Below are 72,089 nucleotides of genomic sequence, written 5' to 3'. Positions count from 1 at the left end.
AGGCAGTAAACTGCAAAAGAGGATGACTTACTTTTTTAGTTAGTTGCCCTCTGCCCCTCCTCTAATACACTGATAAGAAATGACACTGGAGAATTTTCTTAATGCATTCGCAAGCTTTAAAAAAAAAAATTCTAATTTTTTGGTTCCTCACAAGTGTACAGATTCTCATGTCCAATTCCCATTTATATTTGCAATCGCTGGTCATGCTGCACAAATGGGAAAATAGCGCAAATTGAACAGCCATCGAATGCAAAATTTGCACAACTTTCCCCTTTTTGATTTGCACAAATTTCCTAAATTAAGCAACCTTCCTAAATTTATACAAATTTCCTCCTTAAAGTGGGGCTGATTCAATCTATGGGAGAATTTGCACAAATCGCAAATTGCTGCCTTTAAAAAAAAACTCCTGTCACACTTGCACAAGTGCACAGATTTGCATGACCACTTCAATGCATATTGGGGATATTTTTTAATGTATGAGGTTCATTATCTCAGCTATGTAACCCAATAAAATGTTTCTTGGAAATGGAGACCACATTTACTGTTGTCCCACATATATATCTGACATCTAAGTAGCAATCAGATGGGAGCGGGGGGGGGGGGGGGAGACAGTGGATGTATGGAATATAAAGGCATAAGGTATTGTGTTGCAAAGCCCCCTGGGATACATGCAGGGAATGGGAGGGAGGACTAAGGGGGAAGCAAACCATGGTAAGCCACAGAGCACTTGATTGTCTGATGGGAGTAGTAACATGGATTAGCGATCAAACAAACAACCCAGAGCGGTTTATTTTCAGTGTGGCTTATTGCGACATGCGAACAGACCCATGGACTGCTTATACTGACATATATAATTGAAATGGAAGTGGTAAATCTTTCTTTTTCCCACTTTTTCTTCTTTTTTATACCAAGAGTGATATAAATTATTATTGTGTATAGATATGTTTTATGATATGCTTTTTCTTTCTCTTTCTTATTTTTCTCTTTTTGTGGTCCCCCCTTTTTGTTGTTTTTACTGTTATATTTGCGATTTTTAAAAAAAAGATAAACAGTATCAAGCAGTAGTAATGGTGTGCTCATGTAGATGACCAATTTGGCAAAGAAAAAAACTGGAGATTGCTCAGTGTATTTTTAATGGTTTTTAATTTTTCTGAACCACCCAGAGAGCTGTGGCTATGGGGCAGTATAGAAATATAATAAATGAAATAAATAAATGAAATTTATACAATCAATTATTTCAAAATAACCAATAGCTCATTTGCACTTTTCTTTGTTTACACAGCCCAGAAATCAGGCCAAGGTTGGAGTGAGTTAAAAGTGAGGATGAGTAGGGGCTTCTGTCAGAATTACAACTTCATTCAAAACAGAGGCCTTACATACTATGTGGTAGCAAAATTGGTTTGCTCTTAGGTATACACTTGATAGCAAACTGCAGCCCAAACCACACTATCTGATTAATGTACCTGTAAGAAAGGTATGTTTTCAAACACGTGTTTCTCCCTTTCCCACAATTCATTGTATACTTGACATACATTACACTGCATATATGAGTATAATTCAAAATTCTTAGATTTACATCTTGAAAAAATAGGGCTGGATCCAGAGTTGTAATTCTCAGGCCTTGGATCTACCTTCTGGCTCTGCCCTCTGAAATGGGGATCACATGGAGAGACCCTTCCATTCACAAAAGGGGCCCTTTCATGAAAAGAAGACTCCTTCTGTACATTGAAAGTCACCTTCAGATCCAATCCAACGTATGAAGCAAAGCAGACACAAGGAGAGTACATGTCTCAGCTCACCAATGCAAGGATGTCTGTGGAGTTCATCACGAGGCTGAAATCCTGCATCCGTACCGGGGCTTTCGGCTTCTGGATTCTTTGCAGGATTAAGGTTGGCTCCTTTACATGGGCAGACACGGGCTTTGAATCGAGGACTTCCTTTCTTGGCAAGTTCTACATGTTTCTATAGGTTTCTTTTACAGCCACTAGATGGCGCTGTGATTATAGTACAATGCCGTCATTACACACAGCAGATAGACTGGATTAACATCCCTTATTGCCAGTAGTGTAGTGGCAAATCCAGAAGTGCAGGGTCCCTTCATGACAGTCACAGCCACGCCCCCTCACAGCCACGCCCCTTCTAGGATTGTACAGCCTTGTAAGATACTTCAGCTGGGATCCAAAAACAGTGCAGCTGAGAGGAAGGCAATGGTATTTCAATTGGATGTCTGAGAAAAAATGCAGGGGTGTTAAAATCTTTTTCACTCACTCACTCACTCACTCACTCAAACATTTTAGGTTTTCATTTTAGGATACTCTATAGAAGCTTCACCTTCACTTGGCAGCAGGGAAGGGGAGGAGACAGCTGGAAGAGCCTGGCCCACAGCGGTAGGCTGAGAGTAGGAGGGACCTGGCTCTTTAAAAAGTCTCAGGGCTTCGTCCCTGTGAGACCCCCACCACTACACCCTGCTTATTGCATTATCTTTTTAAAAGTGGAATAAAGGTCATTAACCACGGGAGGGGCCCTGGAGGTTAATGGTGTCGTGTAAAGGACTACAAACTTCCGTGAGCAACCAATCTTGATTGCACAATATAAGCCCCATGTGGAGAAGCTCTGTGTTATCACTCAACAACTGTTTTGTGAATGGCCATTGTTAAGAAGGTGATGATCACTGTCTGTACTTTCTGCATTTCATTGTCCTCTATTTACACTTCTCCCACAACACACATACCATGCGTGTGTAACAACACATCATGCATCTGATGAAGTGGACTGTAGTCCACAAAGGTTTATGTCATGATAAAGATAGTTTGTCTTTAAGGTACCACAAGACTCTTAGGGCACAATCCTATCAAGATAGGCGGCCGCCTATCCAATGCAGTGCAGGAGCAGCGCAGAGGGGATCGTCCCCTCCGTGCTTCAGACACCCTGCATTCACGGCTAGACAGCTGATTTCGGCAATAATAACCCGCCCCTCTGTTGTAAGTAGGAGTTCACCATTAGGTGCTCCTGCCGACCTACTGAAATCTATCTACAACTTAGGGTACAGTCTGGCATTTGGAGTCCTTCTTTAACACCAATATGTCTGAGTTCATTGGACAGGATTTAAAGAGCCTGCAAAGTCTGAATCAATGATTCCCCTCCTTTTTCTTTTTGTTGGAATGCAATTTGGACAAATGTATAAATGTAAACTGCATACCTCGCTTATTTTAGAATATACATAATCACACCCTTCTTGCCAAAACTAAGGAAGAAAGTGTAAATGATAAGTGGAGAGGAGAGGAGAGATCAATAAGTGCAATAGGAAAGGAACCAGTGACCACAGACAGGGCTTCCTGGTAGAGGGGTCCTAGCATTGACAATCCAAAGCTATTGTGTACAGCTCTTCCATATTTTTCTTAATGGATTTTGTGCAGCAAGAAAGAAGATGGAAGAGGTGAGAAAACACAGAAGGGTTATGAGTGGAAGATGTCATCTGGAAACTCACCCACCCCCGCTGCCGCCCATAACATTCAGTGAGTGGGGCAGGGCGATGGCCTGATAAAAGCCTCATCTGGAAGCACCCAGAGATTGTGCTGTAGAGTCTGCACCCAGGCACAATTTGAATTCTAACGATTTCTAGAGGGTAACCATGTTAGTCTATTGCAGTAAAAACAACAAAGAGTCTTGTGGCACCTTAAAGACTAACAAATTTATTCTGGTGTAAGCTGTTGTGGACTATAGCCCACTTCATCAAAGGCCTGGAGTGTTATGGAGAATTTCAGGTTTATATACACTACATATGGTGGCTACCATATGTAGTGCATATAAACCTGAAATTCTTCTGGAATTAAATGCCAGCACGGACTCTATTTTTTATTCCCAGTCTCCTGAATACCAGTAGTTGCTAAAATTGACTTAGGTTCACACAACATAGCAACCCACACTCAAAGTTGAATATAGGTTGAGTGTGGGTTGTTGTTCAACACGGGGCTGTTGTGTTGTGTGTGAACCCAACCGCACTAACAAACCATTGTTAACCACAAACAACCCACAGTTCACAACCCAACAACAAACCATGGGTTCTCTTTGCGGGTTGTTTGTTCTAACAAACAAACAAACAAACCCCAACACACACACACAAACACACACACACACCATGGTTTGTTAGTGCAGCTGGGTTCACACAACACATCAACCCATGTTTCAACAACAACCCACAGTTCAATTACAACCCACACTCAACCCATACTCAAGTTTCTGTGTGGGTTTTCATGTTGTGTGACCCCAGCCATTGTGTAAGGTTTCATTACTAGTCAAGGAAACATTGCAGGAGCAATTGAAAATGAATCTCTGTGCCCTCATGCTGCAAAGTGACAGTGCAGACATGGATCCCGCTCTCCAGTGGCAGCAGCTTCAGACCATGTTATAAACTTTACATGATGCTTAGAGTCAAATAGGGTTTTTAAAAGGCATTTGGCAGCTGTTGCAAATAAACAGGGTTTTTAAAAAAGCTGTCTGCATGAGACACACAAGAAAGAGATTCATGGAAATAACTTGCTGCAATATTTTCATCATTTTCGCTTTAATCACGCTCAGTCGCTTGGCTACAGCCAAGGAGCAGTGACATTATGGTCCTGTCTTTCAGGCAAGCAGGAACAAAATTGAGAGTGAGGAGGCAGAAGTTCATGAATAATAACGTGCTGGGTCACTGAACTGTAACTTCTTTCACAGACTTCTTGAAATGAACATGCTTTACATAAAGTGTTTAAGGTGATATTCAGTGGAAAGATGTAAATGACAACATAATGGGAAATCTGCCTTGAATATCAAGAGAAGGTGGTGTGCACATTCAGGACAACATTCCACATTTCAAGGATGCATTCCAGCTTGAAACCATTTTCAAGGGGACAAGAAATGCAGCATTTCCCTTGAAGATTGAGATATCAGTAATCATCACAAGGCTTATATATCTTGGGATGGGAAGAGACCACTTTGAGTTGTGGCAATGCCGCTGCCTGAGCATGTTGAGGAAGGAAAGAATGTGTGCCTAGCTTCTTCCCAGGGGGATCTCTAGCTAGCAACAATCCTTCATCCAAGATCACAACATCTCGGAGGTCATTCCACAGAAGTACTATCAGCATTTTTCAATTTTCTCCATGTCTGGTTGTGGTATTGGCAAAGATTCTGGTATTATCCATCTTCATTGTAATTCTCTCACTACATTTCATTGACAATCTATGTTAAGCCTTTGGGACCCTGAAGGCTCCTTCTAATATTGCTTTAAACACCTAAACCAATGCTGGTGCCAAATGCTTTGGTCTTGTCCAGTGAGAGCATTTACATTCCTATTCCAGCTGCAGTAATAAAAATGGTCTCTTGATACCGCTTGGGGTTGAGTTATATAACTACCAAAATGGCTTGGTCTCCTCATAACTAAGAATCTGTCTTCTCTTTTATGTCTCGCTATTATTCGTTTCAATTTGGAGGAAGAGCAGATTCCTGTCTTATCTGAGAGCAAAAAAAGAACAATAAAAGCGTCATGGGTGGATGTTTCCAGTCATAAAATGGCTTTTATTGTCAAATCACAGATCACATGAAACTGGTTTGGTCTGAAGGAACGCAATGGGCCACTTCACACGACACAACTGCGCCATTGTGAGTTATCTAACCCACGATGAGCCATGGTGCATGCCAGGTGCATGCAGCCACCATTTTTAATATGCAACCTCCAATCGGGGCAGTTGAGGGTTGTTCCATGTGAACCTGGCCACCATGGGTTATTTGAGGGTTAAATAACCCTGCATTACCCTACTACTAATCGAGATTTATGCAAGGGTTGTTTAACCCTCAAATAACCCACGGTGGCCGGGTTCACACGACACGGTGCAACCCTGATTGGGGATTGCATATTCAAAACAGCAGCTCCACATGCCGTGGTTCATCATGGGTTATTTAATCCACGATAACCCACCACATCGTGTGAACTGGGTCAGTGTGTCATGACACCACCATGCTTTCAGCAAACAAAATGCTCAGTGTCTTTAAAAAAAATTCCAGTAGATGCAGGTTAGGGGCAAGTGAGGATTATCTGAATTCATCCACAATTAGGCATCCTTGGTCACCTGCCCATAGTTATGGAATTAATTTTTCTTGGAGCAGCATCTCAGCCAAAGCATTGTCCAAACATGTAATAAATTCCCCTTTTTAAAATGTGAAAGTGGAGTTAGGTTGTGTGTTGTGTTAGGGGGAGTTGGGGTTCATAGTATTTTATGCAACCTTTTATTTTTATGGTTCTGGTTTTAAATTAGTGTGACTCAGTGCTCAATTTTCCTTACTTTTTGTGCTACAATTCTGCTTTCTTTTACCTTAAAAGTTGCAATGATTGTGCTAGTCTTGGAAATAGCCCCACAGCAATCCTACAGTGCTCAGGAAAATTGAAGACACATATTATTAAACAATAGTTCAGGTTCATATTCTCTGGGAGTATCAAAGTTCTCATTTTAGTACAAAAAGTCAGTAGCATAGAATGTATGACAAGAGGAAATCATAGCCAGTGGTATTAGGCTTAGAAGGCTCAGAAAGTCCAGTAAGAAAGTTATGTTTAATTTGAAGAAAACCATGGAAGAAAACAGAAAGACAAATAGATGCTTTGCAGCCACAGAGATAAGGCAAAACCTAGAAGGTTTAACCTAGGCCTACAAGCATAAATACAGTTTGTAAAGCAGGAATTTAATTTACAAGAATATGTGAGCATCTAAATAGGTGGTCTTGTTCCCAAAGACTCCCTGCAGGCGTCAGGCAAATCCTTCTGTATGGTGGCGAAACCATTAATAGGTTGTCATTCGGACACCTCCCCTACAATTGGTGATCGGTAAAGGCTCTGTGACAACCGCAGCAGTTACTCATGTGGAAAATTAATACCAGGACAGTGATGAATCTATTTTCATTTTTCCTTGTGATTTAGCCGCTTGATGAAAGGAAGACAAGAAACAGGAACAGCATGTAATCATTTGTTGTCTACAGATTTTGTGGCTGGTATACTGTACGAAGTCTAAGAGATGGATACTAATAAAGCCATAATTTCCAGCTGGTCAGAGACCCCCAGGTAGATTCAGGCAGCCTTGTTTTGTGCATGAGTTGCTGGAGTCATGGCTGTGAGTGTATGGGGACCATGCAGCCAAGGGGATTCCGTTTTCAGTTCAGAGGCATATGATTTGATGTTGTGGTTCAGGGCTTTTCCAGCCATTGCATTTGCAACAAAATAACTGTAGATGTGTAGTTAAACCAGCCAGGTCATACAGCCCCAGCAAGTGCTTCTGGAGTGGGGGATTCATCATTAATCTGTAGCAAAACCAGGGAAAGGCTCCAGCTCAGTGGAGATGTACATGCTTGAATGCACAAGGTCCCAAGTAGAATTCCTAGTTGTATTTCAGAGGATCTCTGGGAAAGACCTCCGCTTCATACACTCAACACAAGTCCCTGAAAAACAAGAATTCCTGGCCAGTGATCAGTGATCCCGAGTGCTACATGCCCACCCCCACCCTGACATGGAGGTTGTCTGCACCATGAGAATGATGGATCATGTTACTCCCCATGCAATTCTGAATTCCCCACGAATATTTTTCTCCAATACATCTTTTTGTTTTAATTCTGGTTATGTAAGCTTTATGTAAAGCTGAGTTGGAGTATGCCCTCAAAATGTATGATTGGGCCTATCACAGCAAATGGTCAGTGCTAGTTAAAACTACAGAAGAAAGCAAAATCACCATCATGACGCAGGACCTTTCATCTGGAAGCAGCCCTACAGAAATGCAAACCAAAGACATAAAAATGAAGGCCAGCTAAAATCACAGACTCTTAAACTGATGTGCAAATTGACCCGTCTGCAGGCTTACTCGGAAGTGAGTCCCGTTCTCTCAAGTAAGTGTGCATAGAATTGCAGATGTAGCAGATCCCAAGAATATGCTGTGGGAGCACCCTGAGTGTTTACAATCTGATCTTCAGGTTCTGAATGTAATGAAACTTCTTTTTTTCATCCCACTGGGTATAGTGATTTGTGACTAACTGCTGGCTGCTGGCTCACCATTTGGGAGAGAAAATGGATTGCCATGTTCAGCTCTTTCCCACACAGTATAAATCTAGCTTTTGGGGAAAGATGGAGTGAATTCAAATTTATGATACCTAGACAGGATAGAAGTCCCTCCCCTCGTTCCCAATATACATAAGGAAATCATCTTAACATGCAAGGCATTACAGGAAATGATATAGTCGAACATGTTTTCTAAAATATATATTTGTATCTATCTCACATTACAAAATATGTATTTGTAATTTGAGAAGCAATATCATTTAGTGCCGGGGTAGGCAACTTCCAGGGAGCAGGCGGCTGAAACCCACAGGGGCTCACCCCACTGCCAAAATTGCTGCTGAATTTGCCACTGTAGCAGTGGCAAAAACACAGGAATTTTACAAGAAAACAAGTTGTGTGGGGAGTACCTTCTTTCCTTGCAAAATTGCTGCATTTTTTGCCACTGTAGCAAATGGGGGGGCAGGGCCTCCACAAAAACAGCCATTGGGGGCCAAATGAAGCCCAGGGGCCGCATGTTGCCCAACCCTGGCAGTGTTATGCACAAAGCTGGAAAACAGAGGAATAAATATCCGCTCAGCCATGAGCTTTTTGGCAAGCCACTCTCCTTTTACCCCAACATAGTCTAAGGACTTTCCTCACAGTGTGGTAGAGGACTAGAAAGTTTGGAAATGGTCCAAATGGTTTCTCAAGGTAAGTTTCCCCCTGTTCAGTAGAGCTTTCTTTTAAATAAGCATGCATAGGATTGCAGCCTTGGTTTCCTACTGCTGTGTTTAGTCACCTTTCACTTCCATGCTGGAGTTGAGTCAAGAAAAAAATAAAGGCTGGTTGCGGTAGAGGTTAGCATTTCATAGATTCCTTCTCCCTATCTTTTCCTCCTACTCTGCCTTTCAACACAACATCACTTGCCCGATATGCACTGTTTCACAAGTATTCCTTCTTTCAGCAAAAAAAACAATAATCACCTAACAAGCCTCATATGCCATGCAGCCTTGGAAGTTATAATCCCTACAATGATGTGGAGGCCTTATTACTGCAAAGAGTTGTCTTTAATAGAACAACTTGCAGAATGCGATTCTGTGCTGGACCAGGTTTTTGAATGCTGGAGCTAGAACAAAATGCCCTCGTTACGGACTAGAAGGCGGATGACTTTCCGGACTGCTGGATCTCTTCTTTAAAGCGGCTCCCCAGAAAAAGAATGATTAGCAGGCTGCCACCAGTTAGGATTAACCTCCTGACTCGCCCTAATCTCTCCAGCTGGGGAGTTCTAAGCCCTTCTGCTAAAGATCCCTCCCTTCAGCCCAGTTCTAGGGGGGAAAATAAAAGAGAAAGTGCTTTGGCTTTTCTTGCCCAAAGCATGGTCACACAGAACTGACCAAGACCTTTGTGAAGGTCTTGATAACGCAAGTGGTGGTTTTATAAATGTGCAGTCCTTCATATGGGGAAGGGCTTTTAGCAAGAAATTCCCTTTAAATCCATGCAGCCAAATGTCCAAATATTAAAATTTCCTATGTCAGTGATCTAGCCAGCAAATTTTTAAAAAAGCAACAACTTTGTGGCAGGACCTATCTTTGTAATGACTCTAAACTTACATCTCAAAAAAGCCAGCCAGTTTGAACCAGTTTGCACATTATTTGAAAAGAACTTAAGTTCTGGGGTGCATACTGGAGAAGAAAAAGGTGCAATAAGCATGTCCAGGTGCCCTGGTATGGTGCCAGCTTACTAGATGCTCTAGAGGGCACTGTTGAGATAATCAGAAGGTTTATCACAGCTAGGGATGTCAGAGAATTCCACCACAGATCTCAGTGAGGCCGAATGCCAGTGCATTCGGCCCCCCGAAATCTGTGGCAGAACAAAGCCCCCTGCCCCACCACCCCACGGAAGGCGCATGAAACGCAGCACTTACCTGGTGCCGTTCATGCTGCTTTGTGAATGGCAGCCGCCTCTGCGGCCACCGTTCACTTCCCCATTTTTGCTGTGATAGGCTACGTAAATACTTACATAGCCTATCAAGGCTAACGCAGGGATGCCATTTGCATCCCTGCAGAGGCCGTGATAAGCTACGTAAATATTTGCGTAGCCTATCATGGTGAAAGACAGGGGTGCAAATGGCGGCTGCTACGCCATTTGCACTCCTGTTTTTTTTTGCCGTGATAGGCTACGTAAATATTTACGTAGCCTATCACGGCAAAAAGACAGGAACGCAAATGGCGGCCACCGTAGCTGCCGCCATTTGCGTCCGCAGGCTCCGCACACCTGTGAATGCACCCGGCCGGCCGGCGGCTCCGTGGAGTTGCCACGAAGCGGAGCCGGCCAGGTTAGGATTTCAGGGGGAGGTGCGGAGTGCCTCCCCCCCCCACCGCGAATCTCCCCCTTTGAAAAGATAAGTGACTTTCGCACATCCCTAATCACAGCCCTAGAAACCCAGAGCTTGGTGTTTGCCATGTTAGAATCATAGAATCATTTTGGCAAACAGGATTTTCTGGTGATGTTTCCAAGTTTCATCTTTCCTGACTTGTAAAGATGAATCTTGGTGGCTCATAATTCTTGTTACAAATATGAGGAGACTTATTATAATTAGGGATGGGGGAGAATTTCATCCAGTTTGCATTTAGCCTAGGACTGCATACATTTGTCCTTCCTGAGCCAATGTGAGAATTGAAACACAGTTATCCTCCAGTGTTCTTATTTCTGAGAATTTCACAGTGCAGTTTTCCATTTTAAAGATGTGCAGGGCCTGGGATTCATGGATGCCTCCATCAAATGAGGGCATAACCCATAGGCCTGCACCCTTATTAGGGAATAGCCCCATTGAATGTAACGGGATTACTTCTGAGTAAACATACATGGAATGGTGCTGATAACAACTTAATTCACTTGAAATAAGAGCTGTTGATTTTAGCAGAATTTACTTCTGGGTAAGTCAGTATCGAACTGTAGTGTTTTACTGCATTCCTGCCTTCAGATACACATGCAAGATTGCAGCCTTTGTTTGTATAAGCCCTTCTATCTGCCCTCTTATACTGTGTAGTGCTTGATGTGAGTGCCATACCTGTGTCTTGACCTAGACATCTGAGATGTGGAAATTTTATTGTATAAAATGTGTAATTAAATACCTGTTTACCTTACAGACAGAACATGTAGCTGCATCTGCCCCCTGAGGGACCTTGAGGAAGTGAACTTCTGCACTTCATGAAGTCCTCCATAGTGGAAAGTAAATAACTCAAAGGATATATCACAGGGGCATTCCGAATGGCCCTGGTGAGCAAACGTACATTTCTGCTCTTTGATAAAGTGAAAGACTAAAAAGTGTCAGTACTAAAATGAAATTAGCAGGGACCAAATGTTTCCCCAAAGAACTGAATAAAGCAGTTTTATTTGTCCTCTCTTGCTTGTGCAAACATATAGCCAACTCACAAACATGACTGGGGTGGGGCAGTGGGGATTAATATAATTATTTTCAGATTCCTCATCTACACTCATAAAATGATGTTATTAAGTTGCAAAGGGTTAGCAATGTTATATCTTTTGGATAAAAGGGGCATTAAATATGAGCAGCCTACATTCAGCAAGGAGATGGCTATTATTGAAAGCATGTGTTTATTTACTCCCCAACGTTCATATCACCAAATATGATGAAACAAAAAGCAGCTTAAACAAGGAATGAAAGCACAGACAAAAAGCCCACCATATAACAAATACAATAAAAGCAATCAACAATTACAACAGCAGAACCATCAGAAAATAGGTCGGAGGCTGACTAAATAAAAATATTTCCCCATCATCTTAAAATAAAGAGGATTGCTTGAGCTCCAGTAACTCCGCTGGGGTGAGTATTCCACAGCAGGGGCACTACCACTACGACATGCCACAAAAGATTAATTTTTCTGATGGATGCTATGTGCAGCAGGACATTAAGTTGGACTGCATTACATTACTGAATCCTCAAGGCTACCAAATGACCACCAGATGAATGTTTTGGAAATAAAGCAGCCAGCATGTTAAATGCAATTAATAAAAAGTGCTGCCTCCCAACCGCTGCAGCCGTCTGTTTTTCTTGAAGTAGTGTCTGAGCCAGGAGCAGCCCTAGGTGGTGGACCCTATCTTTCAGTGCGAGTGTAGCTCCAGCCATCATCGGTACACAGCCATGGTCTCCCAATCATGAGCAATCCCCGAGTTGTTTGAAAAAGCTCTTGACTTGCCTGGCTTGATTTCAGCTCATTCATCCCCTTCTAGTCTATTACTACCTCCAGACACTTACATAGGACCCACATTACGTACACCTGGATCGGATGTAAAAGTAAATTAGTGCTGGGTGTCCTCAACTGATGAATAACAGTGTTCTCTGAGTACTCAGATGATCTCTCTCGGTGGCTTTATGTACGCATTAAATTGTATTGTGGACAAGGTGAAACATTGTGGACTGGTACCCCTGAGGTCAAGTCTCATGAGGTAGAACAGAAGTCACTCAACATTCTGGTGTTATCATGACAAAAGTCAAGGAGCCACCCTTAGGCAGAGCACCTCCATCAAAATACACAGATGATCCAATCAGATGTGTAAGTGAGGAAGGGTCAAACAATACTTTAACTACCCCAAATAGTCCACCAAGATTGCACTGTCCACCTGCACTTTAGCCATATCATCAGCTCTCCACTAAACGCAGGGAGCCAGTTGATGTCAGTGCCATAGGAAATGACATGTGGAAGTCACCACATCAATGACCCTAGTCATGCACTTATTGCAGAGGTCAGTTAGGCCATCAGCAGTATGGTCTTCATTGACTATGTCTCCTCCAGTAAAATAAGGAAACCAATTAAATTAATATGTTTCCATGCTGTGATCCAGCTTATATGTTACCATTTTTCTGAAGAAAACAATAACTGCTTACCTAAAAATATTATATGAGAACAGAGTTGCATAATTTGTAATACACCAAGCCAAACATAGCCTACCAGCCATTTAGGACAGTCCACCAGGAGCACAATAAGCCTCTCTCCCCTTTTTCTCCCCCGGCCAGCTGGGACTGCAAAAACTGGCTGGAGGGTTGTCTGCTAGGGCAAAACGTTATGTCCACCAGTCCCAGATGTCTCGAACATGCATAACAGTAACCAGTCCTTTCACTGCACTGACTAGGTTCGGACGACACGCGGCGACTGGCCATGGGTTATTTAACCCACGATGAGTTGCGGGGCCCAGAGGCACCAGGTTGCATATGCAACCCGCACTTGAGGGTTGTCAGGTTGTGCAAACCTGGCAAACAACCCTCAAATAATCTTAAAACACACCAAAGGTTATGCAAGCATTGTTTAACCCTTGCATAACCCATGCCACCAGGTTCACATGACACAACGACCCCTGAGCAGGGGACGCATATTCGAAATGATGGCTGCACACTCCCTACGCATGCCACAACCTCATCATGGGTTGAATAACTCACAGTGGGCTGCCATGTCATGCGGACAGCCCTACTGATTCCCTTTTTTGCCATCTGTCCTCCATTTCCTAACTCAGTTACTTTCAATCAAGAATGTTGCTGCGACAAGACTTCTTCCCTGTGGGAATCTTATTTGTTTATCTATTTATTTTGTACTCTGCCTTTCTATCAAGAAAATGGTAACTCAAGGTGGCTTACAATCATAAATAAAAGCAATGATAACACAAATGAATTAAAACACAATTAAAAACACAGCAATAACTGTATAAACACAGCATCCAACCCAACCCAACCCAACGTGCCAAATGCCTACTTGAATAAACAGGTCTTTGTCTGCAGGCAGAAGGACAGTAGAGAGGGAGCAAACCATTGGCAGGCAGTTCCACAGCTGGGGAGCAGCCACTGAGAAGGCCCTCCTTCACATCACCACCAAATGCACCTATGAAGGTGGCAGTTTTAAAAGGAGAGCCTCTCCTGAAGATCTTAAGGCCCAGGCAGACTCGAACTGGAGAAGGCAGTCTTTCAAGTAGCCTTCTGCCCTCTGCTAACTCATCTGTGAAAGAAGTCATATCTTAACACCAGAAAACTGAAGGGGGGGAGGGGAGGAAAGAGCTCCTCCACCTCCATCTATCACCTACCACCCATCACAGAATCCGCCAACACCATGTTTCCTTTAATTGTTATAAGACTTCCTTTATGACCATATTTTTTTGGGGGGGGTAATATGTTACTTCCTGATTTACTACTTCCTGCTCAAAAGTGCAGCCATCACAGAAAAATAGGTCTCAAATGGCTTTAGTAAATAGCATTACCAAGACCAAGAAATTATTTACTCAAATCCAGTTCCAATATTTGTTTGGTAGGATGAAAAATCCAAACAGAAAATACAATCCAATGTTGAACATTTTCCAAATACCACTCAACAAAATTGCTGCTTACTCCCAAATGTAATCAGCCACCGTACACTCCCTGTATAGTGTTTCACTTGTTGTATTTCACATGCAAAGGACCACACATATTAAACATGAGGCGAAAACACATGTAGGGATCATGGAAGTATCAGGGCAAGTAAAGTACTGTTAACTGCAAATCCTTTGATTCTAAGATAGCCAGATGGCCATCCATGTGTTTCCAATTATAAAATTAAGCAGGAATCATACAAATGAGATTTCCATAGAATTCCTTTCTCATTGGCTCAGAAATTCACTCTCAACGCCTCACTAATTAAAGTTGGTACTTGTATGAATCCCTCCTTTAAAAATATTTATAAAGTACTTACCCCCCCCCCTTCCCATCCCGGCTACCAATACAGAACGATAATTCAGTATGGAAACCTTACCACAGTGAATAGTTCAATCTGATGTCATAATAGAAAAAGCATTTCAAATCCACACGGCTCTCAAGTTTTGCCATTTAGTCCTTCAATCATGCAAGTAAACTTTACTTTTCATTTACTGTGATATGAAGTGGGAGGGGGGTTCTTTCACACTGAAACTAGTATTGTCCAATAAGTAGGATCTAGGGTCAAATGCCAGCTGAGCAGGAGTTGAATTCTAACTCAGGAAGGCAGACCTTGGCCAGGCCAGGCCCCACAGATGTCATGAGGCCACCGTGTGCTAAATCCAGACTAGTACAAGGTGCCACAAGCACAAAACAAGAACTAGAAATAACGCAGAGCCAATAACTAGAGCACACGATCTCATCAACTCACAGAACATATAACATGCAGTGCAATATTATCAAGGAATGGATTAAACATTTACCCATTTGTAAAATGGATAAATGAAGGCAGACTAGAAAAATACCCCCAATTTACAGATAGAGTACATCAATAAGGGTAGAATTATATCTAAGGACAATGACTGAATTATTGACAGGCAACTGAGTCAAAACATATACAGAGCAGCAAATTAGCCAAGAAAGGGAACCAAGAAACCACAAACTACAGGTCAACTTTACACACATGCATTTGGTCACAGACTTAAGCACATCACTCCAGTGGCAGGATTATTAAGGCCTAATGAATCTACCCAAACCTTTCATTGCCCAAACAGTGTAACTGATTCCTCACCTTCTAATCTTGCTTCCCTGCTGTAGAAACACTAGCATTCAACTGCAATATTCCTTAACAATAACGCAGCCGGGGTGATTCAAAATACAAACAAGTAATAATGAGAAAGATCCATACAAACTGGGGAAGCAAAAGTTAATTCCTTGTAAAACTGTCTTATGAGATGAGCTCTGTTCTGATATTGTCAGTTTAGTAGAGAGGCTGCCCCTCCCCAAGCCTAGGTGATTTGGCATGAAGTAGCACGCCTACATGGAATTACAATTTAAAACTTCCTTCAGTCCAGGCGTTTCAAGCTCTAACTGGAGAGTCCAAAACAGCAACAGATATCCTGGAGCCAAAGCCATCATCCATCCAAGCCTTGAACTTCCATGTGCTTCTCCAACTCTCATACCACAAAGGCAGGACTACTGAGCAGGGGCACTGTTAGAGGGGCACACTAGGGCATGTGTTCCGGATCTTCTGGGCTATGTGAGCTTCCCCAATGACACTGTCTGCCTTAATGCAAGCCTGCCTCTTCCCTCCCAGCTCAGTAGACTGACAGTAGCTGGGACTCTCTCCCTTAGCATACTAATACAGGATACAGCATGACGGAAGCAGCTTTTTTAAGTATAAGAGACACTTCCACCTTTCCTTCCACAGTCTGCTCATTGTTTTTTGTTTCATTTTTCTAGCACCTTTCTACTCTTCCATTCCCACTGTAGGGAGCTTGCTGTGAAAGCTTGAAGAAGGAGGGGGAAGGGCAGGAAGCGCTCCCTCTGAAGTACTGGCATTTCACACAGCATCTGATTTTACTGCCCCAAACTAAAAAGTTTGGCTTCTGCAGAAGCTCAGTGGTTTCACACAGCAAAGGGTTTCATTTGTTTTCCTTTTCTCCCTTTAACTTCTCCCACATATCTGCAGGCAACAGATTATAACAAAAGGAGGGTTAGGGCTATGTGATGCCAAGTCTTTTTATCAATTTAGGCTGATATACCAGCAATGACACTATCCGGACAGAGATAGCCTGTTATCCATGAAAACCTCTCGTCCGGATTACTGCAGTGCGTTGTACATGGGGCTGCCTTTGAAAATGGTCCAGAAACTTCAGCTGCTCCAAAATAGGGCAGTGAGATTGTTAACAGGGACTAGTAGATACAATCTTATTATGCCAGTGCTCTGTGAATTTCACTGGCCTCCAGTCTAGTTCTGAGCCCAATTCAATGTATGTGTAATCTCTAAAAAGCCCTAAGTAGCCTGGAGTCTGGTTACCTGGAGGAGCTTCACCTCCCTATATACCTCCCTAGACCCCAAGATCAACTTCAGAGGCCCTCTTTAGGGTGCCCCCACCAAATGAAGTGAGGCAGGTGCTTGTTAAAGGGAGGGCCTTTTCAACAGCGGCACCCCACTTGTGAAATGCCCTCCCCAGAGAGAATCATCTGGCATCAGTATTGCTGTCTTTTCAATGCCATGTGAAGGCCTTCTTATTTTCCCAATCTTCTTATTTTTTCTTATTTTCCTTCAGTTTTAAATGTATTGCTGTGGAAAAATATTTTTAAAAATTAAATGTGTTGCAGTTTTAGAGTTTTATGCAGCTGCTGGTTTTTACTCTAATTTTTATTTTGGTTTTATTCTGTTTAAAACTTTTAAAGGTTTTATATATTTTTATCCTATTGTATTTTAGGGTTTTAATTTTTTTTAAACCTCTCAGAGAACTATTGGATGGTAGAGAAATGTAATAAATAAATAAAGTTCTAGGAAGTGCTGATGAGGCTGCGTGCAGGGTGCCTCATGGCACTATCAGTGTGGGACTTCTAAATAAGTTTTAAAAGCAGGGCTTTTAAATCTGTTTTTGTTTTTAAAAAGCAAGAAAAAGTCCTTCTCCACTTTACCTCATAAAGTTAATTACGGTACGTATAACCCTCCTACCCCTCCCAAATTCTTCTGAAGTGCTCCCCCTCTGAAAGGAGCCACTTGGCTTGGGGAAATCTCCCCCCCCCCATTCATTTCCAGTCACCATTCTTCTTTTCCTCTTTTTCCTTCCCCTATCCTGGTCTTTTTGTTCTCTTCTTTAGTCCATCCAGAGCAAGCCTTGGGGAATTCTCAAGAGGGGAGGGTGGTGGGTAAGAGAAGTTCTGAACTGTAGTTGACTTTTTAAAAAGAGACAGAAGATTTGTTTTTATCCTCCTCCTCCTCCTCTTCCAACTCTTTGAGAAAAGTGAATTTACATGTTTGCAGAGGAAGGAATCTAGGGCTATTGTGCTGGTCAGCTGCCATTATCCAGCAGTGCAATGAGAAGCATGAATAAAAACAGGAGGGGAGGGGAGGGGAGGGGAGGGTGGAGATAAATACTACTCACTTATACAGTCGTATGTCTGTCTACTCAGAAGTAAGTCCCATTATGTTCAATGGGGCTTACTCCCAGGAAAGTCTTCATAGGATTCCAACCCAAGTTACTTTTGTGAGGAGGGTTGTAGCCTGATGCTCTGCATGTTTACTCAGAAATAAGTCCTGAGTTGTGAGCATGGTACTGCAGGCTTAATAAACCCCATCCCACTCCACTGACTTGGCTACCCTTTCACTCCAATTCATGCTAGTCTTGCCATTTGATTTTTCTTTTTGCATGGACTCCAGCTGCAGTGGTGAGGGAAAGGCACTTGGTATAAGCTCAGAGTACTTTCTCCATAACTTAGTCCTAGTATTGAAAACAGACTCATTGGCTGAATCCAGGTGAAGTCTTGGCACAAATGAAGTTATGGGGAGGAGGAGACAATGAGAACTCAGCTTGCACATAACAAGGAGGAGATCAAGGAGAGTTGCAGATAAACCCTAGCCCTGTTTTATGAAGGATGGAAAAATGAGGAGCAATCGTTGTGTGGAGGCGAACGGAATGCAGGTGACCTGGTTGTAGTTTTCTTGAAACAGGTGTGGTCAGCGCTTAATCTCTAAAAAGGAAATGCAGAGGCTTTAATCTTTGTGGGATATATTCCATCATTACTAAATGTGTGGGGAGGGGAGGTTGTAATTGCACAGTGGTGAGAAAAAAGCATTCTGCATGTGCTCAGAGGCACTTTTAAAAATTTCACTCCTACAGGGGCGGCCCATCCATATAGGTGAACTGGCAGTCAAGTTAAGTGAGGTGCCAAAATTGAGGGGAAAAATACAAATAAAAAAAAAACACTTAGTTTTCTTAGTTCTTTCTATATTGGATGTGATGGTAATGGCAATTAAAGCAGAATAGCTGAATGGATGATTTTGGATTTGTAATAATAAAAATTATAATTAAGATTTTAATGCATTTTTATTTGAAATCAGACTGAAATATTGTCTAGCTGTCATGTATAAATCTATTCTGAAAATTTGTGTCTCTCTTTTATCTGATCTCAGAAACACTGGTTGGACAGACAGACGGATAAAAAAACCAAATAACTATGCCTCTGTTCAAATAAATACACTTTAAAAAGCATTTTACAGAAAGCAGGGGCAAAATGTTTCCCAGTTTACAAAAACCTCAGCCTAGATCTGCCCTTTGGGTTTGGAGGTGGGGGAGCTACTTGCAGGGTTTGCCTCTGGCGCCAGTTGCTAGCAGCTAGTCAAGGGCCGCTCCTGCACTGCTCCTTTTGCTAACATTTGTGAAATGTAAATACATTCTAGCAATTCTGTATGCACACGCGTATGTGCGTGCGTGTGTATCCCAGCTGGGCAGACTGAGTTCCTGGCTCATTGTTCAATTGCATTCTTCTTTCAACCTCCAGGGGGGAAAAACAGTTATAATTCAAAGAATACTCAGAAATAGACCCCCCCCCCGCCCCCCAATATGCTCCCACTCTTCAACAGAGAAAGTGTGGATTTGAAAATAATTTCTTTCAGGAAAGGAAATAAACTTGCTTGGTCTAGACTTTGCCAGAAGGAGCAGGCCTTTGCATATGGAGCATCTTCTGCTCCCTGGAATGTCCTCCCTCTGGTTATATATACAATAAAATAAAAACCTTAATGTTTATTCCCTAAATATTTCTACGGTTTTCTGTTAACCTAATACAAGGAAAAGGTTAAATACTGGAACCCCAAGATATTTCTGAGTATCTTAAGGAGCGCCTCCAGCAGCACCAGACAGGCCACTTAACAAGATCAGCCTCGGATGGCCTTCTCTCTGTCCCATCAGCCAGGACAGCTAGACTGGTGGGGACGAGGGAGAGGGCCTTTTCTGTGGTGGTCCCCACTCTGTGGAACTCCCTCCCTAGGGAACTCCGTCATGCCCCCTCTTTAATGAGCTTCTGTCGTGCATTAAAAACGTGGTTGTTCAGGCAGGCATTTAGGGTGGGTTAGGGTATTTTAGAAAATGTTTTTATTGTAGAATTTTATTGTTTTAAACTGTTTTATTGTATGCTGTACATCGCCCAGAGTGGCTGGGTGACCAGCAAGATGGGCGATTAATAAATTTAATAATAAAAAATATAATAAAAAATAACAACAAGAGTCTGGCCCATCTTTTAAAATAACTAGTTTTAAGTGGGGAGTAGAATTCCACTCCTACAGTTCAGCAATGAATAGTCTTAGAAACTGCTGGCTGTATAAATCCCACGCACTTTAGGCACTGCTCAGCAAAAATTAGTCACAAGGAAGTCCCATGCCAATTAATGAAGTGCAGTGGAATTCTATACAGGTTTACTCAGAAATAAGTCCCACTGTGTTCAATGCAGCTTACTCCCAGATAAGTGTGCAGAGGAGTGTAGCCTTAGTCACAAAGATCTCCCATAGCACTGCTTTCAAAGGCAATTAGGTTTAGCAAACAGTGTTCTGGAATGTTCCCAGAATGTATCTATAACAAGGCTTTTTAACCCACTGCGTCCACTTCTGGATTCTGTTCAGGATTAAGATTGGATCTCTAAACAAAGGGTTTTGTTTTTTTCCTTTCCTGCCTTTCCATATTTTCCACTGCATAACCTGTAGGTGGTGCTGTGGTATAGTGGAACAAAGCTGAATAACACAATGACATGGGTGGAGAATTGCGCTTTGTTTCACAATTCCAAAAAATACTGCATTTTCTGCACTACAACCCTGCCCCCTCCCTCCCACAAAAGTAGGAACTGGAGCATGTCATCATCAAGCACCTATAAACAACCATGACTGAGGAATGGCGAACATACAATAAAAGCTCCATCTAGAAAAAGCCCTCAGTCTCTTCTGCAACAAGAAGACATATATTGACAAGAAAATGGCAACAAAAGTTTGCTTTGATTCAACTGTACAGCTGGTGGTGTCTTGTGGGAATACAGAACGTTGCAACTGATTCTAGGCTTGTTGAAAGGGCCATTAAAAAAATGGAGAGATTTTAAAAGCCACTGTTTCAAACCACAGCCATCAGTGTACCAAATTTCAGGGTCATCCCTAGGTGTAACAATCAGATTTTATAAAGCTTTTCTTGTCACCTTCCACTGAACACCTATTAAGTTCTGGACAGCAAAAGTAGTGGCTAGATATGCAATAACTACTCCTTAAAAGCTCATTGTAGACAGTAAAGGCAGGAAATTTACAAAGAGCACAGGTGGAGAGTACAGTGTCAGAATACATTGCTGCTTTGCCAATTTGACAGGCATACAGAACAAGGGAACCACAGCTGTTGACACCTCTGCTAAGCCTGCTTTCCTTTGCTTTAATGGTTAACTAAAATACTTTTATTTTTAAAAAAAACAACATAGACAGCCACACTTAGTAAACTAGAAACATAATAAAAAGAATATTGAGAACGGTCGTATACAAGCATATGGACAGTTGTACCAAAGCAATGGGACCAACGAAAGTGCCTAAAATAGCAAAAGCATGAACTGAAGAAACAATTGTGTGTTTTTTAATTATCATTAATTAAGAAGTAAAGTGGGGAGGAAGGGGATATTATTTTGCTTTTAGGACAAATGTCATATTCCTACAGCGGAACACCTGATGTTGCCAAGCTGAAATTTAATCACTACAGCTCATGTATTGGGATTCAACTCTTCTAACAATCTGTCTATGTTTCTAGACATGCTTCCAGACAGAGGGCTCCTATTGCTACCAATCAAAAGACATAGTGAGCTATTTCATCTGTAACAAATGAAGCTGTGGTACAACATAGGAGGTTTCCAGCAGAAGATCTGGCCCTCTCATAAAATTATGTGAATGAGGGAGGACAATTGCACAATAAAAGCCTCACCCGGAAGCACCAACAGACAACAAGGCACAAGTCCTTGTATTCCATCACACTCCAGCTAGATCAGCAAAGGGAATCTGTATAAGCCCTGTGCAGGAGTTTGCCTGCAGCACAAGTAAGACTTAACCAGGAAGGAAATATGGTTATGTACACAAGCCCCACCCCAAATCTCCCTGTGCACTCAACTGCTTTGGAGATCTTTTCATGCTGAATGTGAAGATCTGAAAGAGGTTTGTTATTACATAGTTGCCTAATTCTCTCTTCAGAATCCTCATTTGTGTGTACTAGGTTTACCCTGCACCTAAAGGGGATGTGCATGTAATCTAATAGGACATCCTTCAGTTCTCTCATACATAACATAGACATTTCCTCCCTCCAGCTTATTTCCTATGTATTCATTCCTTCATCTTATGAGTCACTCTATAGCTGAAGCTCTCAGGGTGACATACATAAATACAACAAAAACCTAATATTGAAGTTGTAATCCTAAACACACTTTCTAAGAAATTGCTTCAACAGGGCTTATTTTTGAGTAAGCATGCTTCCATGTACCACTAGCCCTAAAAAGCAAATGAGAATGTGACAAAACTACAGAGAAAATTCCCCACATCTTATGGCTGATTCCTTCACACTTCTTTCCTTCCTTTCTACTTGGTTGGCAATTCAGAGAAAACCTTCAAATAAAGGGCTTGCCCCAGCTCATTACTGTTTGTGGCTATATTAACTGAAATGCAGGGTGTTCCAGATGAAGAAGTCTTAGCGCCAACAATCAGCGCAACAATTCTGTCCTTTTAAATTAATGGATTTTCCTTGGTAAGATAAAAGATGGAAAACAGTGAGAAAACAGTACTTTGCCAGCTGCACTGGCTGCCAGTCCATTTCCGGGCCCTATTCAAAGTGCTGGTATTAACATTTAAAGCCCTTAACGGCTTGGGGCCAGGTTATCTGAAGGATCGCCTCCTCCCATATGTGCCTGCCCGGTCCTTAAGATCATAGTCAGCGGCCCTCCTCCATGAGCCCCTGCCAAAAGAAGTGAGGTGGGTGGCTACTAGGAGGAGGGCTTTTTCTGCTGTGGCACCCCGGCTCTGGAATGAGCTTCCTAGCGAGGTTCGCCTGGCACCTACATTGTATTCCTTTCGGCACCAGGTGAAGACCTTTTTATTCTCCCAGGCATTTCAGCATTTTAGCTTTCTGAACTTTTAGCTTTGCTGTTTTAAATCTGTATTTTAAACTCCTTCACTGCTGCTAGGTTTTACTGTGGTTGCATTGTTATATTGTGGTTTTAATGTTCTATATATTTTAAATTGTTTTATTGTGTGCTGTTTGGTTTTAATTTTTGTGAACCGCCCAGAGAGCTTCGGCTATTGGGCGGTATAGAAATGAAATACATACATACATACATACATACATACATACATGGTTGGGTTATAAATGGAAGACACTGTCTTCTGGACCACACATAAAATAAAAATTCCATGAATGAGGCAGGGCAATTGTGCCATAAAAGCCCAGAAGCACCACTAGAAAAAGACACTGCTACACCAGCAGTCCCAGGCCCCATTTCTAGATATGATATAGGGGAAAGTATCTGTTTAGGAGTTAACCCCACTGAAATCAGTGAGATGTTCAAATATATCAGGGGTTAGCAACTTGTGGCCCTCCAGATGTTTTGGCCTACAACTCCCATCAGCCCTAATCAGCATAGGCTATGGTGAAGGATAATGGGAGTTGTAGGCCAAGACCACAAGTTGCCCACCCCTGAAATAAATTAATGACTGCAGCCAGACACCCAAGGATAGTTGTCCACAGATCTACACTAAAGCTATTCATTTTCTGTAGTTCTGCATAACTGGAAGATTTCCTTGTAGCTTCTATATCTGGCATAGAATTTGAATTACCAAGAAGCTTGCACATTTCCCCCCTTCTAAAACAAGTTCGTAATGCTTCTAGTTAAAGATTTTAAATTACACTTGTAACATCTGCAAAAAGCAAGGAGAGTTTAAAGAAGTTTGGAACTTTACACTCAGGGGTGTTTCCACCAGCGATTTACTCTGAGCTGGCTGTGAGTTGAGGTCATTAGGGATACATGACGTTGTGGCCATCCAGCAGCCACCCCAGAGCTTATCAGGGAAAAACCGAATTTCCTGAGACTGCATAAGGTCCAATTCTTTTCCTCAAGTTGGGTTCTCCCTGGCATAGTTGCTGTGTGCCCCAACCCCCGCATTTAACTTGGGCATGCTAGCCCTGCCCAGGGATGTGCCTTTCACCATGACCCCATTCAAGGGGTGTTTCCTCCCATTGTGCTGAATGAGGCTTGCCTTTGAATGCCCACAGAAATAACAGAGAAGCCCCTCAATTGACAAGGCACAGATCAAAGCCCAATTCCTTAAATGCGCTTCATTGCCTTAGGAAGTAAGTACTTCACAGCTTGTTATAGGTATCCTGCTGGGTACAATGGGGGCTGGTTTCCATCTCTGTGTTCTCCCCCCACCTTTCCCAGCACAAGCATATGTGTATCTACTCGGAAGTAACTCCCATTGTGCTCAGTGAGGCTTGCTCCTGAAATGCAGGTGCATCTGGACTTTCAGGGGAAAGGAGAAAGGGGAGATAAGAAAGCCTCTCTTACTGGTTGAGCAGCCCCTGCTAGTCAGTTGACGTTTACGCCAACCCCTACCCCCACCCCGAAGTATGTTCTGTGAAGCTATTTTTACTGGTCCAGAGAATCTGCTCGTGGAACCCTGATCACAGCAAAGTCGATTCCTTTTTAAAAATCTGGTACTCCTCCATTAGCTTCTCCTTCTATTGTCGTGGAAACACAGCCCAGGTCTTTCCAGTAAGGATATATGGAAGTTTGGGTCTTGGGGAGGGATGTACGAAAGTGACTTACCTTTCACGGATTATGTTGATGGTGGGGGGGAGGCGTTCTGTCCCTCCCCCTGGAATCCTGGCCGGGGGGGGAGGCGCTCCATTCCTCCCCCCGGAATCCTCAGATGGCTGGCTGTGCTCTGCGGTAGCTCCGCGGAGCAGCCGGCCAGGCCCAGCCCGGCCAGGCCAGACCCGTCCGCAGCCGGATTTCCGGCCGCGGAGGGCTCTGGGGGGGGGAACGCGTATGCAAATAGCTGCGGCTACGGCCGCCGCCATTTGCGTTCCTTCTTTTTGGCCATCTTAATCTACGTAAATATTTACGTAGACTATGATGGCGAAAATCAAGGGGAACGCAAATAGCATAGTGGGCGCTATTTGCGTCCCTTTTTCATTCACCATTTTAGCCTATGTAAATATTTACGTAGGGTAAAACGGCAAATCAAACGGGGACGCAAATAGCGCCCGCTACGCTATTTGCGTTCCCCTTCATTTTCGCCGTCATAGTCTACATAAATATTTACGTAGATTAAGATGGTAAAAAGAAGGAACGCAAATGGTGGCGGCCGTAGCCACCACCATTTGCGTACGCGGGTTTTTTTTTTAAACCCACCCCCAACCATGATAGGCTACATAAAGATTTACGTAGCCTATCACATCTTTTTTTTCTTTTTTTTTAAACCTAGCCATGATAGGCTACGTAAATCTTTACGTAGCCTATCACGTCGTTTCTTTGGGTTTTTTTCACACAAGCCTGGAAGTGGCGGCGGCGGCGGCAGCCAGTCGGAAGACAGCCTGCTGCCGCCACCGGAGCCACCGCCGCCCGGAAGATCCGCCCCAGGTAAGTCTCGTCCCGGGGGGGGGATCCGCGGGAGGGCGGGGGGGCAGGCCGTTCCACCACAGATTTCGGGGGGCCGAATGCACTGGCATTCGGCCTCACCGAGATCCATAGTGGAATTCTCTGACATCCCTAGTCTTGGGCAACAGCAGTATATATGGATCACACTCCAGCAGAGCATGAGGCTCTGGCTGTTCATATCCTAAACACACAGAATGTTTGCTGCATATGTCAAAGTGACAAACAGATTACTTTTTTTAAAGGTGGAAGCCAAAATGCCTGTTCTGTTGAGTTTTATGGGGTAAGGCATGCTGGAAAATAGAGAACATCTGTTACATTCTATCTCATTTGGAGTTATGTAAAAAGGGAATATCCTGTAAAATAAAGAATATCTGGCAAGCCTACATATGAGGGGATGTTAAAGCTTTAACATACAGCCTGTGGTTTCTATGCATTCTGAATCAATACAGTCATCCACTAGGGTAGGACATATTTGCAAAGCCCTAATTTAAACTGGAAAAGACTCAAGGATTCCATTGTTTCATACTGTCACACAACAGCCCCATTAAGTTAGACTGCAAGCTGCAACCACCACAGAGAAGCCGGCAAAATCCATCCATTTTGTTTCCCCTCTGCCTCCCTATTCCACTCCTGTTCCCCACAAGACAGAGGATGATCTCTACAGTTAGGGCAATGGGAAGAACGTAAGAAGAGTCCACCTAATCGTGGACTTTGTTTCCATCAATGGCCAGCCAGATGTTTCCGAGGAACCTACAAGCATGGCAAGAACACGACAGCTCTCCTCACACACCCCTGTCCCAGCAACGAGTCTTCGAAAGAACTGCCCCTAAACCTAGAGTTCCAATTAGCTATTGTAACTAATAGTATCCATTGAAAAAACAAATGACCAACATCTACACAATATCTCTGTAATCCATTAGGATTCTGACTGCCTACCTCTTTGTGCCAAAAAAAGTATTCACCCATACCCAGGGTGCTGTAGTTGCTCCCATGTTACTACAGGTACGTATAGAAGACTCCAGCCATGTGGTTTCGCTTTCTTGCATGTTTATATAACATGCAAGGACTTTGCAAGAGTGAAAAATGTACTGTCCCCCAAATTTTTTATTCTTTTACTATTTCGGCACTGGAGAATCTACCCCAAGTTTAGATTTCAGAGATTTTAAAAAGATTTAAAGAGTAAAGGTGACTACTATGTTCTGGAGCCTGTTCATGAACTTAACATGAGCAGCCACATTCTGAGATAAATATGATCAATTCTGTACGTACTGTCAGGCTGTAATACTCTGGACTAAGGGATGGCACTTAAAATAAGGATATCTCAAAATACAGTGAAATATGCTTATTTGTTTTATTAAACACAATTCCCTAAAACAGCATGGATTATTTTACAGGGTCTCATAAAACTGACACTGTTTATGTTGTTCTAGTTGAGGAATTAACTCTGCTTGATTTCGCTAGGAGACAAAGTTCAAATATACCAGGAAGCTTTAATCACTGCACAGGAAAAGAAATATTAGCTTAAATGTATTAGGTAAGAGGATGTGTACCAAGCTGGACAAGCATATAATAATATGGCATCAGGTAATTTAAGCTTAACTGAGTTAATTCAAAGACATCCAAACATTCAGTCATATAATAGTCCCCGAACTATTCACTTATATCCCATAAATGTTCCCTGTGGTACCCAAATCAAATTCTTCCAAAGTGGAATAGACATAAAATCAACACAGCACACACGTCTGGACTATCAAATATAAAATGCTGGTGGGATTTGTCTAAGCATGGAAACTGTTTCAGTGAAAGAAGCATCTCAGTGGAAATATGATCACAGTAAACATGTCCAAAAACTGCAGTGAATCTTTGAACAAAACTTTCTGTGAGGTCTGCCTTCACTCTGTATTATTTTTCACTAGTTTCTGCTTCTGGATTTCAGCTACAATGGAAGCGAGAAACAGCATAAACGTCCATAGGTTCTCAGCTCAGTTTTGCACCCATTAGAACTTAGACCCTGTCTACCTGATACATGCACCATGTAGTCAAGCTCAGTGTGTTAAGAATGCTGAAGGCTTCCCCCAGAGACAGGCAGAGAAAGCTGGAAAGGATCACAGGAAGTACCACAGGGGGCTTCTTCACACAGAGCTTTTATCCTGCTATTGAGATTGCTCACTCACCGACGATTGTGTGTCCTTTGGATGACGCAGGGCGTGTCCTGCACTAAATGTCCTGTCCAGGGCATCTCCTGCACTAAATGACCTGTCTTCTGTTTTTTAAAAGATTGGAGATAATGAGGTATCAAATTACCCTGCTTATGTTCTGCTTGAGTTCCCAAATGAAAAAGGAAAAGCCACAATAAAAGGTGCTAGACCACAGTGCCATCTAGTGGCTGCATAATGAAACATATGGAAGACTCAGATAAGGGGGAAAGCAGGGCAGGGGAGGAAGCATGTGTAAAAGGAGTCCGTGGTGATCCTGCATTTAAAATGGAAGTAGAAAGCCTCATTTAAATGCGGGGTTTTAGGCTGGTGTAGAGATGCTCAAGGGAAGTGGGAGCTGTTGGCCAATGCTGCTGGCCAATGCTGGCCTTCCCTTTGTTGGAGGGACTAGGGCCATGAGTCACTTAACCTGAAGTTGAAGGATTAATACATACCTGAGTCAGGTGGGAGGGGTGTCTGGGAGATCCTATTGCCTTTTCCTTGTCTCCTCCCCCTGCTCTCTATTCTTCTTCCTACTTCCTCCTGCAAGGGATGCTGACCATGAGGCTGACCGCAGCCAACTTACCTCGAGATGTAAGCCTGTTATATCTCCAGTAAAGTCTGTTCCTAACCCACCACTCGAGTGTGTTTTGTCTGCATCTGTGGCTACTGATGGGGAGCTGATTCGGACTTCACCCTTTCCCTCCATGGACTTCTCTCTGCTTATTTTTAATGAAAATATTTGTACGCTCCTTTTGATCCATAGATCCACAACTAATACTGGAACTACAATATATAATCAAAATATGTAAGCACCAATAAAGCAGCAGAGTCAATAAAAATATCAGCAGCAGTCAATGTTGCCCTGGGACAGCTAGGGATGGCGGAGAATTTCTCCCCGAAACTTCAGGGGGCTGAGCGCCAACGTGTTCGGCCCCCCAAACAAGTTTCAGGGAGAAATTCTCCGCACCCCCCCGCACCCCGCACTCCCCCCCAGGACGGGACTTACCTTTGCCGAATGTCCCTCCCGGCGGCGGGTCCCGCCGGCGGTTCGGCGGGTGTTCGTCCGGGGCGGGAGCGGCAGCCGGTCTTTTGACCGGCTGCCGCCCCCGCCATTCCAATAAAAGAAAAAGAAAAAACGCCCCCGTGATAGGCTACACGATGATTAACGTAGCCTATCACGGCTAGATCTGCAAAGTCAGCCGTGATAGGCTACGTAAATCATCACGTAGCCTATCACGGGTGACTTTAAAAAAAAAAAAAAGCGCATACGGATAATGGTGGCCCCCATAGGGAGCCGCCATTCCCGTTCCTTATTTGGTCGCTGTAGTCTACGTAAAGATTTACGTAGACTACGGCGAAAATAAGGGCAACGCTATTTGCGTTGCCCTTATTTTCGCCGTAGTCTACGTAAATCTTTACGTAGACTACAGCGACCAAATAAGGAACACGAATGGCAGCTCCCTATGGGGGCCGCCATTTGCGTACGCGCTTTTTTTTTTTTTTAAGTCACCCGTGATAGGCTACGTGACGATTAACGTAGCCTATCACGGCTGACTTTGCAGATCTAGCTGTGATAGGCTACGTTAATCGTCACATAGCCTATCACGGGGGCGTTAAAAAAAAAAAAAAAACTTTGGAGTTCGCGGCCGGGCGAGGCGAGGCGCGTCCTCCCCGGCCTGAATTTCGGCCGGGCGAGGCGGGAAGCCTCCCCCCCATCCTGAACTTCGCGGGGGGAGCAGCGAAGCGCCTCCCCCCCACCGCGAACAAGCTTCGAGGACAGGTAAGTGACTTTCGTCCACCCCTAGGGACAGCGGAGCTGAAGGAAAGCACACTCTGGCTGCCATTGGCCAGGGAACCACAGCTGGGAGCATCAAGGCAAAGGGCAGACCAGCCTGGCTGCCCGCTGTAGGGATGTACGAAAGGTTCTTACCTTTCCGCGGATTATGCTGATGCTGGGGGGGAGGCGTTCCGTCCCTCCCCCCGGAATCCTGGCCGGGGGGGGAGGCGCTCCGTTCCTCCTCCCCGGAATCCTGGCTGGCCGACTCCGCTCCACATGGATTCTGCGGAGCCGCCAGCCAGCTCCGCCAGCAGCCGGACATCCAGCTGCTGGCTAGCAGGGACACAAATGGCAGCGGCCATAGCCGCCACCGTTTGCGTCCCTGCAGTCAGCCGTGATAGGCTACGTAAATGTTTACGTAGCCTATCATGGCTGATTTTAAAAAACAAACAAACGCGCGTACGCAAATGGCAGCGCCCATGGGCGCCTCCATTTGCGTTCCTTATTTTGGCACGTCTTAATCTACGCAAATGTTTACGTAGACTAAGACGTGCCAAAACAAGGAACGCAAATGAAGGCGGCCATGGGCGCCACCATTTGCGTACGCGCATTTTGTTTGTTTTTTTAATCAGCCGTGATAGGCTACGTAAAGATTTACGTAGCCTATCACGGCTGACTGCAGGGACGCAAACGGCGGTGGCTATGGCCGCCGCCATTTGCATCCCTGCTAGCCAGCGGCCGGATGTCCGGCTGCTGGCGGAGCTGGCTGGCGGAGCCGGCCTTCGGCTCCGCAGAATTGCTGCGGAGCACAGCCGGCCGGCCAGAATATCGGGGGGGGGGAACAGAGCACCTCCCCCCTCGGCGAGGATTCTGGGGGGAGGAACGGAGCGCCTCCCCCCTCGGCGAGGATTCCGGGGGGAGGGATGAAACGCCTCCCCCCCCACCATCAGCATAATCCCCAAAAGGTAAGTAATTTTCGTACATCCCTAGTGTGTGTGTGTGTATCATTATATTCTATTGCAAGCCAGCTCGAGAAACATTTGATTGAAAAGCAGGACATACATCTTGTAAATAAATAAGTATAACTGAATAATAACACCTGCAATTTTAAGGAAAAGATCTATGAAAGAGCATGGTGCTGAAAGACTAATAATGATGGAGCAAGACAGAACTCTCTGGGAGTTACACAATTTTGGTGCCATTGTAAAAAAAAAAAAAAGCCCTGTCCAATGTAACCATCTAACCTAATCACCTAGCCCAACCACATGCATTAGATGGCAGACAGGGCCTCCAAGGCAGATCTAATGAACATACTACAAATTTAGTGGTTGTGAGGAATCAGTCCCACACACCCCTTTCCAGAAAGATCACTGAACAAGCAAGATGGCCATGCAGCATACACACCAAAATGTACATCTCTACACATTCCAGGCTGATTCTCCCACTTCACCTCCCCTTCCTCCATGACTCAGTGAATGCTAAATATGTACTGCAGAAGTCACCTGGAGGATGCATTATCAGTTCCTCACACACTATTGATTGGTAAGTTTCAATTTCTCTCTCTGGGAGTTGCCCAGCCCCCATAGACATACTTTTGGTCCTTGAGATGTCCCTTTGTCTTAGGGATGGACGAAAGTCCCTTACCTGATCCAGCAGCTTGCTTCGCGGTGGGGGGGAGGCGCTCCGTCCCTCCCCCAGAAATTCTGGGCAGGGGGAAGGCGCCCCATCCCTCCCCGCCGAAATTCTGGCTGAGGGGGAGGCGCCCCGTCCCTCCGGCCGAAATTCTGGCTGGGGGGAAGGCACCCTGTCCCTCCGGCCGTGAAACCTCTTCTCCTGCCGGGATGCAAATGGCGGCAGCCATAGCCGCTGCTGTTTGCATCCCTGCAGTCAGCCGTGATAGGCTACGTAAATGTTTACGTAGCCTATCACGCCTGACTTGGGGGGGGGAAGCGCGTACGCAAATGGCGGCGCCCATGGCGTTTTTTTAAAATCTAGCCATGATAGGCTACGTAAATCTTTATGTAGCCTATCACGTTTGTTGTTGTTGTTGTTGTTGTTTTACTTGGAAATGGCTGCGGTGGCAGCCGGTCGGAAGACCGGCCACTGCCGCCGCCGAACCGCTGCCGGGAGCCTCCGCCACCGCCAGGGACATTCGACAAAGGTAAGTCCCATTCCGGGGGGGGGGGCGGGGGGGAGGACCGTTTCGCCACCAATTTCGGGGGGCCGAATGCATTGGCATTCGGCCTCCCTGAGATTCGTGGAGAAATTCTCCGACATCCCTACTGTCTTCACATGGATACCAAAGAGCCTAAGCTATGCCAGGGAGTCCCCCCCCCCAGCTGTTTTGGTTAATTACTCCTAGAATCCTGGTAAGTGAGTGCTAATGAGCTAGTTTGATGTTCCACTTTATTTTAAAAGCAGCTGACTCTTTCTTAGTCAGCAACTCAGCAAGGTCTCTCTGTTTGGTTCTTGAACAAATATATTGAATTTGAAAACGGGGTTGATTTGATTCTTTTGCCTGGCCTGAAGTTGGCTTTACCTATGAGCTGGACTGCTTGACAAACATGCTAACCTGGTTGTTAAGGAGTTGCTCTGAAAGGGGGCCCTATTCTTCCCCATATATATAAGCCATAAGCCTGGATTCTCACATCCAGAGTATGATTTATTCAACGTTAATATTCCATAGGGGTTATTAATAATACATAGGTGGTGGTAGCCTACCTCTGAGGAATCTAAACAAATGGTGACTTACAGCCTGTCCTACCTCACAGGGTTGGGGGTTCAGACAAACTGGTTTGTCACAGAGGTTAATTTTGCTTAATGTCTAACTTGGAAGGAAAGGAAGAGGGGAAATTAGCAGAGAGAGAAATGCTGCTCCTGTTTCCCTTTGTGTAGCTCATGATCTCCTCCAGCTTTCTCTGCCTGGCTCCAGGGCAGCCTTCAGAATTCACAGCTAGGGTGGCCACTTACACATCACCAAGAAAGAGGTCAAAAGATGATACAGACTTGCATAAAATGTTCATATGCTAATTTATGTTTAGCTGCAAATTTATAAATATTATAATTTAAACAGAAATGCAATACATCTCAACTTAGTGAGGAAGACTGTGTCCAGGTGACCTGTGTGCCTGGTGCTCTGTCTGCTGTTCAGGAGCTAAGTGTGGGTTGGCACTTCAAGGCCCCCTGCCTATAGTTCCTTATCTTTAAACTGGACCATAGGACACCTTCAAATAGAGGACTATCCTCTGACTGCCCTTCACAACAAGGACTGTCCTCTGTAAATAGGACACATGGCCACCCTGTCACAGCATGGCTTACATATGGCTACTCTTCACATAATGAGTGTAATATGTAGCCAGTTTTTTTTAAAATCAAAACAGTTTCTAGGGCGCAATCCTATGCATGTTTAGACAGAAAAGTCCTACAAGACCCGGCATTCTGGAAGTTGTAGGACTTCTTTCTGTCTAAACATGCATAGGATTGTGCCCTTAAGGAGACTGATCTGTTGGCAATAGCTTTCAAAATTAATAGCAATTTTAAACCTATAACATCAGTTTTAGCCATAACACATTTTTCAGGGGCAGATGGAGGTAAATCTTAGCTGAGTGTAGAGAAATAAGATTAATTTAAGTTACCAAATGTCATGGTCTGTGGTTTCCCCAAGAACATGTGCAAAAGGGCCAACTGCAGCAGGACAAGCGGGAAACAACTAGAGGCAGCTCTTTAAGGGAAGCAGGATGGCAGAGTCACAGATCACAGTTCCTGTCTTCAGGAAGTGGCTCCACCACCACCACTTCCAGCCACTTTTTTGCAGGGACAGGCCTTTGATGCCCACATGAGAAGCACATATTTAGCAGGCGAAGTTTTCCACACCCCTGCATTTCCACAACAAGAAAAACCTTATGCTGCCAAATTGCTGCTTCTTGCGCAGTTATTAAAGGCACCAGGATCCCTGCCAGAAACCCTAAGCAGCTGCTTAAAGGCATCACACAAGAACTATGGCTGCTTGAGGTATCATGTGGGACTGGATAAACAATGGATTAAGGGAGGTGAGGAAGTGCTAGGTGAGAAGCAGCAGAATGGGGGTGAGTCTGTGGCTTCTGTGAGAGGAAGGCTGAGTCTACACATAGCAGTTATATCGTTATCATACTGTTATCATAACTATTGGTACACTTGACACCAGTGGGCCCAATAGTTATGATAACGGTATAACTGCTATGTGTAGATTCAGCCGAAGTGTGTGGGAACGACGTTTGTTTGGTATTTAAAATATAAAATATCTGAAGTCTGCAGGAGGATTAAGGAAGAATGGGACAGTGGATTGAGGAGGCAGGATTTCCATGAAGGGGGATGGAATTTAAAAATGGAAACCCTTAAAATGGAAACTACCCTGAGCTTATGGAATAGCTACATGTAAACAGGAAAGAAGGAAGCAACAGACAAACATTTACATTATAGCTCCATACTTTGTAAACTCAAGTATCATGCCCTTTTCCTGGCAAGCAGTTCCTTTTGCATTGAATAAGCTAATGTATAATTATTTTTTTTAGAAGGGTTAGCATTCATCTTATGCATTCTTACAAACATATCCCCACCAAAAGGGCAATATCTCCATTATTATCTCTTAATCCTGACAAGGCATTCAGCAAGGGTACCTTCTAAATTCCGTTCTGTGTATAGGACCCAACCCAGAAGAGAATCCACATGTGAAGGCCAGCTTCCCAAAGTGGGTTGTTTCTACTAGATCAGTATTCCCAGGAAGCTGCCTCCTCCAAGCTATTGGTCCATCTAGCTCAGTATTGTCTACTACATCGATTAACAATGAGGCTGTTCACATGACAGCCCACCAAGGTTGCTGCGCATGCACTGGGGGGAGGGGGGTGCAGCCACCATTTTGAATATGGAATCCCTGCTCAAGGTTGCTGAGTTGTGCAAATCCCGGCAAGCGTGGGTTATGCTAAGGTTAAACTACCCTTACATAACCCATGGTCTGTTTTAGGGTTATGTGAGGATTCTTTAAAGAGCCTTGGTGCCCATGGGCACCAGGTTGCATATCCAACCCCCATTCAGGGGTTTGTCATGTCATGCAAACCCAGAGGGTTGTTTAACCCTTGCATAAGCTAGAGTTGCCAAGTTTGCATGACATGACAATCCCTGAGTGGGAGTTGGATATGCAGCCTAGCATCCATGGGCACCACAGTTCATTGTGGGTTATTTATTTATTTCATTTTTATACCACCCAACAGCTGAAGCTCTCTGGGAAGTTTACAAAAATAACTCACAACAAGCCATGGTGTGTTGTCCAAACCCAGTCAAAGGCTGTCCAGAGTTTATTTATTTATTTATTTATTTATTGCATTTATACCCCGCCTTTCTCCCTCTTGCAAGGAACTCAAGGCGGCTTACATTATCCTCCTCCTCACCATTGTATCCTCACAACAACAACCCTGTGAGGTAGGTTGGGCTGAGAGTCTGTGACTGGCCCAAAGTCACCCAGTAAGCTTCCATGGCCAAGTGGGGACTAGAACCCGGATCTCCGGGCTCCCAGTCCGTCACTCTCACCACTACACTACACTGAGTTTCATACAGGAGACTTCCTCAGACCAACACGGAGATACCAGCAACTGAATCTCAGGCCTTCTACACTCAAATCAGGTGTGCTGCCACTGAGCTACAGGCCCCTCCCCAAAGAATGAGATCTCTGAGATTGGATGTCAGCACTTACCTTGGTTACTTTCTTCCAATAACTTAGATCCATTCAAGTTAACTTAAATCAGTATGTTTCTTTTATTTACAAAAGAACAGCTCTTTCATTTGCAAATGGCATGGTTGAAAAATATTTTAAAGAAATATCAAGAATGCAGATGGGCATTGATAGCAGATAAAGTAAATAACAATAACAGAGGAAAGCATACGTAAAGGAAAGGAAAGCAGTCATATAAAATAAAAATGCATAAGCTAGGGAGGGAGTAAGCTGCAGAGATTCCAGTTTGCTGCTGCTGCTGTTGTTGTTGTTGTTATCATCACCCTAATGTACAATGAATGGAGGGTGTTCTCTTCTGGAACAAAGAAATGGAAGCAGTCCCTTTTAAACAATTCACAAATAAAGAAAAAAGTATAAATCCTAAGGTTCCAGCCAACCAACCTATTGAAGCAAAAACTTCAGATTCTTGATGTAGTGAAACTTAAAGGAAACGGTACTCAGTGAGCCCGAAAGTTTGCAGAATTGATGTTTCCAAATGGCTGACTTCCTATGTCCTTACAACTTTGCTGCTGAAAAAAGTGTCTTATTCACCAACCTACAAGCCTGAAATGTGGGACTACAGGCAGAATCAGCACCCTCTTGTTATTAGCAGGCATATTCAGCATTCTTCACTCGGATTATAAGTCTGGAAAAACAACATTCCACAGGCTTCACTTTCTGACATGAAACTTCTGCAAACTTCTACAGTTTAACCTGAGCCAAGGTTCATGGGGGTCACCTATGGCACCTGTTTAGAATGCTGGGGCTCACCCTTAAATATGTGAAGTAGCAGTAACAGAGTTCTGAATATGGGCAGGTACATTTCTATCCCCATTTTTAACATGCCCATCTGCAACATGTTGTTGTTCAGTCGTGTCCGACTCTTCGTGACCCCATGGACCATAGCACGCCAGGCCTTCCTGTCCTCCACTCTCTCCCGGAGTGTGATCAAGTCCATATTCATTGCATCGGTGATGCTATCTAGCCATCTTATCCTCTGCCGTCCCCTTCTCCTTTTGCCTTCAATCCTTTCCAGCATCAGGGCCTTTTCTCTTCACATTTGGTGATCTGCAACATACTTAACTATTAATTTAATCGATTTCATTCCACCTTTCATGACCATAGTCCTCCAAAGGCACCTTACAGCATAAAAACAATACATACCTATTGATAAAATAAAATCAGATATAAACAGTTTTAATAAAATCAGTTTCAACAAATTACAAATTCAAAATATCCATCAGCAGTGAATGACATAAATATTTTCCATTGAAAACCCTGTCTCTTGTGCCTGCCAACCTCACTGATCTTGGTGGTGGGCCAGCAGGCAGCGCCTCTGAAGAAGATCTTAAAATATGAGCAGGTACATTTGGGTGTAAGCAGTCCTTCAAATAACCTGGACTCAAACCATTTAGGTCAGAACCAGCACTTTGAACTGGTCCTGGAAATGCACTGGCAACCAGGGCAGCTGGTACAGGATTGGTGCAATATGATTTCACTTTCTAGCCCCAACAAGGACTTGAGCGGCTGCATTCCACTCTGAATGCCAGCCACACTCTGAATGTGGCCAGCATTCTGTAGCAGCTGATGTTTCTAAGTCATCTTCAAAGGCAACCCCACATACAGCACATTACACTAGTCCAGTGTGGACGTAACTAGTGCCTGCATAACTGAGGCCAGGTCCGTTTTCCCTAGAGAGGGTCATAGCTGATGTACCACCCAGCTGATAAAAGGCACACCTGGCTACTGTTGCCACCGGTGCTTCCACAGTCGGTAATGATCATGCCCAGGAGGACAGCCAAGTGACAAACCTGGTTCTTCATGGGGAGTGCTACCCTGTCTAACACCAGCTGAATCCCTCAACCCAGATCAGCAAAATTCCACAACCAACTAATTCTGCCTTGTCTGGACTGATTAAAGCCAACTTCTCCTTTGCTCAGTGTGGGGATCCTCTCTACCAAGGTGAAAGCTGAGAATCAGTATCTCCCATTGCCCACCTTGTTCAGGCAACCCCACCCTGGCTCAAAACATCAGGACAGGTACACAACTGATATTTGTTCTTCACCAGCCTTTATCTTAAAGGAGTGATGGTAAGAGCCTGTCAGAGTCAACAGTCTCCCATCTGGGAAGCCTTGGGTCAGTGAAGTCATTGGGCCCAAGGGGACCATGCCCCCAGTTCTCTTGAGCCAATAAGTGAGAAGTTGGTTTGGGTAATCCTCCCTTCACCACTCTGATGCCTCAGGATGCTCACCAGGCAAATTGCACTGAACCTGCCATAAACTAGGCTATCATTTAGCATCCCTCACTTCAGGTGCTGACTATGAAGTCATGCAGACTCATTTGCAGACCAGAAGAGAACAAATAGTTTCCAGCAGAGATTTCTCTAGCTCTATTGATTCATTTGGGTTCCTTGACCTTCCTCATTGCAGCAAACCCAGCCACAGTATGGCAACACCTGGCACTCTAGACCTGATCAGAGCTTTATCTCACCAAGCTTAAGGACAAACCAGTCCTCTGCACAAGATTACTTCCACCCAAATGGATCACTAGTTCATGGTGGTACTGGCTGATCTCCAGGCACTGAAAGAGAAAAGGCAGCAGTTGACTTCTGCTCAAGGGAGCACAACAAGCAGAATGTTATGATGTGAACATTGTGGAACAAAAGAACAGCCTTTTCACTGGTGATTTAGATTAGTGCTGTGCCAAAAATGTCTTCCACATTTTTTTCGACCATTCTCATTCAATTTCATAGAAAATACATTGCTTTGGAAAGGAATGCAAAGGAGAAGAAAATTTCAGAGAAATTCTCATGGGTTAGATTCAGTGTTCTTGTGTTTACCTTAGTTATGAGGTGACCGAGGAGTGTGTGCGAGTGTCCTGTCTTTCATTGTACAATCATATCTCTGGCAGCCTGCAGCTTCCTTGGCTTTTCACACTTTAATTAAAGCCTAGGGGAAGACATCCTGAGGTAATTCCTCCCATAAGGCTTTTTGAGATCAGGAAGTTCAGGTAGCCTGGGAGGCTGCAGAAAAATGGAAAGATGTATAATAGAAAGATAACACACACACACCGTACCCTTGGTCACCTTGTAGTGATTAGGTAAGCTCAAAAACACCACCAAAATAAATTCAGATAAATTATAAAATGCCCTGGGAACAAGGCAAAAAACAAACAAACACAAGACTTTCATAGGAGAAGAAAATTTTCAGGAAATTGGAGGGCAGTTTTTGGCATAGCACTAATTCCACCTGTTCCCTGGAGCTGGATACCACACTGCGCCCTCACACCTGCATTGCGGAGGATGCAAAATGGGGCCTAGGCTGCCAACACTGTTGATGGCGCTGTTGCCACTTGCAGCCGCAGCTCAAGAAAACAAAAATCCTTCAGAAAAAAGCACCTGTGCTACAACCTCGGCCAATGGTGAGCCCACTGAGAAATGATTGGAGAATTTCTCCTCCCCTGGAGAAATTTCATGAAATTTCTCTGCCTACAAGTAGGGTGGAGAATTTTGAGAGGCCATTTGTGCACAGCTCTAATTTCGATGTCTTTTTATTGATCACTTGTACTGTAGCCTGATTATCACACTAAAACCTTACCATGGAATCCTTTATGTCTGAGGCCCACATAGACCACCATGACTATCAAGGAAAAAATTTAATGCTAATTTGGATGGTTGCCATTCCATGGGCCACTCTTAGGCATACCGTCTCAACCTAAATCAGACCCCCACCCATCCACCCAAACCAAGACTTCTGATGGAATCAAAGTGGAACTGGAGTTCTGCCTCCATGAGTCCCACTCATCCAGAAATATTGTGCCATAACTGCCCCCAAATGTGGAGATCAGCCCTCATCTGGTACACCTTCCCCTGCTCTTAGTCTCCCCCTCCATCCTAACTTTCCACTCAGATTTCCTGGAAAGTAAGAAAGACATGTTCACATATTCCCATTCCTGATTTTTCCTTCATGGAAGAAGCAAATTAGATATTGACCCAGCATTTGGTGTACCAGAGTGCTCGGGTCCTCTGTCTGAAGAGCTGTCAGAGGACAGCCTTCTACTTAAAGGGCTAACAGAGGAGAGTCCTCTATTTGAAGGCTTTCTCTGTTGGTCAGGCTGCCAAGTGAAAGTCTGGTTTAAAGCTGAAGAACCATAAGAAGGGAGAGCAGGATCCCAGCAACAGTTGGCAGACACACCAGCCTCCTGGTCAGTCTTCTTCACCATGGTGAGATGCATTTTATTTCTATTTAAATTAGTTATTGTTTTTACATTTGCATTCCTACATATACATTAGCATATGCAAATGTTATGCAAATTGATGCCCTCTTTTATCTTCTTTTTTGGCGCTGCATAAGTGGCCACTCTATAAAGGGCACATGCTTACATAGGCCAACTGTCTAATGGTAGGATGTGCAATGGTTTATTTGTGATCAGACATGAGCCCAGGGTGCAAGACTACCTGGCAGCTACCATCTCTGATTTGGTGGCTCTGTTCCCTGTGTTGTTCCCAAGAGCACCCTGTGTAAATTGGGTGGGGGGATGACACATCTCTGCCTCGATCAAGGCGGTGTAGCATGCGACACAGGGGTGTGGGGCTAAACCAGCTGGCTTGGCTTCATGCTGCCTGTCCGATAGCAGGCAGGCCAGGGCAATTCCATCTCTTTAGGGCTCTTTGAGAGCCAGTGTGGTGAAGTGGTTAGGGTATTGGGCTGGGGCTTGGGAGACCTGGCTTCTTGTCCCCTCTTGGCCATGAAGCTCACTGGATGACTTTGGTCCAGACCCTGACTCTCAGCCTAACCTACCTCACAGGGTTCTTGTGAAGATAAAATGGAGAGGAGGACCATTTACACCATCTTGACCTCACTGGAACAAAAGGTGGAATATAAATGCAACAAATAAATAAATAAAGCAACTATGCCTTCAGATCACCCCAGTTTCTGCCTGTCATAGCAGTGTGAATATTGCACCCAGCAACAGCAGGCTTTGAGGTCCCCTGAGGACCTGGTCAGGTGGCCATGGGCAGCAGAAGTGTAGGTGTTTCTGAGGCAATGGCCCGAATTAAGACAAACGTATGGCAGTCAAAGGGTTGCAATGGTTTGGGCCAGAATTTGAAGCTAACAAGGTCTGAGGCAAGCCCATCTTTGCCAAAATTATTTTTGTGTGTACTCCACATATACCTGAAATGTGTGCATCACTTTCTGGGGGAGATATACAAGTTCTAGCTTCATAGTTACCCAGAAAACATGCAAAGAAGAAGTGAACGATCCCTACTTCCTCTCATTTCTGCCAGCTTATTTATAACATGACACCATTTAGCATTAGACTTGCTTAAGGGTCATGTAGCTTATCATATCCCATGGATAGATCAAATTGGATACTTGTTCTGAATGCCAACTCTCAAGAGAGTTTCTGTAAAGATACCTGTTGGGTGCTGTGCCTAGCCCATCTCCAGAGGTGGTTGAGCACTAATAGCTCAAGCCTGATGTATAATAATATCAAGCTCAGTTCCCTGAGTGCCAGTCCTTATGTAGCCAAAGCAGCACCATCCACATAAAAGTCAGATATATCAATCGGCTTGGAGGAGTCCAAAATTTTGCAGAAGTATAAAAATTGTTTGGGAAAAAAGAAGCTCCCAAAATGGAGCTTAAGTACTGTGAAACAGCAGCTAATTACATCAAGCTGGAAGTAATATCCAAATACCCCAGGCCATCCCAGAGACATTGTACACAACATATGGATTTTTGTGTCTGCTTGGGATTGTTTTTAGTGTCATTTGTTTATCAGCTGGCCATTCAAAATGGTTGTCAATCAAGTCCAACTCTCACATAACAAGAATATTGAACGGCTGGGGACTAAAACAAAACAGAGTTTCCGCCAAACTGTGACTTGCAGAGCTTGATCATCTCAATAAAGATGTTCTGTTCCAAAGAAGAAAAACGGATAAACTGTTGTCATCTTTGTTCATGGAACTAAATTGATTAAGGTCATTTCCTAGGTAGGCATGAACTCTTCTTTAACAATTTAAGAAAGGGAAAGGAACAAAGGAGAGAGAGAGAGAGAGAGAGAGAGATGTCATTATTGCACAAACATTAAATCTGCTTGGATAGCTCAGAATATAAGTTGGCAAGGCAACATATCTTGGCTTGAACAATAAACCTGTTATGTCAGTAGCTCTGCTATGTATGAAAGAAACAGGTTTCAATATATCATGCTGAATTTACTTCCTTTCAGCCTTTCATGGCCAAGTATTTGATGTTAATCCTTCCACTGCTGCAATCGATACAGTGACCTTACTTAAAGGTTTCCTGACCTTTGGTGTGTTAACAGTGTTGTGCTGTTAAAGTGTAATTTAATTCTTTTTCTTTATTCTGAAAATAGTATAGTAGAGAGCATAAATGTTTTTGTGATGTGCAAAGTAAAATATCAGCCATCAAGTTCTGCTTTAAACAACTGGATGGAAGGCTGAGTCAGGGGAACAGACATTTACACGTCATGGGGCAAATTCTCAGCTGCTTTGAATCATCATTGCTCTATTGATTGGCTATTTTCTAGAAAAAAACTGTACAATTAGTTCAGGATCCAGCCTATCAGAATATTTAAATATCTCTTAACTAGAGCGTGTTCACACATTCATCAGTCAATCAGTGCAACATTAGGCAAAGATTTGTGTGTGTGTCTGAAATAGCCTTCACCTCAGGTTACAAACATTACAGACACTCAGAGCTTTTACATCAGCTGACATAACTGCAACACAATACCTTTCAGTGGAACCAGTTCACATATTTGGGTATTGGTCACCATGTGACAACTCATAAAGTGATGAAATATGGAATAATGTCCATGCATGTATGAACCAGTCCTAAGATACAGTACATCACACAGTCATACGCCCCATTCAGACAACTGCATGTAGACTGAATGCATGGGGGAGCAAAAGAGATTGCCTCCATGGTCCCCAAGTTCCATGCATTCTGCTGAAGATCCAAATGTGTGTATGCAACTGAGGTTCTTGATCACACACAGAGAGCCTATGTGCATACAACTTGCATGAGTGTTGCTCAGGAATGGGCAACTTGTGGCCCTCCCGATGTTTTGGTCTACAACTCCCATCAGCCTGAGCCAGACTAGCCAATGGTCTGGATGATGATGATGATGGATGATGGGAGTTGCAGGCCAAAACATCTGGAGAGCAACAAGTAGGCTATACTTGGTATAACTGAACACATAGAGGCTGGGACCATTCCCTCCCTCCATGCATTCAGTGAACATATGAAAAGGGATATAGAGTTAAAACAAACCAGTCACCACCACCCCCACACACAAAAAACATGTAGAGGTGGCTGGTTCACAGATCCATGGGTATCACTTCATTTCTGTTTACCTGATAACAGGCAGCTCCATGTCTGAGCAGAATCTACTGAAAAATACGTTGCTTGCAGTAATATGAAAGTTCTGTCTGTGATGTCAGGTCTGTGATGGCCTCATTTGCACATGTAAGTCCTCCATCAGTGTTACCGTGTTAGTTTTAAACATGGCCATCACTTTTAATAATTATGTATCCTAATGTCTGTTCTCAAAATCCTCAATCATTCATGCATCATTTTGTCAAGGTGGAAACTGAGCCCACAGAGCCCCAGATCAGTTCTGATTCTGAGGAGGAACAGCAATCCGTGGGAGAGGAGCTCGCTCATCTCTCACAAGCACAGCAGCTGGCAGAGATTCCTCCTGCCAGCATTCCTGGGAGAGATAGTGACCCTGGAAGTGAGAGAGCGCTGGAGGGGGGGCTTGCTGGTTGCTCGGTGCAGACACAGGGACCGATGACAGATGGAGGGCGCCGAAAGGAGGCATTCCGCTCGCTTGGTGCTAAAACAACGGTCACGTCCCAAGGACCCAAGGGAAAGAGGGAGGATCTCTCCCTAGCCCATAAGTTCAGAGCCTTCCCGCGGTTCTCCTTCAAACGGGGACCAACTGCCTTACCTGGAGCTTAGGCTACTCTGCTATCTCCCCAGTGCAGTTCCTTGCTTAGTCGCTAGTGATTAGTATCTGTAAGAGTCATTAAGTAATAAAGGAATAAAGCCTTGGAAAGAATCCTTGTCATCTGTGTCCTGAGTTGGCTATTGGAGGGGACTGCAAGAGGCAGCTAGGGCGCTCCTGACACATTTGTCAAATATGAACAGCAAAGCCATGCAGTGAATTGTCTTCAACCCCCTGGAACCCTAGCTTATGGTTTACAAGCAGCGAGCTCATAAATGTTGCCCAATTGGTCCTCTTACAAGAAAGAGTGGCTAAACAACTGCCTGATTGCTCCCGATGCAAGCGGGAATAGCTAACCCAAACCACAGACCTTTGGCCCATGGTTTGTTTGGTGTGGCATGCAAACCTGGACCTCTGGCTTGTCTCTCCCCCAACAAACTAGAGAACTAACCCAACAACATAACATGGGTTATTTTTCTGGCTTGTTGCAGGAGAGACACACCAGACGTCCGTGTTCACACATCACACTAAACAAACCACAGACCACAGGTATATGTTCTATATAGTTTGGGCTTGTACAGTGTTTTGCATTTGGTTTGATTTTGTTAACCAGGCTGAACCTAAGTTTAGAAATCTAATGAATAAATATGTAATAGTTTTGCTCTTAATGCACTGAGGCTATGTTTCCCTTGATGTTATCAGTTTTTGTAAGACTTGGAACCCCGTGACCGGTGTTGGTGGACAGAAATCAGTCATTTGTAAAATACTCAGAAGAAAACATTTGAATGAAAATACCACAAAGCAAAGATCCAAAAAGAACAGGAGCCATCCAGGATGCAGCTTGAAATGAAGCTGAAGAAGTGCTCAGTTTGGAGGGAGGACAGTTCATATTAGGAACAGATGGATAATAGGGGCAGGGCAGGAAATTCAACTCATGGCGATGAGCACCAAAACTCCACTCCCGGAGCATGGAAAGTGCTTTGCTTTTTGAGACTTTGCTTTGCTTTCTGACACCACAACCTTGAGGGCTAGAGCTTTTTTTCTTTCTTGTTTTTAAAGCTGGTGTGCAATTATGTGAGCCCAGCGCAGTTAGTTCTTTCATTATGTTCCACTGGCAAACAGACACTTTTAATGCTGGGGGCTTAGTACGATAGGAGAGACATTCGGGCTATCCCCTTCTGTGCCTCCTACTCCCCCAACAGTAGCTTAGACTGTTCTAAGCACAGTGCATGGTCCAAAATGTTAAATTGAGCCCATTTAGAATCTAAGATGGGTAACAGCTAGCTGTGATGGCACAAATGTGATATGCGCATGTGTTTCATTAACAATGTCTTCTGCCTAACATATGATTCGCAGCTGATTTATTTCTTACTTCTGAGTAAATTAAAATGGTTTTTATGCCCAGTGAACTCATCACAGGCTGGTATCTAAAGTCAGCAATATTCAATCCAGAAATTAGTTAAAAGAGTAACAAGCCTGTGAATCTCTGGCACCTTTCACAATAGGTTATCTAGATGATTGCCAGAGCAATCTGATTAATAACCATTCTGCTACATCTGAAAATAATGTATGGCTGACAAAAATAGTGGATCTATATTTTTTAAATAATAAAACAGGACTGTAGTGCACACTATAAAACATCAGATGGAGTTTCAACTGGATATCACCTCTATATCTAGAATACGTAGAATTTTAATGCTTTGGAATTCTTCTGCAATATAAAATGTTTAAACAGAAAAGAATGCTAGCTGTAATTTTCATATGCTTGCTGACTGATCAGTTTCTATTGACAACATTGTTATTCGTACTATTGTGTATATCTAGAATATTTTCCATTTTTATTTCACCTTTTGTGTATATCTAGATTTTCAAATAAAGGGTTTAAATTTCAATTAGACTCCCATCCTTTCAAAATCTCTGTTCGGATAATCAGATGTATCTGCACAGATCGACTTACAGGGGTTTTTTTTGGGGGGGGTATGTAAAATAACATGTGCAGCTAATAGTCAAATTAAAGTTGAAATGTAAACCTATAATCCTGCTTACAAACAGGCCATTTAATTTCCATTGCAACCTGACTGTGTGCAGAATTGTAGCCTAACATAATTTATTTTTATTGAGACAGATAAATCCAAGTCTTCCTAAATATCACAGAGCACCCAAAAACTCTACTACTATGATCTAAGAATGCATTTATGTCTATGTATGCATTTCATTTATACATCTTGTTCAAAATCTAACATTTTGATGACTTTCTAGGAATTAGAACCAGGCTATGAAGTAATAGAGGAAAACAAGGCTAGGATGCATGGAGAATTACGTGCCAACAAGACGGGAAGGGAGAGAGCTTGCAGGATGCAGACGTCCTGCCCCTTGAGCCCTGGGAGCCAGCCTCAGAAGCCTCCTTGTCTCTGCATTTTCAAGCAGACCCTTTTACTTCCTCAGACTTTCTGAGAATGCATGATGACCTGAGATTTGCTTTCAGAAAAAGAAAGAAAGAAAGAGAGAGAGAGAGAGAAAGAGAAAGAAAGAAAGAAAGAAAGAAAATGAATTTCAGAGGTTAGTTTAATCTGAACTCTCTGAATATCAAGCATCATGTTGTTTTTTGTATGTTCATGCACATAAATAGAAATAACGGTAGTACAGAGTGCATGGACCTTCAGTTACACATGAAATGGTATTGTGTCACTTGTGTTCACTATAAGTATGCACTACACACACACCTCTCTCTCTCTCTCTCTCTAACATGGTGCTTGGCATCACACATGAAAAACTGTGGTATGTACATGCCCAAAGCTAAATTTCCAGATTATATAAAGGTAGCAGATTGTTCACAATTGCAGTGATATCATAGAGATTTCTTGGTCCCTTAATATTTACGAATGAAACTAAATCCCTCATTCATTGCTGTTCGTTAAATCTGCTACTGCTGATCATTTCCTAAAAGGAAATATTGTCCCAATTTTTGCTATCTGGATATGGAGGAAATTCCAAGACTTGTAGTCACCAGATGGCACTCCTACACTGTATGTTGATTCACAGAAAAAATTACACTGGAGTAGAAACACTGAAATCAATGGGACTGTACTATAAGCAGCCCTTGAGGTAGGCTTAAAAACAGCTTTATAATTAATATTTGAATGTATGAGTGAGATCTTTGCAGTCAGTAAAATATTCTCTTCCCTATGTTAATCCCTGATCACAGTTTGTGGAGTAGAAGATTTTGGACACTCCTGAGGGAATCAAATAGGAGAATATAAGAAAACTCCAAGGCTGGATCAGACCCAAGCCCAGCATCCTGTTTCCCACACTGGCCAAACAGATGCCCCTGGAAACCCCACAAGCAGGACCTGAGGGCAATGGCCCTCCCCCACTATATGCCAGGGGCTAGTATACAGAGCCACACTTCCTCTGGTCCTGGACATAATATACAGCAAACATGACTAGTATCCAGTGATGGCCTTATCCTCCATAAACCAGTCTAACCCCCTTCTCAAAGTCATCCAAATTGCTGTCCATCACTACATCTTATGGTAGTAAATTCCAAAGTTTAACTATGCACTGTATGAAAAAATCCTTTTATCTGTCCTGATTCTCCCACCATGCAGGTTTGCTGGATGACTCCAGGTTGTAGTATTATGAGAGGAGAAAAACCTCTCCCTGTCCACTTTCTACACACCATGCATTATTTTGTAAACCTCTATCATGTACCCTTCCCCCTTTACTTGCGGCATTATGATATTGGCAGTTTTGTTTTCAGTCCCTTTCCTAATGATCCCCAACATGGAATTTGCTTTTTTTCACAGATGCTGCAGCCTGGGTCAACACTTTCATCGAGCAAACCACCACAGTCCTAAGATCCCTTTCCTATTCAGACACCACCAGCTCACATCCCATCAGTATATATGTGAAGATATTTCTTTCTGCCCCAATGTGCATCACTTTACACTTGCTTACTTGACACCACATTTGCCATTTTGATACCTATTCCCCCAGTTTGGAGAGTTCCTTTTGGAACTCTTTGCAATCCCTTTTTTGTTTTTACTATCCTGAATAATTTGTTGGTCAGCAAACTTGACCAGCTGACTTCACACCCCTAACTCAGATAATTGATGAACAAGTTAAAAAGCACTGGTCCCAATACCAGTGGGTATTGGGATACCCCCCAATACCCAATACCTGAAGGGACCACACTGTTTACATATCCCAGTTGCAAGAACTGTCTTACACTCTGCTTCCTGTTCTTTAACCAGTTACTGATCCATAAGAAGACCTTTACTCTCATCTCCCTGGAAAAGACCCTGATGCTGGGAAAGATTGAAGGCAAAAGGAGAAGGGGACAGCAGAGGATGAGATGGCTAGATAGCATCACTGATGAATATGAATTTGAGCACACTCCGGGAAAGAGCGGAGGACAGGAAGGCCTGGCATGCTATGGTCCATGGGGTCACGAAGAGTCGGACATGACTTAATGACTGAACAACAACAACATGACTGCAAAGTTTGCTGAGGAGCCTTTGGTGAGGGACTTCAAAAACTTTTTGAAAGTCCAAGTGCATGATGTCTACTGGGTCACCTCTATCCACATTCTTGTTGGCACACTCTAAATATTCTTCAATGATAGAGAGACAGGACTTACCTTAGTAGAAGCCATATTGATTCTTCTTCAGCAAGACTTGTCCTCCTATATGCTTGATAATGTTATACTTAATAATGATTTCCATCAGTTTTCCTGGAACAGATGTTAAGTGGTCTGTAATTTCCTGGATCTCCTCTAGATTTTTTAAAAATTAAGACACAATCCTATGCATGTTTAGACCGAAATAATTCCTACAATTCCCAGCATTCCCCAGACAGCCATGCTAGCTGAAGAATGCTGGGAGTTGTAGGACTTTTTTTCTGTCTAAACATGCAGAGGATTGTGCCCTTAGTGTTATATTGGCCACTTCCCAGTCCTTTGGTGTGGAATCCAATGTTAGGGAGTACTTCAGTCAAGTAATTGCTGCAAGTAGCACTTGCTGGTGTAAAAGGGGACAAACACTCCTAACTGGAGAGTGGATTTGGGAGAGGATAGAAGAAATATAGGTGTTTTACATTCTTATTGGTCTTGCCCATATGGGTGGCAGAGCGTGCCAGCCTCCCCTGCTCTGTACACATTTTCATTCACACAGCTGTGCCTATGCTTCTTTGTGCATAGCCACCTCAATTACATGGAGAGGTTCAGACACACATAGCCATGCCGCAGTGATCCCCTCCACACACACCCATGGTTCTAAAAGAAACATTATGGTGTCTCAATAACGTCCTCGATGTTAACCCTGTAGTAAACCAAAACATGTCTGAAGCAGGCAGGTTTCACTGAATTAGACTCGCATGGTTAAAGCCACAGAGGGATGCACGTGGGGGGGGGGCGGCGCGGCAGCACAGTTGTCTTCTCCATTCCAGTGGTTCAGTTCCCCACTTGAAAGCATCCAAAGTGGAACAGGGTTAGGGCTCCAAGGTCAGCAGAAAGCCAGCAAGGGGGGGGGGGCGCATAGGCAGACAAGCAGTGGAGTGAGAGGCAGGGCAGTGGTCAGGCTCCAGTGGCAGAGTGTGAGAAAGGTCTGAGATGAGGGGGTCAATATAGCAGGATCATCTCACTGGCAGACAAATTGTGCAGAATGAGCAGCAGGCCTCCTATAAAGTGGCAGAGGCTTTATAGAACCAGGTTGGTGCCCTTCCCTGGGTCATCTGACTGGGTCCGTTGGTGAGGCTTATAATGGTGACAAGCTCAGCAGATTTGATGGGCACAGGATGTAAGATGCTGCAATGCCGTTACTAGTAGCATCGGATTGTGACCTTTGCTGCCTTAAAACGTTCCTGGTCTAGTAATATGTGTACAAAACTTCGTGTGCATCTTGACTAGATGCATACCCACTGATTGAGAGGTCTTAGAGACCTCTCAACATCTTCCCTAGCCAGTGTAAACTCTTTTCAGAGCTGAGCTTTAAATGTTAGCAAATTAAATTTTTCCAGATGCATAGCATTGCTGAGCTAAAAATACTGTCCAAGTGCTCCACCCTGTCCAAAAAAACAAAACAAATAACATCATTCCAAAAACTCCTAGTCAAATGAATCCAAATCTGGTCTCATGGCAACCCACAGCTGACATTGCCATTAGCAAACTAGTAACGTTCAAGTTGTTCGCTGTTCATGTTCAAGAACGCAACAAGAGGAAGGCCATATTGCATAACCTGGGGTAATTCCAGGCAGGGGCCTCCTAGTGGTATCAATCCAAAGGCATTGTGCAGACATTTCATCTTTCCCTCCTGAATGGATATTCTGTGGTAAGAAAAAAGATGGCAGACGCCCTGGGAAAACATGGAGGGCTAACAAGTGGAAGATGACATCTTCTGGATGTCTCACCCACCCACCCAAGAAAACTCCGTGAATAAGGTAGGGCAATTGCTGATAAGAAGTTCATTAGGAAGAACCCTAACATCATCAAAATCCAGTATTTTGTTTCCAACACTGGCTAGCCTGGGAAACTCACAAGAATGACAGGAAGGCCTTCCTCTGTGCTTAGGCTCCTAGCATCTGGTATTCAGCAGCATATGCCACTTTCCCTCTCTGAAAAGAATATCTATTTAGGGTGCAATCCTATGCATGTTTAGACAGAAAAAAGTTGTAAGGTAGGCATGGGATTGCACCCTTAGTATTCTTTAGCAGAAAAAAAAAGTACAAACCATAGAGACTTTTAAAAAATAGCATACCACTCCTGCTTTGTTTTCAAAGATATTTATTTAAAAAAATAATTTACAAATAAGGAGATGGGACACTGAATGAAGTAAGTGTGTCAGAGTTGTGAAACATTCCTGAACAGAATATTGGCACTGACGTGTTATATCGAGCATTACTTAAAAAAAGGAAACCTTTATTACAACTATATTGCCACCAAATTTTAGCCAAGGCAAACTCAGAAGTACATGTCATTTTCATTTAACAAGTTTTATATGTTCTACTCTTACAATACCAAATGGAATGGAAATCTAATATTAAAACTACAGCATTCTATACATAAACAATGCACTTCAAATACATGGTTAAATATATTTAATTTTCCATACAGTTGCAAAGGCAAGGAAAATAGAGTTCTAGTTTCTTTAAATACACACTGTAAAATGTATACAGTGAAGTCAAGGTCGCTAGGGGAAGGGGCTATCTGCAGGATATAATAAAATATGCAACATCTTATTTTACAAGGTCACTGTCTTTACTGCACATTTTGTCCACTAGCGTGTGAACTCGCTGACACTGGATAAAACATAAGAAAACATTTAAAATGCAGCATTTTGGTAGTGAATGTTTTGCTCCAAACATTTATAATTAGTTTTCCAGTTGTTTTATATTAGGTCAAATGTATTGTCCAGTTAAAGAGAGAACACGAAAGAAAGTCTTTTGTGAATCTGTGATCATTTAGCATTTTGCTCCAAAGCAGAGTATTCCATTTCTGAAACCCTGGAAGTATCAATCAGTTTAGTAAGGCCAGTTTTAGCTGAATACTTAAAGATAAATGCCTTCATGAGTTCATACTTGTAGTTTCGGTTGATGAAGCTATAGAGTATGGGGTTGATGCAGCAATGAACCAGAGAGAAACACTGCGTGACATTAAGGGCTGCATAAAGGAAATTCTCCATTTGACAGCTGAAAGGTATGAAATGGAAGGCCAAGAAGAAATCAAGCAAGACAGTGACATGGTAGGGCAACCAGCAGACAAGAAACACAATTACATAGGAGAAAATTATTTTCCCGTTGTTCTTCCTTTCTTGGTCATTAGAGGCAGATATGGCTCTTGCTAGAAGACAATAGAAAATAGCAATGACAGGAAAGGGAATGATAAAACCTAGAACAACAGAGCTCAGCTCCATGCCAGCCAGCCACTCCTTCGTATTCTCCTCTGGATAGACAGGGCGGCAGTAGGTGTCATTGTTGGAGGAGATGGTCTTAAGGTAATAGGTATCAGGAAGAGACACAAAGAAAGCAAAAAGCCACACAAAGACGCAAATGCAACGGCGGATTCTCTTCTTTTTAACACTGCTGGAGGTTGTGAAGTAGGCAACAGAGAGATACCGATCCACACTCATGCATGCCAGGAAGAAGATGCTCCCATACAAATTGATGGAAAACACAAGGTGAGTAATCTTGCATGTGATTTCTCCCATGTGCCACTGGCTATGCTGAACCAGGGAGACAACCCAGACTGGAAGAGTGATGATCACACATAGGTCAGCAATGGCTAGGTTGAAGATATAGAGATGAGTTTCATAGCCAGTTGTTTTGGCTTGAAAGTTCATCCAGACAACCACAGAATTGGCCACAAGGCCTATCATAAATATAAAGATATAAAAAATGGAGAGCACGTAGAGCAAGGCACTTCTGTTGAGCAGACTTGGACATGATATGGAGTCCACAGTGATGCAGTCTCCATTGCTGCAAGTCAAGTTGGTTTCAGTGAGGTTCTCCACTTCCACAAGATCAAATATGGGAGGCAAATCAATGGTACTCATGGCTGCTGATTTGGGATGAAAGGAATCTAAAAAAAAAAGCAAGAAGACCAAGGATGAACATTGCAGTTAAAGGATCAACTATTCACAACTGCCTTTGTTCTGAATAACCTTGCAAACTCCAAGAACACTTTGTATGCTACATGCTGTGGATAGGTGGCATTTCACACAATGTCCTTCTAAAATAATTCAACTTTTAACAAATTACAATTCTGAATGAAGACAACACCGCAGTCATAAAATTAATCTGGTATATAATGGAGAGACAAAACTGGCCTTTTGTTCACATCTTTAAAAGTTACACATTTGTAAGACATCTTGTCTTAGTTCCTAGCTGTAGTTCCTAGCTGTGAAATAATAATAAAAAAATCCTTACCAAAAAGCCAAATAATTGTTGGGTGACCCTTCTGTAGATTAAATGATAATCAAGGGCATCCATTCCTCTTGCTCAGCACTTTTCAAAATTACAATTCTAGGCTAAAGGGTTACCCTGCAATCTCCTTAAACTCAGGCTCCCCACTAAACTAAATCCTTCAAAGTGCCCCAGGAAATTGCTGGCAAACATTGTCACCCCCTTGGGTCAAGAAATGCCAATATAAATTGTTGGTGGATAGGGCCATCCATTTCTGATGTTCAAGGCCTTTTAAATTTTAGCAAGATTTCTGATAAATGTGCATAAAATTGGGATTTTATGATCTGTTTGCTGGGAACTCAGCTGAACAAACTGAACCGTTTATTCAGTTAAGGCCCCAGTGATTTCTTCCTGAATAAATTTGGAGTAAGCAGTTCAAAGATTATGTAAATTTAAGTGGCCATTTTGGATGCCGTTAAGAGCGGCAGAGTTGGTGACAATTGGTTTTGTTGGCACAAATGGAACGGCTCAGCTATATGCTTGTTTCAAGGAAGGGATTAACTTTAACAACGTTCCTTTCTAAAAGGTGTTTGGGCTTAAATATGACAATTGATAAATGCTGTCAAATTGGAGAAAGGATAAGAATGCCAGGTTGGGTCCAAGTGCCGATTCATAAAACCCAGTCTCTGTGGCAACCAGTACAGAGAGTGATGCAGTTGCTTCAGGCAGCAGATCCTGGGGGCAAAGTGTTGGAGGAGACAGCTGCATGTGCCAAGTGGGCTGCCTGCTGCCTTCGGGTGTGGTGAAGGATACCATCCCATCCCCAGTGTTGAACTAAGGTTCAAGTGCTAGTCCAGTCGGCTTCTGTATGTGGAAAGGGGGGCATCTGCCTCAGGGAGCAAAATGTCTTGGGTCTGTCTTGACTATATGCCCATAGGAAAAGCTCATAGGTGGGATAAGGGAATGATTACTATTTCTCACTGTTTATTCTTGGCCATCCCTTTAAACAGGGAAATTCCATTTCTAGAGATCATGACTAAAAACCATTCATGATGAATGTATCTTTTCATGATGAATGTATCTAATCCTTTATCTAATTAACTACACATGGTGAATTTATCTAATCCTTTAAAAGAACTATTCGTGTGCCAGTGACAATCACAATGTGCTGTAGCAATTACTTCTTTGGGAAGTATACTACGCATACTACGTACACTACGCATCATGTGCAGAAATATTTCCTTCTGCTTCTCCCAAACCTACTGGCAATCAATTTCACTGGATGACCGCATTGTAGTGTTTTGAGAGAGAACTGACCAATTTTTTTAGAGTTGATCCTCCTTTCCATCCCATTTATGATTTATACATCTTCATACTGATTGATTTTCTTTTATTTGTATCCTGCCTTTCCTCCTTCACGGAACTCCATGCGGTTCCTAGGTGCTCTCCCACACAGGCATTGACCAGACCTAGGCTTGCTTAGTTTCCACAAGGTGACCATATGATGCTCCCTCAAACTACACCTTGGGAAATTAAGTCCTACATCTGTCTTCATAAGAAAGATGGACTCCCCCAGCACGTGCGCATGCACACACACACTGCACCACGTTTATTTTAACTGTCTTTCTTTGTACTGACTACTAACTGAGATGCAGGCACAAGAACTGCATATGGTATTCTAAATGTGGGTATCCCATACATTTTCATAATGCCATTATACTGGCTTGTTCTTTCTGCTAGCAACATGCTTGTCACTAGGACAGAGGAAGGACCTGTATATTCAAGGAACATCTTGTGATCCCTCATGGGATCATCAGTGAAGGCCAGGTCACCCAGTGCCAGGGCAGGGGCCAGATATATCCCACTGCAACAGTGTCAGGCAGAAATTCCACAGGTGAAGTGTTTCCCAGAACAGAGATTCAATTACAGTTTTTCATATAGTTAGAAGGGGAAACGCAGCAAGCTTACCATGATGGCTGAAGGTATATGAGAAAATGAGGAACAGTACTGGGAAATACCATAGAGCACAAAATAAAGACTTCCAATTGAGACTTCTCCAAAATGCTTGGCATTTCTTTCAGCTTTTTAAGCTTTTAAAATTAAACTGATTCTCGTTGCCAAAAATATATAGGAATTGAAAGATCAGAAGCAGCAGTTATTACAGCAATCAGCCAGGAGGAGAAATATCCCAAAGCCTTCAGAAATAGTTCTTTTCTGAGTTAACAATGGCTTTATCTTTGAGTAAAACAACTTCCAGCAGGTTGTCTTATTCCCTTGTAATCATTTATACTGGTTCAGAGGAGTTCTGAAAATTTAAACTCACACCATTGAAACCAGAATCCAGCCCTTCTGCTTCATTCATCTCTGATCTCATTTTGTGACCAGTCACTGTGCTATCACATGGTAGCAGCAGACCCACCTAAACCTAAAGGAATGTGCTGAATGACTCTCATTCAGGGTAGTGACATGATGCACTCTGGATGTTACTACGGCTAAAACCTCATAACCCCTGAGAAAAGCACTAAGGCATTATAAAAATGCTGTGACTCCATATCAAATCTTACTATAATCCAGGTACCCAACTGCATCTCCTGTAGATGGCAGCATTTCCAAATCTGCAGAGAAAGCTGTGGCCGGGCTGTGGCTGGAATCTGGACTGTGGAACAATGGACCAGCAGAATGATTATCTTCTTCTGGCACAATCTGAAGATATTTTGAGCCAAGTTGTTAATATCAACCTTCTCCACTGAATCTCTGCCTTTAAGCTCCTTGCACGCATTTTTTTTATCGGTGAGGTTCCTCATTGACAGCTTTTTCACCAAACAAGTTGGTCTTTGTACTCGGGAAAGTTTAAAATGCATTTGGGGGAGAATCAGGGTGGATGAGTGAGTGACAGGAAAACATTTGGAAATAAGTGTGAAGTTCTATATGCAAACATGCCCTTCCACGTATTTCTGGATTGTGGTCCTTCAAGTTCTTCAAAAGAACAGTGGTCACTTTTAGATCAGAAGGCAGAAGCCCTTAATGTTGCTGGGACAGTAATGTTGCTTGGCAATCACAGAGCAAACGGAGCTCATAGGATTGATGTGAAAGGATAGCACTTATTTTTCCTTTAATATACACACATCCCATCATCTTTATGAGTTTGATTTTTTGTTTTCAATTCTAACATTTGCCTTTTCAAGGCATACAAACCTCTTCTTGGACTGTTGCCAGGCCCATGTTTTACAGAAAGTGTTTATTAAACTAATAACCACTCCCTTCACTGCTTGTTGCTGCCTTTCGGGCAGTGTTAATTTGATTTAGTAAACCCTTACATTCCCAAGCCTAGAAAGTACTTATCTGGCAGCCTATATTTATGAATATTTATGAATTCCCTCTCACCCATTAAACGTCACAGTGGAAACTCCAACAAGATTGCTTCTCCCAAGCAGAGCAATGCAAATCCACTATACGCGATAGACTATTCTGCTTTATACCATCACTGAGGACTGCAACCATTATGACAGTGCTTTGGGAATGCACACTCTGGAGAGCTAACCAGTGGGTCTTCTGAGCAAATTTTAAAAAACAGAATGCAGACAAGTCAGAGGTGGATATTTTGGAGGATATTTAGGTTCCAGGATCCATTCAAAGTGCTGATTTTGGACCTCTAAAATTCTAAATATCTGAAGGTGCCCATGTGCGCAGGAGCTCCCCAGGATGTCCTATTTAAGGTGACCCCTCTTGCCACCTGGTGAAAGAGTACCCCTACTAGGACCTTTGTACCAATAGCACTCTGCCCTACTAGATAATTCCCCTTTGTCTTTCAGGAAACCTGTTTTTAAAAATCTGTTCAGGAAAGCTCTTGGCTGCTGAGCTAAAGTTGGTTTTATTAATATACTGGTTGAATCTTCCCATGAATTAATACTGTTTACATTTTTTATGTACTGCCATTTAAAAAGTGTTAGTATACTTTAAAATTATTGTTATAACCTATCAGATTAGCCAGTGGGTATTAAATTTTGAAATCAATCATTCAACCCAAGCTAGGTGCTTTACTAATTCTGGGGAGTGATACCAGGTCTAAAAACCAAAACCATCCCTTTTGTTTTGGGAGCTGATGGCAATTGCAGATAATTGCTGGGTTCTCTCCCAACACTCTCTTCCCCCTCCTCCACAAACAACTGAAGTACTGGCGGGAGGAGAGGGAGGGAACAGACAGAGAGTTCGGTATAGATTTGTTGCTTTTAGCTTATTTTTATGCATTATTTATGGTGTTTTAAATATGTGATAAGCATCCTGATAGGATGTTTAAAGGGCAAGGTATACATAATGCATACATAGATAAATAACTAAATAAATACTCATTGTGGTCCTACTACTGTTCTTCCTAAAGGCAAAACCAGACATGAGAGCAGCTAGTCTGTGTGTTTATACCCAGATCTGCCACAATTAGGTAGGGTTACATGGGTGAAGAGTGCAGAACCCTCCCCACATGTGGCTGACTTCCCAGCATCCTTCCTGATGTCACTTCCCCCTCACCTGGGAACACTGGGGGAATGCTGGAAAGGACAGCTTTGGGACTTCTTCAGAGCAGGAGGGGTGACCTCATCTCTAAGAGCGCTAGGATCATTAACACCCCCTCCTTGCTCTGGCAAGTGAACAAGGTGATAATGAGACTTTCAGGTTTTGTTTGTGACAGATTTGCCTAGAGGAAGTCAGATAATGAGGAAAATAATCAAGTAGAAGCTGGATTTCTTTGATGGAGTTCCTACTTCACTGCCAGCAGTTTAAATGCTTAACAACTTTTTTGCAAGATTTTTGCATTTCTAATTAAATGCTAATAGTCACATTTCAGCTGGCTGAAGATCTTTTGTTAAAGCTCAATGTGTTTTACAAGTCAAACCCATGCAATACTGGGTCCAAGGAGGGTTTACCTCCAGGCAACTCTGCACAGGATGGCAGCCATGCCTCATAAGCTTGAGAGCTGAAATTAATGGTCGCTTGGTTGTTTTGTTGTAGATGTCTGTGTTTTATGATTATGCTTTTAACCACAGTGTTAACTGCTTTCAGTCTAAATAACAGAAAAGCAGGATGTAAATATTGGTACCACCGGGGCATGACTATGCCTTCCCCTTGGGGACACAGCTCTTCCGCAGGCTGCTATGATGAGTTCCTGTACTTCAGAACTTACCACTACACCACTGAATGGGACTGAGCCCTGGAAGTCAGGAGAAAATGCTTGAGGCCACAGGGAGGAAAGCCGTAGGTGAGGGGGCGGTGCTACGCTCTTTCCGCCTGTGCTCCTTTTGCTGCCATTAAAAAACAACAACAAGAAGTACCTGCACCCACACCTGTTCTATGTGACTGGAACAGATCTGTTTGGGTATCGATTGACCCCAACACAATCCAAGTTATCTTCATTTACCCTGGCCTTTGGCAAGAGGCAGGCATCCAGACACAGCATCAAGGCTCAGGACCCTGGACAGATGCCACAGAGATCCAACATGATCTGCAATAATCCAGTTCCCTTTGATATGAGATAACTCCATAGGGATTTTTTTTTCTTGCCATCCTTCCCCTAGAATATATTTTAAGCTCTTCCCTTCTTTTTGACAAATGCTGTTTTCCAAGGTGTTAAACTGTATATGCGTGTGTGTGTGTGCGCGCGTGTGCGAGAGAGAGAGAGAGAGAGAGAGAGAGAGAGAGAGAGAGAGAATAGATTCTCTGAAGGAAGAAACATGGTTTGCATTGGCCGCTTTTAGTAATACGCCACTAAGCACACTGCTGGGAAAATCAGGAATTCAAACACAATCTGCCCAAGATTTGCAGAGTTTTAAAAATACTAATATTTTTGTTTGTTTGTTATTAGTAACAAATCAGGGGCTATCAGGGTGTCAATGTCCTCTTTCCTCAAAGGCCAAATTTACTTTTGGTATAATACCCCAGTTTTGGTGAAGTCCAACTGTGGAAGTCTCAAACACAAACACAAACAATACAATTTAAAATACTCAGTTATTGCCAATTCCTTAATGCCTTTTGCTGCCACCACCTTGGACATCTAAAGCCATTTCTATGCTTTCTGTAGGAACTAGTGTTGGCACTAAACGAATGCTGAGCCATATGAACAAAACAGTCATATTAGCAGAAAAGATATGCAGATCACAACCACAATGGCCAGGTGGCTTGAAACAAAAACAAATCAGGTTTCTAGTCCTCGCTGTTGTGATGAAAGGCTTTAAAAGAGAAAGTGATATCCTGCTTACCCCACCCCACCCCTCCAAGTTGCTCAGGGTAGAGTACATATGGCTCCCATGTAGCCTCCCATTCAGGCACTGACCAGACTCAAACCTGCTTAGCTTCAGCAAGGTTGCTGCATCAGGTATCTTCAAGACTATAGCTATGGGGCTTCAATGCTCTCAGTGTGACTTCCAGTGGCCACCTCTTTCTCCCATCCTGGGTACCCCAACTCCATATACTAAGTTTGCATTTCTGCCTTCCAGTAATTTATCTAACGTTTTTATAAGGGAAAATGCAGGCAACTTTGAAACTGGGATACAGTATTCAAATTATGTAGATTAACTTAAATAAATTTGCTAATTTCCTTATTGTGTTCATCAAATGGAGAGGGGAATTCATCCCACAAATTGGAGTTGTTTTATCTAAATGTTCCTTACCTTCCACTTTCACCCATAAAAGCAGTAAATAGAATAGAACATTGCATTTGCTTACAGAATTAAGTTAGCACTAACAATCCAACATTTGGGTATGAGGGAGAGTGGGAACAGATGTGTCAGTTACATTCAAAACTAGAAAATGTAATTTCAATGGGTTGCATGCAGTGTTAATCCTAGAGTAGACCCATTGAAATGAATTAGCCATGTTCCATTCATTTCAGTGGGTCTACTCTAAGTAGCATTAGCATTGGATGCAACCCAATGTATACTTGTTTATATGCAGGATGCAGATGTTTTTTCTTTGATTTGTTTTAATCAATTTAGCGTGGCTGACAGCCCTGGCTTGTCACCACAACAGAAACAAGAGAATGAAAAGGAATCACCTGACTTAGTCAAGCACATTAAAGTTAACTTGGTTTAATGTTGTGGAATCAACAGCTCATTATACTTTAACTGTCCTGCTAAAAGCATCACATTCTTACTGACCTGAGGAGAACTTCAGCGTGATCACTTTAGCGTGACTATTACGCAAATGTATTCAACCAAGAACTCAGCCTGGTCAATGGTGGTGCTAGATCAACACTCAGTGAAATCAACAATCAAGTGAGTTACTATTCCCTGGCAAAACACATGCCTCTCCTCCCTCCAATGGGATAGAATAACAGCCCATGAAAGACCAGGGTTTAAGCCGATTGTGGGCTTTGTGGCCCCCTGCCAGTGCTCACCCCAGAATAGCAAGGGGGTGTAGTCCAGTGTGCCAGCTAAACCAAACATAATGCAATCTTGGCTATTCGTTAATGAATGACTCTGGGGCTCTTGCTGCATGCCAGTCAGAGCTCTCCCAGGATAGGCTCATGAACTTTCACGGCCCAGCCAGCTCTTATTCTGCAACTACCTGCAAATACACCAAAGAGACTATTTAGACACTTGCATGCCAGCGATGTGGAGCCACAGCCAGAAAAGTGATACGCTCACATCACCATGGGGATTAGCTGTTGATATGTAAGATCAGGGACAGCCATATCCAGAGACTGTTGCATTAAAAGGCCAGTCTGGCTATTGTCTGGGATTGCTCAAGTAACCAGAGCTGAGAGTTTCCCACCCAGATGACTTGGGGCAAGGGGGTATCAATTCTTTAGCCAGGGAGACTGGAGCTAGTTTGCCCTTTGTGTGCCCAAGCTCTCTTTTTAGACAGAAGGGCGGTGGGAATTTCAGGCTGGGTAACTGGCGTAAGATCATATTTAAAGGAACAAGCGTGCTGGATGACAAAGAAATCAGGCTGCTGAAACAGTCATATCAGGAACCACGGAGGAAGATTTTTCCCATCTGTCTAGTTATTCATTCATCCCCTTCATACATCAAAACAAGCCCTTCCAGACGCAGGGGGCATTATTATATTTCCCATTTTACTGTTTTGTAATTCCCCTCACTTGCCTTTAGCCAATGAAGAATTCAATGCCATGTGAGGTTTGCTATTCCAACCAAATCATATAGTGAAATAACCCAACTTGTCCAACATTACATGAGATAATGTAAATAAGCAAAACACAATGGAACTGAAACACTCATCTTTTACTCCATATTTTCAAACATATCTTAAATATGCCCTTTGGGGAAAAACCTGTGCATTTTAAGATAAGAAATAAATTTAATTCTGCAAACTTCAAGCCACTGTACATTATGAATAATGAGATGGTAGAGTTCTTGACTGTATCACTTTAGACTGCAGGAGAGGAATCCTATTTTGAATGTTTTCTATGTAAACAATTTCCTGTGTATAGTAAACTCACACATCAAAGACAGGGCTATGCAGATCTTTCTGTCTGAAGTACTATTTTACTATATTAAGTATTTTTAGAGTGGGGGAGCACTTAAAAATGCAGAAATAAATCTGCACTCTGAAATGTTACGGTCCAGAATCCTACCACCTCAGTCAACTGCTTCATCCTGTATTCTGAGTAGAATAGCTATTATTGTGGGGCGGGGGCGTTCACACGAGCACACACACACCTATGTCACCTGGCCCACATCAACTTTTCTTAGGGAAGGTGCTTGTCAAATGCCTGGCACAGTTTTTCTTTCCAGAGGGTGCCTGTTGCAGGAAAAACAACCAAGGGTCTTGTGGCACCTTAAAAGCTGGCACATTTAGTCTGGCAGAAGTGCTCATGGATCACAGCTCACTTTATCAGATGCAAGTTGTTGCCATGTTCTGAATATTAAAACAAAGGTAGAATTTCATATTTTATTGGCATAACTTCTGCTGGTATAAGAATATGCAAACTTTCAAATTATACAGAACCTTTTTAATTGATGAAAGGGAAAATAACATACAAAGAGAGAGCAGGATACAATTAAAAAGTTAGTCACTTTGAGATATTCGCTTATTTTTCAATGATAAAATCCTGCCAAATATTAAGCATTTTAAGTGCCTCTAACTTTAATGGCCAACTATTACATATGTTCTTAAACATACACACACACACACACACACACACACACATGTACAGAGAGAGCTTCAGCTATGGGGTGGTATAGAAATATAATAGATGAAATGCAGTTAAATCAGCAAGACTTAAATGCATTCAATTTTGGTTGGATTGTGCCTCAAATGTTTAGCATTTGAAACATATGCAATATTTTGACCAGCAGGCGTACAGATACAACAGCCAAGCTCTCTGTTCAATCCAGTTGAATTACTTTTTTATATTAAAGAATATCTTCAGAATGACTTTATCTTTTCCTTGTCTACATTTGTTAACAGCAAAGCCATGGCAATATTATAGGGATGTAATATTGAGATGATTAAGTGATGACATGATTAAGACACCTGACAACAGCTCCAAATATTGCTGGACAGCCCTTTCCATTCCTTCCAGCCGTAAGTGGCGGTTCTGATTGATTGGCTGGGGGGGGGAATCAAAGGCAGCTGGATGTAATGCCCACCATATCATTCCTTTCTGCACTCACAGTCTGTGGAACTGAGCACTAGCCCAATGCACTAATGAGCCAGCTAGAACAAGACTTCTGGTAAAAGATGTGTAGAAAAAATATTCAGGCCATCCTTTATCAGATTTTAATGTGCTGATTTGGGATTTTAATGTGCTGTGTGCAAACATAAGCAGTTTATCTGAATAATATGATACAAATGTTGCTCAGTATATGCAAGCACGTGCACACACACACACACAGTCTTAGCCAAGAACCCTGAACCTGCTATTCCCTTTAGCTATTCTTGCTCAGGCTCACAAAATTGTCCTGATAATGGCTTCCAGACTTTGGCTCTGTGACCGAGAACAGACATATCAAAAGGGGCTGTGCACAACTTAATACCGTTTCACAGTTCTAAAAAAACAGACAGACAATATTAGAATATATCATAGACAATGTTGCTGGCTATTAATAAATGGCATTAGGTAGATTAAAATAATGGCACTTTTCCTTTCTTTATGATGTGACATAGTCTCAATGATTGGTTTGCCCTTGGTTTTAAACTCTATATTGTCTTGTACCAGGAAAAAGATTCTTTATGGAAAGTATCATTATGAGATACTGTGCTTCTTCTCCCTGTTAAACGATGCAATACTATCTTTCTAGTGCCTGATCTATTTAGTCAAATTTCTAAAGAAAATCGTGTTTAACATTTCACTCTTGTAGCTCATTTAGCAAACAAACAGAAGCGTTTGCAATATGAAAGGTGAGAAAGTCCCTTTCTTTTCCCATAGAAAGGCTGTTCCTGGAACCATCTGGCAATAAATCAGCCCTTCTGCTAGTGGCAAATGCAGCAGAAAGAAACGCAGCCCTTCGCGGCCTTCTCATTGCACAACTGTTGGTCACTTTTTTTTGTACCAAGTCAGAGACTCAGTGGCAACAAAATGAAGGAACAAAAAGTTGCCATAGCCAGTCTTGAAACTTTGTACAATGAAACTTCTCAGGAATGTCCCTAAATACTTTCAAAGAATCATAAAACTTTTAATAAGCCACTCTGACTTTTAAAATAACCCTCATTATTCTGCTTTTAGCAACTAAACAGAAAAACTTTACAACTCCTTGTTACTCCTACAAGCTACAGGGCAGCTGTTTATTACCCGTCCACCCCTGACGTGACTGAACGCTTGTCAGCTCTGCAAGACTGCCTGACCCCAGCAAATGACAATGGCAATACCATGTCTTCTTTCTCTGTGGATGCTTTTAGCTCCACATAACAGGGATACTGCAAGGCATGCAAAAGAGCGAGTGAACAAGATTTTTCAGTTTTCAGAGTATGGTTGGATGAAACTTCTGCAGTGCATGTTTAATCTGAGATAAATCCCACATTGTTCCACAGGATGTATTCTCTAGTGAGTGGTTTAGGATTGCAGTCCTGATGTGGTTTCTTGTGATGTGACCAAACTGTTCACTACTGACACAGATTTCCTGTGTTAACAAATAGCTCATAATTGCCTCAACTGGCATAGAGGTTTAAAAGCAATAATCAGCTGCTGACTATGGCTTTGGTCCACACTGGCTGTTTCTGCTGGGATCCCTTGATGCTGAATGGCTGTGCAATGCCATCCCAAGCAAGTTTACTCAAAAGCCACAGTATGTTCAATGTGACGTACTCCCTAATATCACAAGTGCTCACCATTGGAGCTATGTAGCCTGATCCCATGCATGCTTACTTAGAAGCAAGCCCCACATCAATGTGCACAGTCTTGGCACCTTATGCACCCTTGCCTAGGAGAAAGCCCCACTGAAAACACTTCTCAGAAACCAGGTTTAGATTCTAGCTGCCCAACAAATTCCGATCCACATACAAGTGTTGTGACTTATTTGGAGATCAGGCTGTATAGCTGGCAGCCCTAAAGAAGAAACTTTTCAAAATAAATAAATGAATGAATGACTGAATATGCCTATAACCCACTTCTAGAGCTTTGTGGCTGAATGAACATCAGCATGTTGTAAAGGAAGAAGCGGCAAATAAATGAATAGAGTCCTGTGACGAGAATGACTCTTAAATAAGCTGGCATATTTTCTTAACTAGTTGTGCGAAAGGAACCACGAAGTCGTCCCCTGTGCCATGCTGGTTTCCTCCCGCAGCTGGAACACAAGTTTCTGCTGTCAAGAGGCTTATTAGACTGCCTGCAAAATCACAGGTTGCCTACCGGGGCCGAGGGCGTCCCTCTCTGCAAGGGGGGATTTCTTTTCCCCAACAAAGAAATTCCGAGGCTGGGCTCGGAAAAGGGACCATGTCCAAAGCAGAACAAAGAAACTTAGGGAGCCCAGGAAACTAGCCCGGGAAAGGCCACCTCTCCCCTCCAGAGAAAACACTGCCGGTATTTTCTGCCTCCTCCCTTCGGGGTTCGTTGTGCGGATTCTTCTGAGCCACGCAACCCCGGCGCTTGCATGAAGCGCCCGCGTCTCGCAGCGGGTGTCCGTCTGCTCCGCTCTGCGGAGCCGGCTCGCGGGCTTCGCCCCGGCTTCGCCCCCGGGTCCGCACGCTGCGCGCCTCTCCCTCGAGACCCGGGACTTGCCGGGCAATTTCCTTACCTCGCGCTCGCCCGAGCCTGCCTGCCTGCCTGCCCGCCTGGCTCGCTCGCCCCCCCTTGCGCGCAGGGAGACGCTCCTCTCGCAGGGCAGCTCGCGGGAGACTGACGGCTCCTTCCCGCTGCCTGGCCGGCTATATATACACGCTGCGGAAAGGCGCCTCTAGATGGCAGCTCGGCCGAGCCGCGGCCCCTGCCCGGAGACTCGCTGGGCGGGAGAAGAGGGCAGGAACAGAGCCGAGCGAGGCTGTTTGCCTGCCTCTTTCACGCCGTGCGGTCACAGCCCTCCCTTTCGCGGAGGGCGGGCGCAACTGCCGGGCGTGTGCGCACGGGCCGAGGTCACCTGCATCCTGCCCGCGCGAGGCGAGAGACGCGCCGAGGACGGCCGCCTGCCCCCGCGGCGCCGCAGCGCTAGCTCGTCGCGGGCGTCCCGCTCACCTCGAGCGCCTCCGCCCGCACAAGGAGGTTCCCTGCGAACGAGCTGCAGCCCCGGGCGCGGGACGCCGCCGCCGCCGCCCTGCGCCGCCTCGGCGCTCCCCGTGCGGCCTGTGAACGAGGACTTGTCAAGGGGCCTCGCGCTTGCATCCTGGACCTGACCACCCTCGGAAGGCGGGCGCCTCCGAAGTCGCAGGGGCGCCCTTGCGCTCGCGGGACTGCTGGAGTTCCGACTAGGGAAACGTGTGGCTCTCCGTCCTGGTCAAAGGGGGGCGGGAGGGAGTGGGCCGGGGCCGGGGCGGGGGCGCTCAGAGTGCCCCGCTCCCTCCAGTTCTGTTTTTATCACTCCGGAGGAATGAATTTAGGGTAAAATTCTCGGCTCGCTTACTAAGGAGGAAGGCCCATTTCACTCAGCAGGCCTTATTTCTGAATAACGAAAGAAAAGAAATATACTTTCCTAGGACTAAGTCCCATTAAATTATATGTGGCCAACTTCGTTAAGCCTGGTTAGAGAGTGGCTACTAAGTTCACATCCGAATACTATATTCCCAAGAATAAATAAATAAATGCGGTTATCTCGCATCTCACAATGTTCAAAGCACTTCACACCTCAGTAAGGCTTACCCTTGACTGCTAGGTCAAGGTCAGTATTGTTGTTCCCACATTATTATTGCTTCTATTACTGTGTTTATATCCCACCTTTTTTCTTCTTGTGAGGAACCCAAGGTGGCTTGCATGGTCCTCTTTGTTTTATTCTCACAACAGCCCTGTGAGGTAGGTCAGGCTGAGAGTCACTGAGTGGCCCAAAGTCACCCAGGGAGCTTCATGGCCAAGTGGGGACTAGAACCCGGTCCTAGTCCAACACTCTCCCCGGTCCTAGTCCAACACTCAAACCACTGCACCACACTGACTCCTGTGAGATGGAGGGCTGAGAAGAGAGAGCAGCATGCTAAAGGTAGGTTTGCGGTAGCAGTGAGATTTTAGCAGCTCAGTATCTCAGGGTTAAACTAGACATGATAGCAAAAGATCTGTGAGCAGGTCCCCTATGTTTTCTCACAAGATCATGGCAGCCAGGGGAGGAGGGGCAAAATCATGGGACCATGGTGTTAGGGGAGGGGGCAACCCTTTCCACTATGCCATTTTCTTGATTTAAATTCTCCCTGCACATGCAGACACATTTGAAATTTGCCACATGGAGGGAAACTTATGAGTGCTGTATGAAGTGGCTCTAGGGGGAGGTTAAACAAAACTGCATGGGCGAAAGAGTTATTCCCCCCCCCCCTTCACTACCATGGCACTGATCCATGGCTACTTTGATGTTCTGAAACAAAATCAATACAGGAAATGAAATCACAGATCTTCCACCTCCTTCCAACATCAAAGAAATTTGTTCAGAACTATTTCATTAGCCATACAAATAGATAAACTGACCAATGGGAGCAGCAACAAAGACCTTTTCTACACGAGGCTGTTAAACAGTTGTTAATCCGCTGTATCTACTTTTGTTGCAGAATTGAGATTCAAGCACTACATGAAGTGTTTCCTTTCCTGCTTTTCCATTACATAGCCTCTAGGTGACGATGTGGTATAGTGAAATAGCGCAGATACAAAAGGGGAAATCATGCTTTCTTTAGCTTTCACAATATTAAATGCCACATTTTCCCTGCTCTAAAAAAAAAACCTCACCAAAAGCACTGGTTAGGCACAGAAGTAAAACTGGAAGGTCATGACTTGTCTAAAGAACCCATAAACAACTGTGAGTAGGGAATGATGAGTGCCTGATAAATACCTCATGTAGAAAAACCCCAAACCAGTGGCCGGGCCATTGCTCCCACACTTTTTTTGAAGCCAGCCCCCAGCTGGGTCGCAGTCTGCTGGGGGAGGAAGAGGGAGCAGAGGGAGAACAGGCTGCAGCCTCTTGGCTGCTGGCCAGACAAAAGGAGAGAGAGGGGGAGGGAGCCTGAGGGAGAACTGCAGCCTCCTCTTGCCCCCCCACCTCAGCTCTTGGCTTCTCCGCCCATCCCTGCTCCGTACCTGCACACCCAGCGCTGCCCTTGTCTCCTGCAACACCGGCCACCCATTCAGGGCTGCTGCTGCTGGCCATGGCAGCAGGGGGGGGGGGCGCTGCCACCATTATTTACTTATGGGGCAGGGCAGGTGGCTGGTTTGTGCCAGTGTTTAGGATTTATCACACAATCCTATGCATGTTTACTCAGAAGTCAGTCCCACTATGCTCAATGGCCAATTGGGCTTTCTCCCAGGTAAGTGTGCATAGGACTGCAGCCTTAGCTGCCTTCCCAAGATCTCTGTACATTTAATTCGAAATAAAGACCCATTGGATTGCGCTGTTAATTCTTGAACATTAATTTCTACAGTAGGCAGAATTGCCAAATGCAACCTGCTCTGTCAGCTACACTTTTGGTACAAAAGTGGCATGGATCTGGGCAAACAAACTGTGGTGGAGGGGAGGGAAACAGAAAAAAGTCAGTTGTGGGGAGAAGAGAAAGAAGGTCCGGGGGGGGGGGTTCAATCCAGCTGGGTGTGTGGACGTATCTGTTGCGGGCTGGGAGAGATATAATGAAGGAGCTTGGGGAAGGCGAATGGGTAATGTTGGGGTGCTCAGGAAGTGTGCAAGGGGGCTGTTTAAATGAGAAGGGATCTGTCCATGAGGGCTGAGTGGAGAGGGTGAAACTTCCATAGAGCATCATATTCTGAAAACCTAAAATGTTTGTGTGTGAGTGAGTGAAAAAGATTAACACCCCTGCATTTTTTCCCCGGACATCCAATTGAAATGCCACTGCCTTACTCTCAGCTGCACTGTTTTTGGATCCCAGTGAAGGCTGTGTATCTTACAAGGTTGTACCATCTTAGAAGGGGCATGGCGTGGCTGTGACTGTCACGAAGGGACCCTGCATGTCTGGATTTGCCGCTACACTACTGCCCAAAATGTTGCAGTATGGAGTTCAAGATACTCCATTCCATTCTCCCCCCCAGTTTTCTGTTTCTCCCCCAACTGCCAGTCACCATTCCATACTCGCTGAGTTCGGACAGGAGCATTTTGGAGGTATGACCCCCTTGGGGGGGGTGTTGTTGTTAAGAATTCTTGTTCCCCCAAGTCTGCTGATACCTCCCTCTTGTGTGTGTGACTGGTGCCATTTTACCTACATAAAGCCCAGCACTTGAAGAACTGAGATTACTGTTAATATAGCAGCAGCAGCAGCATCAAAAGCAGGAAGTCAGCCAGAGAAGTATTAGAGGATAAAGCTGCAAAGGACACAGGGAAATTGCACAGGTACTTAATTCTTTGCATCTGTTTTCACTAAAAACATACATACACTGTAATCTGAACCACTGTTGTCTGGCATTGCAGCTTAAAACCTATGCTAAATAGATGTGACAAAGGATAAAGCCTTAGCTGTGATCAGGATAAATTGATAGCAAGCATGGTAAAAGCTGCAATGGTTAAACATATAGAAGAGCAAGAGCTGTGGTTGAAGAGTCAGGATGGCTTGTGTAAACGGAAGTCTTGCCTCACCAGCCTCTCAGAAGCATGATAACAGACATAAGGGTGATCCAGGAGGTACTATCTACTTTAATATTAATTTTAAAACCAAACCAAACCAGAAGGCAGTTGGCAAGCATAAATCTATGCCAGTCTAAAACAGCATGAAGCAGCAGTCACTTCAGGCAGCAGATTCCAGGGGCACCAGTTTTCTGCCTCTAAACTCTCTCTCCCCTCTCCCTACAAATAAACAAACAAACAAAATTATCTCCAGTCCAGAATAGGGGCGGCTCTCATTTTGACAGTTCAGTTTGGGCATGGAAATGACTCAAGCCATCACTAGAATAAAATGGACATCTTTTCACAGTGGAGGAAAGTAAATAGGAGGAGTCCCCAAGGATCTGTATTACATCTGGTATTATTTTAATGTATTTAACACCATGAATTGTCAAAGATCACTATCAGAGGCATTCAGCAGATCATATAACGGAGCAATTGGGAGGGGGGGACAGAAATAAGATAACATATATAACTTAAATCAAAAATCAAAACACACAGAAGTGAAAGAGATTAAACAGGATATGATTCTGTATACAGAACTACTCAGACATCCAAATTTTCTCTAAAACAGATGGTCAGCATGGTTAGGAACAGAAATGGACTGTATATATTTTCTCATGATCTTTGGAGCAGTTAATGCAAAAGTACAGATTATATGCGACATGCTTATCCTGACCAAGGAGGAGGTAAAAAATCTTTGTACATGCAGGCATACTCATAAAACCAATATAAACACCTCAAATAAAAGCTTTCTCTAGGGCATCATATTTTGTAGCTAATGCAGTTTTATTTCAGAAGTCCCTCACCTACAAACAAAAAGGTCTTTATTTACCGCTGATTGGTATATCTGCCATTGAGGGAGACTGTCAGCATAGTTTGAAAACAGCTGTGTAGGCTAGGGGTGCTGCAAGAATGTGAGTAGGGGTGTTCGCATAAGGTGTCCTTATAATGTAGAGATTTGCCAAGCTGCATGCTGTGCATGCGCAGGTTCTGCTTTGCATAATCAATCTCCAGTCAGCCTGATCGTAGGTTGTTTCATTACATGTGAACTAATTGTAGGATAACTTTGGGTTGTTTAACCCACGAACAACCCAAAGTGTCCGAGTTTGCATGTCACACAACAACAATAGTGTAGTGGCAAATCCAGAAGTGCAGGGTCCCTTCGTGACAGTCACAGCCATGTCCCCTCACAGCCACGCCCCCTTCTAAGATTGCACAACCTTGTAAGACATACAGCCTTCAACTGGGATCCAAAAACAGTGCAGCTGGGAGTAAGGCAATGGCATTTCAACTGGATGTCTGAGAAAAAAATGCAGGGGTGTTAATCTTATTCACCAGCTCATTGACTCAAACACAAAACATTTTAGGTTTTCAAAATATGATACTCTATGGAAGTTTCACCCTCTCAACTCAGCCCTCATGGACAGATCCCTTCTCATTTAAACAGCCCCCTTGCACACTTCCTGAGCACCCCAACGTTACCCATTCGCCTTCCCCAAGCTCCTTTGTTATATCTCTCCCAGCCCGCAACAGATACGTCCACACACCCAGCTGGATTGAACCATACACACCCTGACCTTCTTTCTCTTCTCCCCGCAACTGACTTTTTTCTGTTTCCCTCCCCTCCACCACGGTTTGTTTGCCCAGATCCATGCCCCTTTTGTACCAAAAGTGTAGCTGACAGAGCAGGTTGCATTTGGCAATTCTGCCTACTGTAGAAATTAATGTTCAAGAATTAACAGTGCAATCCAATGGGTCTTTATTTCGAATTAAATGTACAGAGACCTTGGGAAGGCAGCTAAGGCTGCAGTCCTATGCACACTTACCTGGGAGAAAGCCCAATTGGCCATTGAGCATAGTGGGACTGACTTCTGAGTAAACATGCATAGGATTGTGTGATAAATCCTAAACACTGGCACAAACTAGCCACCTGCTCTGCCCCTGTGGCCAGCAGCAGCAGCCCTGAATGGGTGGCCGGTGTTGCAGCCTTGCAGGAGACGCGGGCAGCTCCGGGCATGCAGGGACGGAGCAGGGACAGGCGGAGAAGCCAAGAGCTGAGGAGGAGAAGGGGGGAGTGAGAGGAGGTTGTAGAGCTCCCTCAGGCTCCCTCTCTCACCCGCTCACTCGCTCGCTCCCTTTCTCTGGCTGGCTCTGCGTAGTAGATGAGAGGCAGCCAAGAGGCAGGTGCCCGCACTCCCTCTGCTCTCTCCTCCTTCCCTAGCAGACTGCAACCCGGCTGGGGGCTGGCTTCAAAAAAAGTGCCAGAGCAAAGCCTTGGCATGACCCATCACCACTACACCGCTGCACAACAACCTATGATCAGGTCGACTGGAAGTTGATTATGCAAAGTGGAATTGGCTCACGCACAGAACTCAACCCAGTAAATCGTACATTAATTAACCTATTATTTCCCACCATTACTTGCCGACTGGGTCCCTGACTTGATTTTTGTGAGCAGAACCAGAGCAGGTAGCACAGCCTACCTCAGATGGGCAGCCTACCCTTACTCTGCTTGTACTGCACAGGGCTGGCCCTACCATTAGGCAGAGTGATGCGGTCACCTCAAGCAACCGATTCTGGGTGTCATGAAAGGACAGCAAATTGTTAGTTACGGAGGGAGCAATCCTATGGCCGCTAGACAGCCATACAGCTGTATCATACAGCAGCCTCCTCCCTCGCTCCGTGCTCCTGCGGCTAGACAACCACAATCGGCTATCTAGCCAAAAATGCAGGGCAGGAGAAGCCTGGAGGAAACGATCCCCTCCATGCTTCTCCTGCCCTGCATTGGATAGGCTTGTGCCCTTAATTTATTATTACTGTACTTTTACTGCCAAGGAGGGGGAGAGGTGCATAGAAGATTTTGCTGCCTCAGATGCCAAAATAACTTCAACAGCCTTGCAGTGTGGGCTTCATAAAACAAAACAAAACACTCTGGAGACCCCTGGCCAGGGACAGTGGAGATTGTGTTTCTGTAGCATCTTCTTCTGTATGCCTGCATTCCTTGGGTGAAGTAAAATTTCCATCAGCCCCAGCACAAATGTCACGACATTGTCTTCCTTGACTGGCGGCGGGGGTGGGGGGATTGGTAGAGGGGAAATTGAGTTCCTTCAAGCATTCCTTTGAACATCACAATGAATTTTCCATGGATCACAGATCTCTTGCCATTATATCTAGTTTAGCCTGAAATACTGAGCTGACTCGTCTTCAGCCACAGGACATTCTGTTTTATCTAGCATTGCAGTCCTTATGTATGTTACGTTAACCTCAGAGAGAAGGTTGAAATTGGGCAATTCAAACCTTATTTTAGAAAATGTCAAGAAGAATATGTATACAGTCCATTTGAAATGAGAAAATGTATTAGAAAGCCATTTTCTATGCTAGCATTCAATGTAAGGAGAACTATGGGGAGGTACTTCTTCGAATATGCGGAGATGGTCTATCTATAGCTTCACCTCTCTCCTTATTTTGGTTATTATCTTTTTATCCTGCCCTGTGTGGAGAAGGGCAGGTTCCCCAAGCCCTATTTGATCCTCACAACATACCTTTAAGTTGGCTAGGCTGAGAGATACTCAGAGAGATTGAAAGGTTAGGCAGTGAGCCTCATCGCCATGCATTTGAACCCAGGTCATCCCAGGCCTATTTCTACTGCAACACAAATGTCCTTCTCTAGCATCAATGCCTGTGTTCCCAATACTAATGATGCATATTCATTTTGGAAGATGGGAAACTGAAACTAGTAAATTAGTATTTTACAGGCCCATAAAAAATGCCATTACATATACACTGTTATCATGACAACAACCACACACAACCATAATTGCTGTTTGTGGTCAGGTCAGGAGGGAACTGCAACTACTACTGTGACCA

General features: G+C 43.7%; 1 protein-coding gene across 3 annotated transcripts; it reads right to left on the bottom strand.

Moving 5' to 3' along the window:
- Positions 1 to 49,918: 49,918 nt before the first annotated feature.
- On the bottom strand, positions 49,919 to 64,889 carry ACKR3 (atypical chemokine receptor 3). 3 transcript variants are annotated; one of them, XM_084820201.1, is made up of 3 exons: positions 64,230 to 64,338; positions 60,714 to 60,912; positions 49,919 to 51,721 (listed from the first exon to the last, which is right to left on the bottom strand). In XM_084820201.1, the coding sequence occupies exon 3, from the start codon at positions 51,693 to 51,695 to the stop codon at positions 50,601 to 50,603; it is 1,095 nt and encodes a 364-aa protein (XP_084676327.1). In that variant the 5' UTR covers positions 51,696 to 51,721; positions 60,714 to 60,912; positions 64,230 to 64,338; the 3' UTR covers positions 49,919 to 50,600. The 3 variants fall into 3 exon arrangements, with proteins under 3 accessions (XP_084676327.1, XP_084676337.1, XP_084676316.1); XM_084820211.1 differs by lacking the exons at positions 60,714 to 60,912; positions 64,230 to 64,338 and adding an exon at positions 64,664 to 64,889; XM_084820190.1 differs by lacking the exon at positions 60,714 to 60,912.
- Between the last annotated feature and the right edge of the window lie 7,200 nt (positions 64,890 to 72,089).

This window comes from Heloderma suspectum, chromosome 1, assembly GCF_057233095.1.
Source record: "Heloderma suspectum isolate Gila_16-S chromosome 1, 16-S_ref, whole genome shotgun sequence".
NCBI classification, from domain to species: Eukaryota; Metazoa; Chordata; class Lepidosauria; order Squamata; family Helodermatidae; genus Heloderma; species Heloderma suspectum.
The sequence above is the reverse complement of the archived record's forward strand: the minus strand, read 5'-3'. Positions and strand labels throughout refer to the sequence as shown.

Bases quoted from the DNA above. Each gene is read 5' to 3' on its own strand.
- ACKR3 (XM_084820211.1), bottom strand. From the start codon at position 51,695: ATGAGTACCATTGATTTGCCTCCCATATTTGATCTTGTGGAAGTGGAG.